Source organism: Diospyros lotus, chromosome 6 (assembly GCF_014633365.1).
Source record: "Diospyros lotus cultivar Yz01 chromosome 6, ASM1463336v1, whole genome shotgun sequence".
Lineage (NCBI taxonomy): Eukaryota > Viridiplantae > Streptophyta > Magnoliopsida > Ericales > Ebenaceae > Diospyros > Diospyros lotus.
The window spans coordinates 19,207,392-19,279,079 of NC_068343.1; the positions used below are offsets into that span (position 1 = coordinate 19,207,392).

Consider the following 71,688-nt stretch of genomic DNA (forward strand, 5'->3'; position numbering starts at 1 on the left):
TTTTTTTAAAAAAAAGTCCGTTTTCACGTTTTCATTTTTTATCGGAAACGTTGTTTTCGTTTCCGTGCAACATAACTACTCTCCACCCTCAAACCCACCGCCTTGCCCCATTTGTCATTTCAATCCCTATTATTTACATTGTAATTTTTAAATTTTTATTTAAATAGATTGATTGAATTATTAATTAAAGCCCCAAAAACATGTTTAGAATCTCCAAAGAATAGCCAATTTGGGATAACTAGAGAAATATCTAAGACGACAGGGGACAGCGAAGAACAGTGGGTTAAATCTCCAGCGATCAGTGCCGTAAGATATTATTATACGCTAAGTCGGGGGTCAGTTAGGAGAGAGATTATTATACGCTACGGCGTTACGGGAAGGCAAAATTGTGAAATCTGATCCAAATTATACCCAAATATCTTAATCATATTATTATCCGGAGACATGGAAAGCCGCGCCAAAAATTTATGAACTGCCGTAATTTGTGTCCCAATCAACAGCCTCCACGTAGCTTCCGTTTCAGAAATCACGTTACCCCTCTTGTCGTAGCGTATTAATACTCGTGAACACCCCCACCCTCCACTTCCAGAAAACCGCTCACGACACCACCGTAACGACCAAGGCCACCGTGACGTGACTCGCCGCCGCCTCCACGCTCGAATTTCTCTTTCTGGAGAAGCCTCGTTCTCGTTATCCACGGCTTAGCTAATGCATTCGTCCAATTCCGATCGGACGGTGGAGGATGACGACCGTCAACCAGCGACCCGGCGAATCCGACGGCTGGCCTTGCAATTGAACCCGCCGCCGGCTCGCCTCGACAGCCGATTCGCCGGAGTCCTCGAGATGATATCGTGCGCCGCCCGTGCGAAGCTTAGCGTGAGCACTGGGCGGCTCTCGCACTATATGAGAGGGAAGCACAGGGATATACAGGAGAGAGTGTTCGAGTATTTCAATTCGAGGCCGGACCTTCAGACGCCGGTTGAGATCTCCAAGGACGATCACCGCGAACTCTGTATGAGGCAGCTTCTCGGTCTGGTCTGGGAAGCCGGGATTAGGCCCTTCCGCTACGTCGTTGAAGAACCTGGCAAGTATTTCGCCATTGCCGAAGCCGTTGGCAGCGTTGACATGTCGCTTGGGATCAAGATGGGGGTCCAGTTTAGGTGATCTCTGTGACCTTTTCTTTTTATCGGTTTGTGCCTTTTGATACTTGCTTAATATTTTATGACCTATCCACTAATCCACAATGGATTTTGTGGAAGGAAAAGGGAAAATGAAGTGAAATTAAGATGGACAGAACATGGAGAAGGTGTAATTGGTTTGTTCTGTTCTGTTCTGTTTTGCGAAGGAAATAAATAGAAAATGAGAGTATAATGACTTTTTGTTTTAAATTCGATGGAAAACTTTCCATAGTTTTGACCTTTCCTTTCGGAGGGAAATAATTTTCTTTTCAATTCTTTTACCTTTCCTTTTTCAATGTGAAGAAGGAAATTATTTTATTTTCCCTCATATTCTCCTTCGTCTAGTACCTAAACATTATTTGGTTTTGATATTTGAATTATGTTCTGTTGTTCTGTTAGGCGTGAATCTTGTTATTGGTCAAAAGTAGAAGGATTGACAAAGCAAAAAAGGATGAAAAACCTTTTTCGGCTATTTAATAGAGATTGACTCTGCTTCGTCATTTAGGAATTGATTTACTGCTGCACTTGACGTCAGTGAGGTTGGGTTATTTGTTTCTTCAACTTACCATTGTTTAGCGGTAGCTTACCTGGTCAAAATACAAGGTTACCTAAAGAATTAATAGTTAGTCTATTGGCTGTGCATGGTGATCTAGTAATGTATCCAACACTTGGAAGTTCAGCGTTGCTTTTTTGATGAACAATATCAAATCTGTAGTAATATCTTGATATCGAAGTAGTGATTTGAGCTAAGAATCAGCTTCGTGGCTTTTGTTGCTGGGCATGGCTGGAATCAAGACAGATTGTTCTTGAGTGTATGTTATTTTTTCTTTTTTCGCTAGTGTGTGTTTTTTTTGCCATGGATGCAAATTGTACTCTTTCATATGGCCTGTCTATGTTGTATTTATATTTTGTATATGGGGTGTGTGATTTGGGCATGGATATGCTATAAGCTCTACCTAGAATGCTGTGGCCAAACCAGAAATAGTCTGGTTTCTTGAACCTTAAGAATTAGTGTTATTAATCATAGTGACATTTCGAATAATTAAAGTAAAAAAAAAAATGTCACTAAAAAAAAGACCTTAGTGACATTTGTTGTTGGCAGACATTTGCAGACATGTTCAGATACAACGCATAAGCCTATAGCAGCGATCTTTCATTTCATCATGTAAAGCATTTGGAATGGTAATCAACAAATTTTTAACTCTCCTTGAAGAAAAGTCTTTTCCACAAATAAAGCAGCAATGAACTGTCTCAAGACCTTCAATTCTAGTCATCTGTTCCACTTGACCTCTATTGTTCTTAGAAAGCCATCAAAGTTAACTACCTAAATTGTAGTCTAGTAGTAATGTCTATGGTTTACAACGTTGGTTTTCTTCTCTGTCATCATTTATTAATGTCTCTGGTTTTCAACTCATCATTAAGGGTACTTGACTAATTTTAGTCTTTTGCTTCTGTTTAAATTACTATCCATGAAGCTTAGATTAATATATACCTGCTTTACAACATTTGTTCTTCAATTAATCTGGTCCAGTGGCAGCACTTATGAACAAAAACACATCTCCCTTTAGCCTCCTTTTTTTTAAAAATTAGGAATTTAGTACTACTATTCTGGAGGATGATGAGTAATATACCAAATAACAATGTAGAGGTATTTTCAACAGAGGGTTTAATTTTTGAATGAATTTATCTGAATTTTTTCACAGTAACTTGTTTCTGCAATTTTTGTTTTGTTTCTACTTAGCAAAAGGAAATCAATATTTCCAAGTTTTAGTTTCTTATCATGGAGAAATCTCTATTTTATTTGCAAACATTTTGTATTCAATATCTCATTTTTGTGATAAGACTATATTGCATGAGAGGAACTTAGCTCTATGACACTTCAGATATTTTTGTCTTGATATTCCCCGAGTCCCTTTTAGTATGATTGTGCAATAAAAGAACTTCAGTAAGGATTTTTTCTTGTAGTGTTTTTCTGTCGTAAAACACTGAAGGAAACTAAATGCTTTTGCATTCTATTATTTTTCAGAATTTATTTGAACAAGGAGAGAACAAAGCTAAACTATTATACAAATGTTGCTTCAAAAATTTTAGTTTATTGGCTTGCACTGGTAGTATCTGTCTTTTCCATTGTGCACAGCTCTATATATTACCATGCCATGATTCTACTGGGGGAAGATGCTCCTTGTCATGGATATCTCACAAGCTGGTGTTATTTCATCGTCCAAATTAATTCAGTCTTCTCTATGATTATTCTGAACTTTATGCAAAGTTATTTCCTCAATTTAACTCTTCTTTGTTGGTCCTGACTTTTGATTAGACTCCAAGGGGATTTTTTTTTGGGGGGTTGGGGTGGGGGGATGTTGAATTGAGTCTTTGTAATTTTAACAATTTTTTGCCTTTTGAAGATTTTATTCAATTATAATTATACTTGAAGAACAAAGGAGAAAAGGGCATCTCCCGACTAAGAAAATTATTTAACGCGATCCTTAAATAAAAAAAGATGCCAGATGAGTGGAGGAAGAGTACTTTTGGTTCCTATATACAAGAACAAAAGAGATGTTCAAAACTGTAAAAATTACAGAGGAATTAAGTTAACGAGCCATACCATGAAACTCTGAGAGAGAGTAATAGAGCAGAGACTCAGAAAAGAAACATACATCTCGGAAAATCAGTTTGGTTTCATATCTGGTAGGTCAACAATGAAAGCTATATACCTACTGAGGTGCCTAATGAAAATGTATCGAGATTATCAGAATGACCCGTATATGGTGTTTATAGACCTAGAAAAGGCCTATGATAGGGTCCCTAGAGAAGTATTATGGAGGGTTTTAGAGAAGAAAGGAGTCCGAATAACCTATATATAAGCCTTTAAGGACATGTATCACGGTGCAGAGACAAGGGTCAGAACATGCGGAGGGGATACTGAACCGTTTAAAATTACAATGGGACTGCATCAAGGTTCTGCACTAAGTCCATATTTATTTGCTTTAGTAATGGATGAACTCACTAAACACATTCAGACAGAGGTGCCATTATGTATGCTATTTGCAGATGATATAGTGTTGGTGGATGAAACAAAAGAGGGAGTGAACACTAAGATTGAGTTGTGGAGAAACAATTTAGAATCTAAGGGATTTAAATTAAGTAGAAAGAAAACAAAATATATGGAATGTAAATTTGGTAAGAATGCAAGAGTGGAGGATGTTATAATAAAATTGGAAGACCAAATCATACAAAGAAAATACCATTTTCAATATTTGGGATCAGTGATCCAAAAAGATGGAGAAATTCATGGAGATGTCACGCATAGAATTAAGGTAGGTTGGCTAAAATGAAGAAATGCATCGGGGTGTTATGTGATGGTAAAATCCCATTAAAACTGAAAGATAAATTCTATAGAACAACTATAAGACTAGTTTTGTTATATAACTCAGAATGTTGGGTAGTTAAATACCAGCACGAGCAAAAGACGAGCATAGTGGAGATGAGGATGCTAAGGTGGATGTGCGGCCATATAAGAAAAGATAAAATTAGAAATGAGGTTATTCGTAATAAAGTAGGAGCAGTGCCAATCGAGGAGAAGATGAGAGAGACTAGAGTAAGATGGTTTGGTCATTTGAGAAGAAGACCAAGAGACGCTCCTGTGGAAAGAGTTGATGAAATGGAATAATTAGTCAAAAAAAGAGGTAGAGGCATATCCAAAAAGACTTTGGAAGAGACATTAAAGTTTGAAAGTTTGGTATGAATTGTATGCTAAATGAAGATATGACAAAAAACAGAAATACATAGAATTCTAGAATTCATGTAGCCGACCCCACATAGTGGGATAAATGCTGGATATGTTATTGTATAATTATACTTGAAGATGAATATGTGATTGGTTGTATTGCAAGATATTTAAAAACAACAATCACACAAAGAGCACGTGAAATTTATAGTGGTTCAATGTTTACTATGCTTATGTCCACTTCAACAAGACAAACCCGTCTTTCTTTTCGCTATGTTAAAACTACTTAGGTTTCCACCAAGTACACTTCAGAAACTCGTTTACAATTCCCTAGATTTGATCAAGCTGGAAGCTAGCATCAGAAACAATAGTTCGTACAATTGTATACAAGTCCTAAGCCCACACTTTGGACCAAATTTGACAATAAGCACAACAAATAAACAAAGCAACAACTTTAAATGAATTACTTTATAGTGGAATGTTCCCAAGGCCTTGAATGATGAAGCTCTGAAGAGCCTTCAGTGCCTTGGTTGCTTTCTCTCACAAAAATAAAACTTGAGCTTTGAGTGCCTTGAGAGCTTTTTCAGTTAAGAGCCTTTAATGTGCAATAAATAGTTGATTTTTATCTTTTTGAAGTTGTTTATATACTCCATAGACTGATATTGAAGTCACCTAATGTCTAAAATCACATTTAATGCTCAAAAAGTGACACATGCAGCACAAAAAATCATGTCAAAAAGTAGTTGTTACAGTTGTACAGTCGAACCTAGATCAACTGTAGATTCAAAATTTGAATCTAGTTGGCTCAATCCAGAATGTTTTGGGGATCAGCTTAGCCGAACCAAACATCAGTTGTAGACCTTGGCTCTCATTCTAGCGTGTTGAGGAGGTTCGGCCTAGTTGAGCAAAGTGTCAATTGTAAGGTTGATTGTTGATTCCAGAATGCAACCAGACCTCAGTTCAGTCGAACTAAGGGTCAACTATAGGGGTCGGTTGTCATTCCAATATTCAACAAAACCTTGGTTCAGTTGATCTAAGCCTCAACTGTAACCTTGACTGTGGGATGAAACCAAATTTATTTTGTTTGGTCGATTTAAACCACAACTCTAGACTTTTAAACTTTGACTTTTAGGCATTAAAACATATTGAAAGAAGTCTTGTTTAAGTGCTTAATAAACCTAAGCTTTGTTAGTCATCAAAACATTTGCTTAGGGGTTAATTATGCAAGTTGGCTCAACATCTTTTCCAAATCTTTAGATGCTCCCTTAGAACTACTGTTTGTGCCAGAAGCAAAAATACAAGTCAATGATGGTGCAGTAGTCAGAGAACCGCACTTGGTTTGAATTCTGATTTTTAACTGTTGGTATGCTATTCCAACATGAGTCTGTCAATGTATACATTTTCGTGGTGCCTCCTGCCACATAATTGGTCAGAGGCTTGGTGACTAACCTTGAATGCCATTTAAATGCTAGCTTAATCTTGGAAATTGTACATGATTTACCAAAATCTCACAGAAAAATGTGGTGAGGAAACCGAAGAGAAGAAATGCTTCTGGATTTACCAAAACCTCACAGAAAAATGTGGTGAGGAAACCAAAGAGAAGAAATGCTTCTTGCTAATTAGTTTGATATCTCTAATGATCAATTCTGTAATCCATATTTGTATACGGTGTGTATGCTTACCTTTCTTTGGAAGTTGTTTCTTCCTGTTGCATTGATCCTGACAAGCTGGAGTACTCTAGTGTTTGCCACTGGTGCATTTAGCATAGCAGATGCGTTATCTTTCATTTTCCAAATTTTTTGACACCTTTTAAAGAGTGCATTCATCAATTGGCACACTACTTATTTATTTTTCTTTTTTGTTTCCCAGTCTTTGGGGAGGTTCTGTACTCAACTTGGGGACTAAAAAGCACAGGGATAAGTACTATGAAGGTATTGATAATATGGATTATCCAGGATGTTTTGCCATGACAGAACTTCATCACGGTATGTTTGTCTGGTCTCTAGTGTCATTTTTCATATTTTTAATTTATGTTATGTTTTTCCCGTTATATGTTCTCACCCAGTTAATCATATATTCTTGGTTGTACCTGTTACTTTGTATCCACACAGTTGTGCCATTTCAGATTGGTATCGAGTTCTGAGTAGAGTTGCTGCATTTATTTAGAGGTTTTACTCACCTGCAAACATACTAACATAAATGCAGAAGTGCCAACTCTCTGATAGTAGTCATCAATAATTTGTTCAGTTTTTCCCTTCATTTTTTAAAGTTTTAATTCAATCTAGTTAATTCGTGCTGTATTCTTAGCTTTCTCTTGGCATTTCTCTTAGTAAAATGGTTTTGCTCTACCAAGGGAAAGTATTTTTATGGTTAAGAAAAAACAGGCTGTCCACCTTTATGTTACTTGTCACTTGAACCTAGGCTGATCTATATCTGTTGCTTTTTAAAAGGATCAAATGTCCAAGGCCTTCAAACTGTTGCGACATTTGATCCACTTACAGATGAATTCATAATTGACACACCCAATGATGGAGCAATCAAATGGTGGATTGGGAATGCTGCGGTTCATGGCAAGTTTGCGACTGTTTTTGCAAAGCTGATGTTGCCAACTCATGATACAAAAGGAACTTCTGATATGGGTGTTCATGCCTTCATTGTTCCAATTAGGGATTTGACGACCCACCAAACACTCCCAGGGATTGAAATACATGATTGCGGTCACAAGGTTGGTTTGAATGGTGTGGATAATGGAGCATTGAGATTTTGTTCTGTAAGAATCCCTCGAGACAACCTCCTTAATCGTTTTGGAGATGTCTCCAAGGATGGGAAATACACAAGCAGCCTTCCATCTATTAATAAACGCTTTGCTGCCATGCTAGGGGAGCTTGTGGGGGGAAGGGTTGGTCTTGCATATTCTTCAGTTGGTGTACTCAAGATTGCAGTAACAATTGCCATCCGATATTCTTTGCTCCGCCAGCAATTTGGTCCCCCAAGGCAGCCTGAAATCAGTATTCTTGACTACCAGTCTCAGCAGCATAAACTTATGCCTATGCTGGCTTCAACTTATGCATTCCATTTTGCCACACTGGCTTTGGTGGAGAAATATTCTGAGATGAAGAAGTCCCATGATGATCAAGTGGTGGGGGATGTCCATGCACTTTCTGCAGGCTTGAAAGCCTATGTGACCTCATATACAGCAAAGTCATTGAGCACCTGCAGGGAATCTTGTGGAGGCCATGGCTATGCCGCTGTGAATCGATTTGGAAGTTTGAGGAATGATCATGACATATTTCAGACTTTTGAAGGGGACAACACTGTGCTTCTACAACAGGTTGCTAACAATCCCATTATCTTATAATTTCTTCTTATGTGTTGAGATTTATCTTTATGTCATGGATTATGCCATTAGGATTAACTTATGTCATGACTCATTTAGTATTACTATATATAGGTGTATAATCTAGTTGTTTGATGAGGAATTTATTTCCTCCAACTAGGGTTTGTCTCTACCAAATTCTCTGATTTTCAACATGGTATTAGAGCCAAAATACAAACCCTAGTTGCAACCTGCCGTCGGCACCACCACCATCGCCGCTGTCGTCTGCAGACGCCCTGCGTCGCTGCCATCAATCCCACCACCTTTGGATCTACAGCCTGCTGCCTCCAGATCTATAGCCCCCAGTCGCCGCCATTGCTGTCGGTCACCTTCGCGGCCCTTATTTCGCTTTCCAGTCACTATCTGTCGCCTCTGGTTTTGCCATATCCACTTCTGCCATCGTCGTCGTCATCAAAATCGCCGATCGTCACCGTCCTCGCCGCCGTTGATCTTTTCTCACCAGATCTATTTCCTCTCTGTATGGATCCATCCCTGATTGTCGTAGATTTGCTCCTTGTGCCGCGACTCTGCCCAGATCTGACCGTCATTGCTCAGATTTACGCCTAGCTTGCTCAAATCCAAATGCTACCGCTCAGATCCAGCCACTCCCGTCTCAGATCTGGTGGCTGCTTATCGGATCTCGTGGCTGGTTTCTCAGATCTGGCCATTAATCCCTCAAATGCTTATGTCATGACCCATTTAGTATTAGTATATATAGGTGTACAATCTATTGTTTGAGAGAAATTTATTTCCTCCAACTAGGGTTTGTCTCTATTAAATTCTTTGATTTTCAACATGGTATCAGAGCCAAAAAACAAACCCTAGTTGCAACCAGCCGCCGGCACTGCCGCCGCCGTCGTTGCCGTCTGTAAACGCCTTGCACTGTTGCCATCAGTCCTACTGCCTTTGGATCTGCAGCCTGCTGCCTCCAAATTTGCAGCCCCTAGTCATTTTCGTTGACGCCATTGTTGTTGGCCACCTTCGCGGCCCTTGTTTCGCTTTGCAGTCACCATCGCCCACCTCTGGTTCTACCATATCCATTTCCGCCATCACCTAGTGACGTCGCTGCCCAGATCTGTCATTTTCCCTTCCTCCGTCACCTACCGTCGCTCATAGAATCGTTGATCGTCACCGTCCTGGCTGTTGTTGTCTTTTCTCACCAGATCTATTTCCTCTCCGTACGGATCCGTCGCCGATCTGCTCCTTGTGCAACGACTCTGCCTAGATTCGGCTGTTGCTGCTCAGATTTGCACCTAGCTTGCTTAGATCTAGATGCTACCACTCAGATTTGGCCGCGCCTAGTCCAAATGTGGCCACTTCTGTCTTAGATCTCACGGTCGCTTATTAGATCTCGTGGCTGGTTTCTTAGATTTGGCCATCATTTCGTCAGATCCGGCCCTTAATCCCTCAGATCCGATCAGATTTGGCTCTTGGACCTCAGATTCGACCATTAGTCTTTAGATTCAGCCATCATTTGTCAGATATGGCCATCAGTCTTCAGATTCGGCCATCATTTGTCAGATCCGGCCATGAATCCCTCAGATTTGGTCAGATCTGGCTCTCGGACCTCAAATCCAACTATCAGTCTTCAAATCCGGCCATCATTTATCAGATTTTGTTGTCAGATCCAATTAGATCTAGCTGTTGGACGTCAGATCCATCTATCATTTCTCCGATCCAATTAGATCCGGCCATCATTTCTTAGATTCGACCATCAATCCGTCATCTACGGCTGTTAATCCCTCAGATCTGGCCATCTTCCTAGCCAACCCAAATCTCGCTCCAACGATGGTATCTTATATTTGGTTTCAGATCTCGTCATCTGTTTTTTGTGACCTCTCGCTGTCGATTTGTCCCTCCGACGCCACTATCATCCCGTTCTTTCCGTCACTGAGCCGCCTCTTCTTTGTCAGTGTCATCTCCTTGGTTGATCAACGGCCTCTCTTCAGCGTCAGAGCATCGCCATCATCCTTGCGGGTCTCAGATCTCATGGTCTCTTCTTCAAATCTTGTGCATTGCATAGATCTCGCATTGTCACTACATTGTCAATCTGCCATTGTCGTCGCCTTCTTCTAACGTGCCCTTAGATCTTGCGCCTGTTTCTCTTTCCAGCGCGGCTCTCAGATCTCGCAGCCTCTTCTCTGGATCTTGTGCATCGCACAGATCTTGAGTTGCCACTGTATTGTCGATCTGCCATCGTCGCTGCCGTCACCGCCTTCTTCCAGCGCTCCCTCAGATCTTGCGGCCTCTTCTCTAGATCTTGTGCATCACACAGATCTCGCGTCATCGTTGTATCGTTGATCTGCCATCGTCACTGTCGCCGTTGCCTTTTTTCGATGCGCCCTTAGATCTTGCAGCCTCTTCTCTGAATCTTGTGCATCGCACAGATCTTGCGTTGGCGTTGTATCATCGATTTGTCATCGTCGCCACCGCCGTCGCTTCCTTCCTCGCGATTATCTCCTACAACAACGCCCCCACATGCCCGCAGATAAACTATATTTGTAACACGTTTGGCACATATAATATATATCTTCCAGCTTGAGGAAGAGTGTGAGATTTATCTTTATGTCATGGCTTATGTCATTAGGATTAGCTTATGTCATGACCCATTTAGTATTAGTATATATAGGTGTACAATCTATTGTTTGAGAGAGGAATTTATTTCTTCCAACTAGGGTTTGTCCCTACCAAATTTCTCTGATTTTCAACAGTATGTAGAAACTAAATCTGCCTCAAGAAGTAGAGACAAAGAGCTATTGAATTCATGATGTTACAGCTGGGTATGTGTATATAAGTTTGAGTTGTGTTGGTTATGCTTGGCCGCCAAGTTGGTTTGCCTGCTAGCATAAGCCTTATGTAGAGCAACCACCTGAGAACTGCTTAGAAGGGTCTACATTAGCATTTAGGAAAAATTTCTTTGATATTCAATATTATCATAAATCTGCTGATACCTCATTAATAGCTGGACTGGATTCATACTATAGCCTAAATCCTAGTGTGTTCAATATTTTAAATGAATGCCTGTTGGTTGGGCAGGTCGCCTCAAATTGGCTTCTCTTACTGAATCCTAGGTTGTAAAATATTAGAATTTGTTAATGAGCTTTGCTGTTGAAGTATCTCAAATAATAATTCAATTCCATGCATTTGCCCTTGTTATTATTTACATATCAAAGTCAGAGTTGATAAGTTGGATTATTAGGTAGCAGGGGACCTCCTGAAGCAATACCAGCAAAAATTCCGAGGTGGGACACTTGCTGTTACATGGAACTATTTGAGGGAATCCATGAACTCCTATCTGTCCCAGCCAAATCCAGTAACAGCTCGGTGGGAAGGTGAAGACCATTTGCGAGATCCGAAGTTCCAATTAGATGCTTTCAGGGTATCATTTTGGTGCTCTAAAATTACAACTGGACTGTGCGCTAGACATTGACTGTGCTTTAAACCTGTTCTGATTTTAAGCTGCATCGTTCTTTTGATGCAGTATCGTACATCTCGGTTGCTTCAAGGTGTTACTGTACGACTGAGGAAGCACTCCAAGAATCTTGGGAACTTTGGTGCTTGGAATAGATGTTTAAATCATCTACTGACCCTTGCAGAGTCCCACATTGAATCTGTCATCCTTGCAAAATTCATTGAAGCTGTGGAGAAGTAACTCCTATTTCCATGAAATCCTTTTTTTGGGGGATCTTTTTCTTGATTAATTCGGCTCTGACTTCTGCCTGGTTTTCCTTCAGCTGCGCTGATCAAAGTACTCGAGCCGCTCTTAAACTCGTCTGCGACCTTTACGCCTTGGACAGAATCTGGAATGATATAGGAACTTACCGCAATGTGGATTATGTGGCCCCTAACAAAGCTAAGGTACCACTAGCATTTAGATTCAAACCCTCATTAACTTAAATCTGGAAACTTCCAGGCCCATACGTCATAGTTGAAGAATCTTTTGGAAATTATGCTGAAGAAACAGCATTTTCTGGATTGTCTTGGTAAAATACAGTCAAGATATGATGAGGCTCTTTCCATTTCGCAGGCAATTCACAAGTTGACAGAGTACCTCTGTTTCCAAGTGAGAAATATCGCTAGAGAACTCGTCGATGCACTTGATCTCCCAGATCATGTCACCCGTGCTCCTATTGGCATGCAGTCAACTGCAGAAGCCTACTCTCAGTACACCCAGTATGTAGGATTTTAAGTCAGCAAATACAAATACCAGAAGAGATGCAGAAGCTTGTGAAAACAGTATTATCTTTTTCTTTTGGTAAGTGAATAGGGAGAATGTCATCCTGAAATTTGAAGAACAAGTGTCATGAAATGTTGATTTTACCAAAGAGCATCAAATGAATAATGTCTAAGAATCTTTGATTTGCTGAAGAGAGCAACATATTCTTGCAAACACTTTTTAACTCCTCATTCATACAAATGTTCTGCTGATGAGTATTCAGTCGGGAGTTTGGACTGCCATCAATTTGTCACCAAGATTCACTAAAACTATCATTTTGACACAATTATAAACCAGTGTAAAATCAACTCCCTTCTTACTTCACTCCAGTAAAGGTTAGAAAAAGGCCAAGAAAAAGGACAAAAAAAAAAGTTGGGCCAAAACCGTTTGGGCAAGGAGTCTTATGGTTGATACAATGCTCCACGTTCATCATACAACTGTAAAAAACAGAGTTTACACCAGTCTGGTAAAGCCAAACTATTTTTCTCATAGAGACGACCATTGCAACAGTTTAAATATTGTAATATCAACTTCCAACCCAAAACTAAGGGACGCCAAAGCTGCTAATTACATTACCCTGAATATCTAGGAGGCCTAAAGTTTGAATATTTAGTCCCAGCAGTTTCGCTATTCTCTCGAATGTCTTCATAAATTTTAAGAGAAGCCTCAGAGAATTTGGTCAGGCGATTGAGAACCTTCGCCAAACTTGTATGTATGCAGCTCAAGCTTGAGGAGGACATATCATCAATCTTGTCCTCATCCTTTGCCTCCAATTCCTCGTTGCTTGAGTCGGGTATTTTCTGCTTCTGCTCCAGTTCCTCTGCATGTTGCCTGATTGAATGGCGCAGGTCATGCAGAAATGATTTGATAGCATCGCTAAGTTCTTCAGATGGCAAAGCTTTAATACCGGCCGACCAATCACGACAAAGAACAAATATGGGAGGGGCCACAACTCTACGAGGTGAGAATGGTCTTCTACCCTTGGAGGACCGCTCTGGGGGATGCAAGATGCAGTTCTGCAGCCATCCATTGAGAGCTTCCACATATGATGTATGACTATTGATCCAATTAGCGAAGCTTAGGCCAAAGCATTCAATCTCATCCTCAAGCTGAATCATGATTTGCGCCTGTGTATCTCCATGGAGAGTGCCAGTTGAACTTTTTGCATGGTAAGCCAATGAAATAGTTATGTACTGTGCATGATGACATTCTAGCATTGCCTTCCACATCCTAATTGATCTGCACAGTATTTCTTTAATTTTAGATCTGATAGAAATTATATGTTTAGCACGATGTAGGCACCCAAGTGCTTAGGAGGGTACAAAGAACACGTCATAGACCAAATTGCTTTCTAGTACAGATGTCAAGTAAAAAGATAATCTTACCCCTGAATTAGTTCTACCAGTTGTGGTTGCAGCTCATCATCCCTCATTTTCTCAATCCGTTTTGATATTGAATCAACAGCATGAAGTGCCACTCTAATTCGTGAGTGCAGATCTTTCACCACTGCCCGAGTTTTATCGATCACTAGGGTACTTTGATCTTTTGCAAATTGGTGCCTTAGTCGGTCGCACTTCTGATCATACTCCTTCCTGATAGACTCACTGGCCTACAGAAGGTCAAGATGAGGTGGTGAAAATTGAAGATGCAACAGTATCAAAGATGGATCTGATAACAGCGTGGGTTTCACAAAGTATGCTAAACAGCACAATAACTATAAAGCTATATACCTACCCAGTTAGTTTATAGAATATGAATCATAACTTCCTTGAAACTCTTGATTCCTCATAACCCAATTGACACATGCATCAGCTAACAATGCAGTAACTTTTTGGACAAAACATTAGGAACTCAGATTTTTAGAAGGAAAAGAAAAGGAAACGAGACAAGCATGTACATAGTTTCTTTCTGTCAAAAAATTCTTGTTGCAAACATAGTGTTAAAAGGCAGCGACTTTACAACCATAACAACTTCTGATCAGATGAAACAGATTCTTTCAGAATGGAGCAACTGTGCTATCAACGAACTATCAGATCCACTAGCACCTAAAGTGAGCAATAGTTTCCTACTTCTACATTTTGTTGTTTATTGGACATCAGAAAGCAACTGAAATTTTATATTAAGGTCAAGCAAATGCATGAAAGAAAGAAGCAGGGCTGTGAGACATGTTAGTTAAAGTTTATTAAAGTGAGACGTGTTGTTTATTGGACATTTTGTTGTTTTCCCGTGTTCCACTATTTCCTTAAATGTATGTATGGAAGATATCATCAGCCATTACACACTTAAGATGCATCTGGTGAAAACACATAATGGCCATTCAGTAAGAAGCAGGGCTGTGAGACATCAGGGGCAAGAAAAAACTAGACTATGAAAGAAAGAATTTTTGTTTTATATGCAAGTAGAAGATGTGACAATGAAGGATGCACAGCACTGAAGACTAAGTAATTCAGATTTGTTTAGCTGTCAATGTTAGTTAAAGTTTTAAATTGTGGAGGAGGTTCAATCGAACCTGAGATGTGATCTTCAACTTCTAAAGCGCTAATGGCTGGAGTAATTTGTCTTCCAGAGCATATAATTGTTCTTGTCTAATCTGATCAGCAAGTAGAAGTTCAATGGCTTTGCTAGGGTTGCAAAATCCATTATTGAAGAACTAGTATAGGAATTAGATTGATTTGGAATAAGACTAGTAGAATTTGAATACTCGGAAGTGATGTTTAACCCTCAGGCTCTGATACCATGTGAAGCATTGCAACAATTTTGATCAGGAGGTTAAGCATATAGTTGAATATGGGGAAGAGATGAAGAAGAGAGTTGAACTTCTATTTTATCAACTGAATTTGAATGTAGTACATTTTAGGGAATGACATCTCTTTTATAGCCGAGTCTTGAACAGCTAACAACCTCTTACTAATTTCTAACAAACTACCTGTAGTTACAACTGTAAACTTTAACTAACATTGACAGGTAAACAAATCTGAATTACTTGGTACTTGGTACTGTGCATCCTTCATTGTCACATAAGAGATGCACTAGTTAGTTAAAAGAAGGGAAAAAAAAAAAAGAACAAAAGAAAAGATGAACATACAAGAAAAAAAAAGTTTAAAAAAAATTGCAGTTCTAAACTGGCTAGTACATGCATATGATTGCAAATAAAATAAAGTCATTGAAATTTTGAGTTTCAACTTTGAAGAAACAATGAAAATTCCTCCAGGTTCCAAAACTTATTGATCTTTTAGCATGAGGGTGAGCAAGGATTCAACAGGGCTGGCTTGGTCAAGAACTATGAAACAAGGATCATAAATTTGACCCTACTATTAAGGGTTCCACCTTGTCTGGCCCCTACAGGGAGAAATGTGAGGTGAGGCCCTGGCAGTAAAGGTAAGGTCACTCCTTTGTGAGCGGAAGGTGGCAGGTTAACAACCTCTTTTCAAGGCAAGGGTGAGGTTGCGTACAAAAATGGCCTTCTCTCAACCTTGGCAACATGGGGACTCTATAGCATTAAGGTGCAAAATAACTTAAATACTTCAATTATATTGTCGTAGTATACCAACACAGCTAGCATATAAAAATATTCTTACCCTAATCCATCATTGTTATAAAACACAAAATGTTGTAGAATTAAGCACCAACATGTGCAAAATAGGTAGCTGTGTTATAATGGATGTGTAGCTATATAAAAAAAAAAGAAGGCAAAATAAGAAATGAGATCAAAGGTAATAAGGTTGGAGTGGTGCCTATTGAGGATAAGATGCGCGATGTCACAATTAAAATGGTTTATAAACATGTGAACAAAAGACTGATAAACACACTTGTGAAGAGGGAAATGAAGAAATGTTGGATGAAATGAAAACAGCTTGTTGTAAAAGAGGGAAATGAAGACTGGAAAATCCTTAATCATGATATAAAATATATTAACATTACAGAGAATATGGCAATTGATAGAAATGACTGGAAGTCTAAAGTTCATGTAGCTAACCCCACCTAGTGGGATTAAGGCTTGTTGTTGTTGTTGTTGTTATATTGTTGAAATTCTATTTAAGCTGACCCAGTCTAAACCCTATTAACTTAGACGAGGTGGGGGAGTTTTAATATCAACAACGGACAGGTTGAGCAGGATCATTGGTAAGAGAAGTTTTATTCTGTTTCCTTTCATTTGTTTCTATTTTATTTATGGGTGGTTAGTGTGATTTAACCTTAGTAAGAAAATATTGGCAATGGTTGGATGACTACATACAGCATTGCAAAGTAAGATTGTGTCATGCTAATTGCATGGAAGGCCCCAATGGGCAGATGAATTAGCAAATGAAGTTTCATTGCATAAACATGAAGGGAGATCATGAAGACATGTTCAATCCTGGAAGAAAATCTGTCCTTGCACGTACAAACTTCTAAGCATTTTTTTTTTTATGTATGTTATACGGGTAGAGTACACATGTCAGGCATAGATATTGTCCAGTATCAGTAGCCAGGCACACATACACAGCCAAGCAGGTCAACAATGACAAAATATGTTTACGTATGTAGTAAAGAGGCTCAAACAATTACCTTCACTTCGTCATATAGTTTCCTCTCCCATGCATACAATCTGTCAAGTGTAGAAGAGTGGCTTCCAGCAATCATGCAAAACTCTTCAACGAAGTCACTCCCACTATCATCATTCTCATCTTTTGACACTGAGGCAAGATGATTTCTTGAAGAAGATGACCTTAAGGATGTTGAGCGCTTCCAAGTAATAACCTTTGTCACATGTTCTGAAGGTTCTGCAAAGATGGAAGGAATTATAGTAACTGAAAATAAAGGAAAGACTGAATCTAATCAGTTAATAGATCAAATACTCCTTTGTACTATGCCACAAGTCATATTGGCCCCTGCATTGATATAAGACAAAGACATTGCTTGTATGTTCCACTGATGATTGCCAAAAATGGTATAGAGGATTAACTCCAGAACCTAATCAAATCTCAGTATATACATGCAGTTTGACTTAAATTCTGTTCTCCACAGAGGCAAAGCCTTCACTTGACTTGTTCCTTCAAAGCATGCCACTACTAGGGTAGATATTATGTTCAAAGTGATAAATAACCTATCAGTTATCCTTGAAGCTGATCAAAAGCAAGTAATATTGTTGCAGAAGTTAGTATGTTTGTCCATCCACCATCCTTGAATCCGTCCGTCCACCAGAAGTTATTATCCATGGACATAACATGAGGGAACTTACCATGTGAAACAAGTGCAGTCTTCCCTTGGCAACAAGCACTTCGCTGGCAACAAGCACTTCGCAAAGCCACTAACATATCCGAAGCTGATGAACCCCCTAGAAGGACAAAATTTCGTTAGATATCCCATCAAAAAACCAAGAAGTATAAACAAAACGTGAAACAGAAAAATCTAAAATGCAAAGTAGAACCTTTAACAAACAAAGGTTTTACCTTTTGCCTCAGAATATCCAACCCGGATTTTATTAGCTTCAAGCATCCTGGAGACCTCCTTCCCGGATTCAGATGCTCTAACAAACCGGTGCTCAATGTCCTTTATGCTAGAAAGAAAATCCTTAGCTCTATGTGTGATGAACTCTGAGGCATCCTCTCTTTCAGCAGTTGCACCTTTCTTCACTACAGAACCAGGCTTATCCCTCTTTGAACTAGATGGTCCAGTTGCAGCTTTCACCATCACTGTCCCAACCAACCCATTTACATTTTGTTCATCACCAACCGGTTTCATTTCACTATCAACACCTTGCTGAGCTGTACCTTCAATTGCATTTGGCCTTAAGGGTGGCCGAGTGGTTCTTGAAACCTTATAATATTCCTGTTCTAATTCAGGGGTCTCTTGTCCAGCATTAAGTCCATCACCTAAAACAGCTCCTCCCATTTCATCAAAATTCATATGCAGCCCGTTGTGTGCCACAAACCTAAAGCTCTCACAATCATCATTTGGGTCGAAGAAATCCCAAGAAGAGCCAGGCTCGGGAGGCGGCGGCGGGGGCGGCGGCATGGTAAACCCCGCAGATTCGCCTTCATGGACATAGCCGTTATGGGATGGGCCGACCGTAACGGCCACGGTACTAGTTCCTCCTGACCTAATATAACTCATCCTAGACAAAGGAGGGGAAAGGGGGCTCTCATTGGGCAGCGGCGAATCCGAAGTTTCGGCAATGTGCGACGGCGACGGAGACAGGTAGGAAGAGTGTGAGGGGGTTTTGTCGGAAGTGGAAAGAGAGGACTCGGCCAACACTTCGGCCTCGGCGAATCGCCGGAGAGCAATGCCGATGTTTCGGAGGGATTGAATGTAGGAAACGTGGGCAGCCGCAAAAGCGTACCTCGAATCGATCGCTTGCTTGATGAATCTCTTCCTTGCCTTGCAGAGACGCAGAGCTTCCGTCTTCTCAGGCTTTGAGCTCGCGCTGCCCATTTTTTCTTTGGCTCACAATTCAAAAGCCGGTGCACGAAATTAAACTCATTTTCCGAGCACCCAAACGCTACCTCTCGAATTCAGTGAAAACCCAAAAGGAAAAACCCTAGCTTAAAGGTTGAAAACAGAGTGAAACCGAGATATACTTGTTAGACCGAAACAATTGTGGGTTCCCAAAGAAAATGAAAACCCAGAAAGAAAAACCTTTCTTCGTAGGACTGAGACCAGACCCAGATGAAAATGATGAGAAATCGACGGATTCAGTTTCTAGGTCACACTCGTCTTTGTATTTCACTCAGAGCCAGAAACAGAGGAAATGTCTGTCTTCACAGAAACGCAAAGCGACGGAAGCGAGAAGAGAAGAGTAGTTGAGGAGGAGCCATAAAATCATACCCCGCTCGCAAAAACCCGAACAGATTGGGAAATGACACTAAAAATCTCTGCGAATCAGTCGCTTTTTTAAGGATCTGAATCATGGATTTTGCAGAGACAATTAGAGCAAGACCCGAAAGGTTAAAAAGAAAGACAAAGCAAAAAACAAAAATAAACAGGAGAGAGACGGGGCTACAGTGAACCCCTGAAAAAGTGTCTCGTTTTGCGTGAGCAGAGATGCCCCCTTCCTGTGAACCCCCTCACATTCATTCCATTCAACATTAATCACCCAAAAGTTTTGATTTTTTTCTGTTCAAATCAACAAACATTAAAATTAACACAAATTTTTATTAACCAAGGAAAAACAGAGAAGAATATCAAGCCATGGCATGGAGTGCGCTCTCTCTCTCTGCATCGAATGGGGAAAAGCTTCTGCAACAGAGTATGGTCTACGGCGGCTTTAAAACCTCCTGGTTTCGTCCCTGCAGTGCCATGTTGTCAGAGCAAAAACTGTTGTTTGTTATGGGAAAAAGCGAAGATGACAATACTGCCCCTAGGTTGCCTGGAACGGCTCCTTTTCGTCCCGGTGTTTCCGGGGAATGCCAACAAAATTTTCCTCTCCTTTCTCCCCTCTTTTCCATTTTCCCCGAGAAAATTCTGGTCCCTACCCAGACCCACCAGACTTGCCAAAGTGCCTGTCTATCTGTCTTCGCTATGGAGTTGGATCCCACGGAGCCTTTGTTAGTGCTCTTTTTCTTTCTTTTTTTTTTTTTAATGATATCTGAATCTGAATCCAAATCCACTGTTTGGATAATTCTCCCACCTTTTCCATTTGGTACCCACTGCTTTCGTATTCAAACAACTCCAACTTCGGTTGGAATCAGTGTCTTTTAACTGAAAAGGGAAATTCACCCAATAATATTTGAATTATTATGGATGGAAACCAAAATACATAGTTTTAGTCATCCTATCTTTAATTATTTCATAAAATAAACAACTCTTTTTTATTATCTAACTCCATTTTAAAGAAAGCATGATTACTAATATAATTACGTTGATAATATGCATTTATGCCCATTGTAACTTTATTAGCGTACCAACTAAATAGCAAAGGTATAAAGCAACACTTTTGGACTCGGATCCATTTCTTTTTCTTCTGTTCTCTGTGAAGGGTTAAATCATTTGGATCCCAAGTTTTAATATTTTTTTGTGTATGGAGTTCACTTATTTTTATATTGATAAGTTATGCATTTAATTGTTTGTGTAAATTGGAAACACCACCTTAGGTTTAACCAAATTGTAGAAAAATATCTCCCACGTCTTAGAAGTAATAAAAGTTACGCTTATTATTGTTAAGTTGGACCACAAAATGAAAAATTTACTCTCAAGGGCTTATGCTATTTTGAGCATTAGTCACGTGTCAATAGAATAAAAATTGAGATAACATTAATGTTGTAGCAGTAATCTCTATTGGACCGTACTGGCCTAATCCGGCCTAGTTCGATGGAAACCCAAAATCTCTACCGGCCTTTCGGCCCAATCTCGACCACATATCTACCAACAACGATCATCATCACTTTTGTACTTGCAACACTTTCACGCCCACTACAAGTTTCATTAGTATTTAATGCAACATTTAATGGAGATCCCATCGGCACTACATCTTCGCTAGAGAGTCATTTCGGCGTCAAATATCTCTATCTCATCTTGCTACAACACCCAATGCCAACTTGTATGTAAGGAACCCTTTTTTTCCCTCTAATATAAGCCATTTTGTTTCTAGGTCAAGGTATGTTCTTAATTTTCATCTTATTGACCCCCTGTCAACTCAATCTATTACTTCCCTATCGGAGTGTTTTGCAGGTATCGACACCTCCCATTCTGATAACCGGAACCAGCTCTGATGTCTCGGAATCTCCCAATTTGGCAATTCTTTGGGCAAAAAAGAACATCTACAATTTTATAAAATGTGTCAAATATATCCCTAATAGTTTTATAAAATATATACATGCGATACTTATCTTATTTTAGTTTTTCTACTAAAAAGGACCCTCCTTAGACCCAATCATTTTTATATTTTTTTCAAATTTCTCATATTATTCTTAATTGAAGGTCCATACAAATAGATTAAAGGCACAATTGCCCGCATGGGCAGCCCAGTTGGTCAAGAAGGGGGGCACAAAGTGCCTTCCGTGGTGAATCTTGGACCAAGACCAAGGATCGAGTCTCACAAGTGGTAGTGTGGGGTACCTCTCTCCAAAGTGAGGGGGAGCTCCTTGTGCGCGGTGAGCCCGGGTCTAGCCACTACGTTCGGCTGAGTCACCATGATTAACCTCCTCCCACGTTCTGTCGGGCCGGGTGTGGGGGGCGCTTGGGGTGAGCGATTTCACCTTTTGGACCAAGATTAAAGGCACAATTGTATTAGATCACTTACCTTTGTGTCTATCATTTTTCAACAAAAATGACAATTTAAATCTCCTCTCGTGGTAGCTTAATCTTTCACTGCTTGAAACCTAAAGCAAAATTGCACCTCAAAATAGTACCAATAGCTAACAATCGAAGTTTACTCTTTTGTCAGTCGAGATCCAACTTTGATCATTGTTTAGAAACATTGAAAATATCTAGGGTTTCTTGGTCATTTATCACAAAGGTATTTTGGTTGGAAGGTGATGTGGCATTATCTAAAATTATCAGAATACCCTTACGCGCTAATAGTCTCGCTTGCCACGTGGATCGCTTGAGAGACTGACACGTGGCAAGTCAACAATCCGGACCGAAGCCCAAAAAATCCGTGCTGGACCGCAAGACCCGTTTCAACTTGACCGGGTCCTCGGGAGTCATGCCCGCTCATCTCAGATTTTATCTCGGGTACCCCATAACGGTTTCTCCTATAAAAAGCAGAGGTTCTCACCAGGTATGACCAAGCTCTACAGCTCTCACATTTATTACTACTTGCATTTATTCTACTGATTTGAGCATCGGAGTCCACTCCGGGGGACCCTAGCCCCGCCACTCTGTTGTCTTGCAGATTCTATCACTGATGTCTGACATCACCAAGTCCAAGGTTCAATTCCCGAGGTCCATTAGCAGAGGTGGCACGTGGTAGTTGGTCCCAAAAACCATCATCATTTGGCACCCACCATGGGGCCGACGTCCAAATTCGCCAACCTCTTCTTTCCCTGCCTTGCGCTTCGGACTTCAACTCCTCACCTCGGACCTCGATTTCTCCACAAGTATCAAACGACTTTCGCTCCTTTCCATAACTAACTGCATGGCTCCCCAAAGGCATGTGACTCGTAGCCAGGCTGGTGCCAATCTAGAGGCCCCGTCGCAATGGGAGAATCCACCACCTCCGGCCAATCCAATGCCAGAGGATCGACTCACTAGGTTGGAGAATTAGGTCCAACAGTTAACTGAGTTGTTGACTGGTTATTTACACCAGAATGAACAACATTGTCTGCATGTGCCCTCTCAGCAGGCGGAGTACCAATCACCTCCTCCTACTCGGGAGCCTTGTCAATCCCGCCAGTCGGGCCAGGAAATCCACCCCTCTGAGGCGGCAAGATCTACTTCTTCCCCCTCACGAGAAGGAGGGACTTCGCAGGAGAGGCGATTGCATTTCCTGAAGAGGCAAGTCTAGGAACTCAAGAAGGGAAAGGAAGAGCTGCCCCACCTCGGCTCTAACTAACCCTTGAGTAAGGGCATCATGTCAAAGATTCCACCAGAAAGGTTTCGTATCCCATCCATCAAGCTTTATGACGGAAGCACAGACCCCTATGATCACGTAGAACTTTTCTCCTCTCACATGCTAGTGCAATCGGGGTCAAAAGCGATGTGGTGCCAGGCATTTTCGGCTACTTTGGGAGGTCATGCCCGGACTTGGTACTCCTGTCTTCCCCATCGTTCCATCAACAGCTGGGAAGAGACGAAGACCTGTTTCCTAGCCCATTACGCTCCCTTGAAACGCCACCGGAAGTCTTCCATGGCTTTGGTGAACATCAAGCAAAATCAGGGTGAATCCCTAAGGGATTTCGTGGCTAGGTTCAATGAGGAGCATTGACGAGTTCGATCAGCGGATCGCAATGGTGGCTCTCTAGAATGGCTTGAGGGCTGGGCCATTCGCTCAGTCCTTGGCCAAGACTCCACCTCGTACTTTCATAGAGGCCCTTGCACGGGCTAATAAGTACATCAACGCGGAAGAGGTGATGAAGGCGAAGCGGGCTGAACAACCTGACAAGAAAAAAAGAGAAAAGGAAAAGAAAAGGCTAATGGTGGAACAGAAGATGGACTATCGCCCCTCTCGAACCCAAGATCGCCTGGGCTTTGGGGGTGCCCATGGCAGCCTGGGGAGTTATACTCCCCTGAACACCAGTCAAGCAGAGATTCTACTAGCATTGGAGGATAAAGATTATCTGCAGCGTCCTCCACCGCTGAGGTCTCCACCCAACACTCGAAGCAAAAGGAAGTATTTCCGATTCCACCGCTGTAATACCCCATATCTATGTGAGGTCACCATGTAATTTAGATAAATTTAAAATACCAAAAAATAGGTTTAAAAGTAAAATAAATCATCGAATCGACTGAAGGGAATACCTCGAACCCTAGATAATTAAGAAAAATGGTATAGCATCATCAAGTAATATAAGTCATGATTTTTGGTGATGAAAGAAATTGGATCGGGAACAGTTTTCGATATAACTGTCGATCGAGCTGAGAAAACCAAATTGACATAAAAGACGTTCGAAAAGTCAACGGAGCGTGTCAATGACTAATATTTGATGTATAGAACAACCCTTAAGTAATTTCGGGTTGAATCGAGTGGATTTAAGGTCAAAACGATCAGTCGGGCCTAAGTGCAGTTTTCTAAATTTACCCGATGGAGGTCAAAACGGTAATTTTTCAGAAGTTTCAAGGGAGAAATGAGAAGTACTAATCTTGTGGGTTTTAGTGGGATAGTTGGATAATTCAAGGGCTTGAGAATGAGGGCCAAAATGTAAGAGATAGTTTTAAGGGGGCCAAAGTGTAAATAGTAGAAAATTAGGAAGGAAGCTTAGCCGTGGCCGCCATTGCCCACTGCCATCACCGGCCAGCCTTCAGGCGACACCGTTGAGGCCGTTTGAAGGTACAAAAATGGGTCCCACCACGTGGGGTTTTGATTAGGATCGAATGTGGGTCGAGATCGGCCAAGTATGGTTGTGATTTGACAAAAAATGGCGAGGCATGGCCACAATCGTCGAATTTTTGGGAAGGACGATTCGCACAAAATCATCACGATTTGAGGCCATTAAATGGTTGTAAGGATGATAGAGGCATTGATTTGACCAGGTATGGCTCGATTGGGCTTCAAAAACGAGTATAAATAGAGGTTCGAATGTGGTCGAATGCATCAAAAATTTTACTTCGGATTTCTCACGTTTGGGAGCGAATCATAGGTCTGGGATAAGGGGATTTTATTCTCCATGTATTAAGGATCATTTCTGGAGAATTTCGTGAAGTTTCATTAAGATTTGAAGGTGTTTCGAAGCTCGCCAGAAAACGCAAAGCTTCGTTGGAGCCGGACTGTAAATCGTCCAATCGGGCTATTTTCGACGAGTTTTTCGGCCATATGAGGGTGCCATTGTGATCGAATTGAGTAGGGCTTCAAGGTGGCATCGTCGGATCAGCCATCGGAGCAGGTCGTCGGTCGCCGTCGTCGGGGAAGATGACTGGAGGTATTTTTTGTATTTTTTTAAATGCTAAAAATATAGAAAATTTGAGAAAAAATAGAATTAAAGGAAATAAAATTCTGAAAAAATATCCAGAAATTCAAGAAAAAGAAATTGTTTATTTTGATGAATTTTTATCTTGAAAATTTCTTGAGGAGATAATTATTTTGGATTTTTGAAAGGAAATGTAAATGGAAAATAAATATGAGGGATTTTTATAAAATTTTGAGAAACTTCCATAAGGATAAGGAATTTATTTTATGAGTTTTGGTGATTTTTATTGGAGGATATTCGAAGGAAATCAAGGAGAAATAAATTTTCTCAAAGAAAAGTAATTATGGAATTTTGAGAAAATAGGAGAAAAATTTGGAAAATTTCCAGAAAACTCCAAAGGCTTATAAATATTGTTTTATGAAATTTTTTGGAGAAAAATTTGGAAAAATGCTTGAAGAAGTATTTACTTGAAATTATCGAGAGAAAAATAGGAAGAAATTAAGAGAAAAATCATGAGAAAATTGGAAAAAAATAGATATTGATCCTCCTTTGAATGCATATGATGTCTAGGATATAGTTGAGGCTCGAGGTTGAACTATAGTACGCTTGGCATGAGAATTGAGGCAGTGCACGAGGATCGAGGCAATCCGAATATGTTCAAGGTGAGTGGTTCTACCGGAAAAAAAAAAAAACTAGTTTGTGGCATGTGAATGGTTTACTGTGAGTTGTTCAATCTACATTAAATTTCGTACATATTCAATTTCGTACGCACGTATTAAATTTCATACGGTAAATTGCATACATTGAGATATTGATTTTATGTCATACATATTATGATTTTTAGCATTGGTATGTTGTGTATTGCCCATGTGGGATGTGGGTTGTAATCCTATGACGTAGCCCTCGAGTGACAGCACTCGGGATGCGTGCCGAGGATTAATGCTATGTGACCCACTTGGGACGGAGCTGAGACGGATTTCACCATACGGTACTCAAGTGGCGGGGCTGAGAGTGGACACCACCCCAGGTTCCTTTGAGCAATAGCATTAATACCAAGGTGTCGTCGATTCCGGGGATATTGTTGATGTGATACTCTTGGGGCTAGGGTTGCGTTGGGTTTTGAAATGCTTTTGAGTAGGAGCGTAATGCCTAACAATGATAATGGGGTGATTCCCGGATTTATATGTCAAGGTTGTCCCTCTTAAGCAGGATCATGTTTGCCAATAGGTCGATGTGGTCGTGTCGCCTTTAGAGAGATTGCATTTTTACCGGTTAGGGTTAAGTGCTATGTGGGATTCTCTTAAGCTGAGGTATGTTAGGATTTTATCAGTTTTATATGTGATTTTTCATATCTTTATGCAAATATTTTTGAACTCTCATTTAGATGATTCAACATCTAATTTGGATTATATCCTTGGAATATTCAAACGTTTCAAGTGAAAGTAGTGGCGCCAAGGGAAAAAATGTCATCGAGATGTAGCTGTTATGTTTAGTTTTCGTAGGTTTTTGTCTATGATTACGATGTTCAAAAATTATGTAATATTTTGATATTTTCATGTGAAACATCGATTTAATTATTGTAAAAAGAATTGTCAGTTATATATCATTGAGGTTTTGATCTTACTTCTGCTAATGTGATTATAATACCTGTCTTAGTCTATTAATTTTTAAATTTTGATATGCTGAAAAGGTATACTTGGGATTGTCGAGAAATGGTTATGACCAGAGTATGTATATCGAGAGACTTATGTTGTGTGTATGATATTGAAAAATATATATATATTTATATTTATTCCTGAAATCTCGAGATAATGCACGTTATGGGAAAACGGGGTGTTACAACCGCGACCATGGTCATGTTACAGAGGATTGCATCCAGTTAAAAGAAGAGATTCATGAGCTTATCAACCGAGGTTACCTCCGAGATTTCGTTGGCCAAGAAGGCGTGAGTTTGGGTAGAAATAGGAGAAGTTCTCCTACTTGAGATCGCTTTCGAGAGCAAAGTTGGACACCGTCCCAGAAAGAAGGAAAATAGCCCGCTAGGGATGGATGAGCTCCGAGACTTGTCGCAAATTCGGAAAGCTGCGTGTAATCAGCGCATTGCTAGGTACTATAACTGATGAGTCCACGCTAGGAGTTTCATGCCATGAGATCTTGTATTACAACAGTTCTACGCGAGTCATCCTCGAGACTTGAATAAACTAACTCCGAATTGGGAAAGACCGTACCGGGTGGTAGAATCCTTAAGTCCGCGGGACATATCGACTAGAAGACATGGAAGGCAAGTCCTTGAAGTATACTTGGAATGTCCAAAACTTAAGGAAGTTTTTTCAATGAGGAAGGGAATTCCTCGAACCTCTTTGTACTCTTTTTTTTTACGACTAATGGCAAGACTTCAGATTCTCTCCATCTAATAGCAATCTCACGAAGGCCAACACTTCGCCAAAGGAAAATCCAAGGGTTACGAGCCCTAGGCCGTCCCCAAAGGTGGACTAATGGCCACGAAAAAATTCATCCAAGGGTCACGAGTCCTAGGCCGTCCAGAAGCTGAAGATGGACTAATGGCCAAGGAAAAACTCTAGTCCAACACACTTCTCCACAGGGGAGTGGCTAAAATTCAAGAGTCACGAGCCCTAGGCCGTCCACAAGCCGAAGATGGACTAATGGCCAAGGAAAAATTTTAGCCCAACACCCTTATCCGCGAGGGAGTTGCTAAAATTTAAGGGTTACGAACTCTAGGCCATCCCCAAAAGTGGACTAATGGCCAAGGAAAAAATTCAGAGCCCAACACCATCTTTCTCATGGGAATGGCGACAATCCAAGGGTCAAGAGCCCTAGGCCGTCCCCAAGACGAAGGTGGACTAATGGCCGGAAAAAACTCAACACCCTCCTCGGTGAGGGAGTGACGAAAATTCAAGGGTCAAGTGCCCTAGGTCGTCCATAAGTCAAAGATGGACTAATGACCGGAAGAAACTCAACACCCTCATTCGCGTGGGAGTGGCGACAATCCAAGGGTCAAGAGCCCTAGGCTGTCCCCAAGATGAAGGTGGACTAGTGGCTGGAAGGAAATCAACACCCTCACAGAAGTAGCTAAAATCCAAAGGTCAAGAGCCTTGAGCCGTTCTCGAATTAAAGGAATGTAGAAGGTCAGGGAAGAAAAACCACAACTGGACACAAACCAAATGGAGCTCAATAGGCTCGATCTACCTTGGGAAATCTCAAGCCACACTTGCGATAAAAAATCTCAAAGAAATAGGTTAGTCGAGTTAGGGTTTTTCTTTATTGCTATTAACAAAAAATATATATATACTAAATAAAAAAATAAAAAATAAAAAGTAGGAAATAAATTAGAAAAAGGAAAGGTAAGGGGCAGGGGCCCATGGCCGACCCATATGTATCTACATATATGTATTTATATATATTAAATAAATAAATAAATAAATTATCAAACGGTAAAAATAGATAAACAGTCAAAATAATATAAATAGAAAAAGCCAAAAAAAAAAAAAAAAAAAGAAGAGAGGAAAAAACTAACCTTAAGAGTTTGGGGCTTAGTTGTCTCATATTTAAAAATACTCTTGTACATCTTGAGAAAAATCTACAGTTGAATAGTCTCAGAAATTAAATTATTCCTCGACCCAGCGTGATTCTCAGCTCAGCTTAAGGAGTGGGGGGCAATTGATGTGGCATTACCTAAAATTATTAGAATGCCCCTACGCACTAATAGTCTCGCTCTCCACGTGGATCGCCTGAGAGACTGACAATGGCAAGTCAACAATCCAGAGCAGAGCCCAAAAAATTCGGATTGAATCGCAAGACCCGTTCCAACTTGACCGGGTCCTTGGGAGTCGTGCCCGCTCATCTCAGATTTTATCTTAGGTACCCCATAACGGGTTCTCCTATAAAAAGTAGAGATCCTCACCAGGTATGACCAAGCTCTACAGCCCTCACATTTATTACTACTTGCATTTATTCTACTGATTTGAGCATCGGAGTCCACTCCGGGGGACCCTAGCCCCACCACTCCGTTGTGTTGCAGGTTCTACCACAGAAGTTTGACATCACCAAATCCGAGGTTCAATTCCTAAAGTCCAATCGCAGAGGTGGCACGTGATGGTCGGTCCCAAAAACCATAATGGAGACCATTAGGGTTTTGGATGGCTAATTAATGGCAGGGGATAACTGTAACGTTTTGTTAAAGGTTGAGGGTATTCGCCGCTTATTTTTAGATAAATTTCACAAACTACTCCAAAGGTTTAATTAAGTAGCATCAATCATCCTTATTTTTTAAAAGGATTTTGTTAAATGGCTAGAATCTATCCAAATAGAAAGCTATTTAATATTTATTTTATATTATTTAATAAAATAAAAAGATAATTTTAACCTTATAAAAAATTCAAAAAGTTCTGACTGAAAAGAGTATTATTGGTAAATAAAATGCTAAATGACATAATTATCCCGACATCAATAATTAAAATAACAAAAAAGACAATTCTATATGAATAGATTCTATTCAAATAGATTTATTATTTTTAAAAATGGATCAAAACTCCTTTTGAGTTTTATAAATGCATCACTTAATCTCATGCCATTAATAAATGCCTAATAATTTTTTTTTAATTTTCAAAATGTCCATCTCTCCACTATTATTATAGAAAAACAAAAAAAGTTAAAAAAAATTATATGTGGCCATATGGCCAGCCATCTACTTCAAACCTTTCAAACATGCTTCAAATTTGGGTTCAAGCAAACCTTACTGAATCCATATTTTAGGAATTTGGGTTTGTCGAACCCAAATGTGGTGGGTTCGTTTGGGTTCAAATGACCTAGAACTTGTTGAAATTTTTTGGTTTAAAGAATTGTGGGTTCCTTCAAAGGTCACGGGAGGAGGAGGGAAGAAAAATAAGAAAAAAAATAATTTAATAATTAGGGCAAAATAGTAAATTCATAGAACTCAAGAAAAGTTTATAATATTTTTAAAAACACAAAGTTGGTTGGTACAATTTAGTCAAATCATAAAGAAGTCGTATGAAATTTATCTTGTATTATTTTATTTCTTATAAATTATATTAAAAAATTATTATTTAACTAAAATAAAATTATCTCAAACTTAAATTTTTCAATAAGGCTCCTTAATCCCTATCTTTTTTTCTGTTGGGGTAATCCCTCCCTTGGTGCTCGTGATTTTATTTATGTTAAGAAATATAAATCACAGATTAAATCTTTGATCTTCACGTAAGATAATGATTAAATTCAAAAGTTACTAAACTAATTTCAATATATTTTTTATTCTATCATCTCTACTTTCCTTTGTCTTATTTGGCAAAGAATGGTCTTCCTTAGCGTCAGCATCACCATTATCTTCTTCCTAGTGGCCATCATCATTTTCCTCGATGTTATTCCTCATTAGTTGCGATTCATCTCTCTCTAATTAATTGTCATATTCTCAATTTCACCCTTCTCTCTCTCTCTCTCTCTTCCAAACTAGCATTCATTAAGTCATATATATGGTCCCAGCATCATTGGCATTGGGGTCACTGTGGGATCCTGAACCCCATCAATGGGATTGAACACGTGTGTATTGATGATGATAGGGTTTTACAATTGTTAGAGCTTTAATACTACTACTTGTTAAGAGTAGAATCATTCCACAAGAGGAGGGCAAATTGGAAAATTCATAAAAATTTCACACTTCTCATTGCGTAATGATTTGGGACCACAGTTTTGAAACTATGCGTGCAAAGTGTTTGAAAACTTTAGTTATATATTGCTTCGAAACTATATTAATGTTTAGAAACTTTTAACAACCAAATTGGAAACTTGTATGGGTTTTGTTTTTGGAGTTTCGAGTCTTGTAGCTTGAAAAATAATTGATTTTAGTACATGAAGAATGTTCTCCCATGGGTACCAAATTTATTAGATATGGATATACAAAAGAGTATGTGCGTGCGAAGAATGAGACTTACACTCTTCTTCTATTTTTATAGGAGATGGGAGCACTCTTCTTTTGATTTTACACTTGTCGGACAAATATTATATTATTCAACGCGAGTAACATAACAATTTTATTTAGTGTATTGTGGTGAAAAAGAACAAAATCGGCCTTATATATGCTTAGAAAATTGATTTTTTTGAAATTATATGACAATTTAAGCTTGAGATATGTAAGAAAATAAAAATTCAAGCAAATAAAAACAAGAATTTATAATGATTCAACTCCTATTCTATTTCTTTCAAATTTTTGTTTTGAATGTATTTTTACTCTTAAGACAACCAAAAATGAATTCGTCCCAAAACCTTTGTTACAACAACATCAAGTAATTTTTTTAAACAAATAAGCGATACACTTGAGTATGTTTTAAATACAAAAATATTTATCACAAGCTCAAAAGATAAATCTTACTTTCTTAGATTAATGTCAAAATAAATTAATAAAAAGCCTTCTAGTGAATCCTTTGAAAAAAAATTTATAATATATCTCGTTGAGTTTGTGAGTCTTTTTTGTGCTTTTTGTTGTTTCTTGTAAGAATACTTCAATGAATCTTTTATCAAATGTACTTCTTTCAAAGTTTAAACTTTTGATTTGAAATTAGTTTGTTTGAAATAGACAACAACTATTACTCAACAATAGGTACGATTTAAAAGACATTATTATTATACAATGTTTTGACTTTAAAGTTTGAAAATTTCAAATCTAACACAGATAAAAATACTTATATATATTTACAAATAATTTTGATTTGTACGATTGACACTTAGAGAAAAGTTTCCAAACTTTTAAGACATCGTTTGAAACATTTGATGGACGTATCATATTATGTTTCTTAACTTTTTAGAACAGATTTTAATTCTTCATACGTATTATTTGAAAATAAAATATATTTATTGCACCTATTAATATATAAACAAAATATCAAACAAGTCACTATATTTAAGAAGACACAAACTGTAACTATGTGGGTCACGTTTGGGATTATGTGTAATTATTTTGATTGAAAATAAAATTTGTGTTGTGAATATAATTAAAATATATATTAAGAAGAGAAGATATCTATCATAATTGCTAATATGATCCCATCAAAAAGGTTACAATGACTTATTTGACGGTTTTTAAATTACAAATAGTTAAAATTAACTTTAATTTAAAAATATACTATATTTTAAAGTGTATTAACCAAAAAATAAAATACATATAAATAAAAATCTGAAAGGCTATATAAATGTATATATAAACTATTACCCGATGCAACTGAGTGTGTGGCTTCCATCCCGACAAATATTATTTTACCCAACACAAATAACATAACATTTTTGTGTGTGTATATTCGTAACTTACTTAACACTTGAAGCTATATATATATATATATATATATAAATTATTAACACTAACAGCATGAGAAAAGGTGATGAGTCAGCGCGCAGGCACCGATTCATGAATGGGTACCCAATTGGAATTTCAAAAATCCGAAACTGGAGAGTTCCTTCCGACTCTTTGGATATGCATCCAAATCCAATCGAATCCATCCATCGTTTACGGCTTTTCTTTTCTTTTCTTTTCTTTGCTGCCTCCTAATATATATCTGTAAATTAACACATTCCCTACACAACTGCTCCAGGTTTCTCTGCCACTGCCACAACACAATACAGTCGAGAATCATCCCATCAACCACATATATATACTTACTTACCCAGGCAGGCATCCTCTCTCTGTCTCTGTCTCCAAAAGGTAGGAACACAATTTGTCCATTTGATCACTCTGCATTTCTTTTTGGGGAATAGAGAAAAGTCGGGTTATTTTTACGTACCCTGGTGCTATAAAGGGAAAAGAAGTTTGTAGGATTGCCCCATTTGAATGGAAGAGCCATCATCCTGCATGCATGTACGCTCTGTATTGCGTAAGTTGCCATTATTATTATTATTGTTATTATGGCCATATAATTATGAGGTTCAAATAATAATAGCATGGAAAACTACTATAATGACCGAATCATCACCCTGTAAACCCCCCGCGCCCATTGGCCTTTTCTACTAGTCAAACTGTCAAGGCCAATATTGGAACTTCAATTGCCGAATACAACATCATGTCTTAATTTGTATCTTTTGGCATCTGAGAAACAACAATCTTTATTAGTTTATTCTCGTCTCCCCCCCTTCTCATGATCTAACGAATGTTTCCAAATACGTCCTCCTCAGGTTGTAACTTTCCAGTTTCTTTTCTTGCTCGCCAAGTCTCTCTCTCTTTCTCTCTCTCTCTCTGCATAAATAAATTGACTATATATATATATATATATCACCCTCAAATACCTGCAGGTTTCTTGTTATTTCTGCTCTTCATGAGAAGGCGGATGGTTGATCAAAGACAAGAGTTTCTTTTTCTCGTCCTTGTGTGTTTTCTCTTGTTTCCACAGACTTCATGGGGATGGTTCTTCTCTTCCAAAGAGACTCCTGCAGCCGGAAACCCTTGGAACAATGAAGCGATCTCACGGGATGCAGTTTCCGAATTCTCCATGGAGGCTATGAGCAACCGGAAGGGAGTCCAGCTTGTTGAGAACGCCAGGAAGAAGATGGCTGCAGCCTCATCATCTTCCTGTTGGCAAAACGCCTATGAGAATCTCTTTGCCGGGTGTTCAGATATTCTGGCCGGCGAAGAGAAGCGCTCGAGGCTTGCCTGGCATCTCAGCAACTGCTTCCAGAAAGACTCCGGCAGGCCACCTTTCCCTTACTGTGACACGAAAACTAGAATGGTGAAGTGCCTTACAAAATTGGACCAGGATGCTCATAGGATCTATCTTGAGTTCTATCTTGAGACCAACTCTATCTGTCACCAGTTACAGTTGAGTTCATGAACTTTTCAATTTGTAATTAAGTCTGAGTTGATTGTATTTGTGTTCAGGGTGATTTGAATTTTGATTTCATATATATATATATGGTGTTTGTTTCAGGACTGATGCATTCAAGCGCCAAACTGAGAGGCTGGTGAATGAGCTAAAGAAGTCTGCAGAGTTTGCTGAAGACAAATTGGAGAAGATAGAAGAGAGAGCAGAGGATTTGTTGCAAGATTCTCAGCACATACACGATTCCTTGGCTTCCATTGATATTCAGACACAACAAATGGCAGAAATTACTAAGAATGTTGAAGATTGTGTTAATGCTGCTCTGAGGCATGCAGAAGCAGTTCATAAACAAACCAAGGAGATTGCAGGTTCTCAGTCGGAACTGCAAGAAAGCCAATCACAAATGAAGCACAAGTTGGAAGAATCAATGGCGACGCTACATGAATCTTACCGTAATGTGGTTGGAGAGGTAAGTAAACTGAAGAATGAAGCGGCTGAAATAGAGAAGGAAATTGGCAGAGTTGGGGATGCAATGGCTTCAAAAATGAATACCCTGCAGAGTAAAGCTGATGATATTGGCGATATGGCAGGCATCTCCCTGGATAAGCAGAAGACGCTTCTAGATGGGCAATCCGTGGCCATCGAAGGCCTTCAGTTTTTAACTACATTTCAGTCCCAGGCACTTGAAGAGAGCAGGTAACGAAGAAAGAAGCAATACCATCAGCATATCTATTTCTATAAAACTAAGATTAAAAGGAGGGTCTGCATGCATATCTTGTCATTTACTCGTGCATTTGTTATCAGGGGTACCTTACAAAAGTTAGCTGAACTAGGGGATAAGCAACAAGATGAGCTTCTCCAGCGACAACAGCTGCTTCAACAAGCTCATGATCATTTAGTTGAAAATTCAAGGACAATATTGGCAGCTCAGGTTCGTGTTTCTAAATTCGTGCATCATCTTCAATTCAAGTACTTAACGTTACTATCGCAATTTAGTTACTTACAAACATGGTTCTTTCCCTTGCAACCTCTACTTACAGGAAGCTTTTGAATCAAAGCAAGCAAGCATGTTCGTTGCTCTAGACAAACTCTTTGCCTTGCACAACGCGATGCTGCTTGAGTCCCGGTTAGTTAAAATGTTCATCATTTACTCGATGCTAATCTTTGTCCTGTACTTGTTCACAAGCACAAAGCAGACCTACGCTGTGAGACCCAGGCTTTACATAGGTATGCCCCCATCATCTTTTGCTGCCATATATCCACGGTCAAGGGTTTTTCATGTTTTCATGGTTCAGGTTGTTGAGTTGTTCTCTGCTTTCCATTTTCAGGGCTTTGTGCCACATTCTTGATTGAATTTGTTATACTGCGGCATGGACCGAGTAATATTGAGCAGCAGGCTTGGGTACTGAGTCTAGTTAGATCGCTCTTTGCACTAATTGCAGCAATCCAGCTTCTATATGCCGTCTGTACATTCAGGTATGAAAGCATGGATGTGGTCATTTATAGTTTCAGTCTAGAAAATGCATCAATAGATCCATCCTCAAAACTATGGCTTGAATACTACTACTATGCAGGGACATAGAATTGTTAAATCACCAGCTGCTACTGAAAATAACCGAGGACCTCATTGAGGTGTTTAACGGTAAACGAGCAAAATACGAAGAACTATCATGGGATGCTGGAAGTGATATAAACTGGCCTTCATGGGTTGAGACAGAGTTACCAGAGGATGTAGATAATCTTGAAGATCCTGACTACTTACTTCAAGAGGAAGTTGGAGAGAACTCAGTTCCAACCACTTCAACAACTAAAAGATACAATCTCCGTCGTCGTCATAATTCATAGTTATACAGAAATTCTCACCAGTTGCATATACATATTGAATCTCTTTATTACTCACAGTTGCATACACTGGTGATTCAGCATTTCTGCTGGGTGTAATTAAACACTTTCTGCTTATATATGACAATACCTTATATTTTTAAATATTTATTTATCATCATTTACGTATGACAATGCCAATTTTTAACTTTACTCATCGAGAATGCAATCATTGACTAAAGAATAGAAGAATCAAACAGTACCATAATGATGTAATCGCCGATAATCCTTGCTAGAGCACATTCCTTTGTCCAAATGGTGGAAGCGATTTGTGTCCCTCAAAACAATCACTCTTCCTGTGGGCTGTGGCATTTGATACAATCTTTACCCAGGAGTGACAAGTCCACACAAACTCGAAGATTCTTTGTGCTCCTAATTGGCATTCCTGATCAAGTATGAAATCAGTCCATACATAGTAGCAACTAGCAAGTCATTCGCTGTGCCCACAGACGCAGCACAGACCCACAGCGTCTTCATTGAGGATCGCAACTCTGGTATCTGGGACATAACCAACTTCTTTCATAGCTTTAATCGATTCACTCAACTTCTGATATTCATTTGAACTATGAAGTTCAAAACCTCCACCGGCCATAAAAGTATGAAATCTGTTTCTTATATGTATCCAATTGCATCAAGCCTCCTCCTTAATAGCATCACACAACTCCCAGGATTTTTTGGTTCAAGCTCAAACAAATGCTTTGCAATAGCCTCTGCTAGAGAAACATTGCCATAAAGCCGGCATGACTTGGGTAATGAACCCCCCACACTAGACTTTACTGGCATGTTTTTTTACCACTTCCAACGCCTCCTTGATCATCCTCCCTCCTCTGCCCAACATATCTACCAAACAAGCATAATCCTCTAAACATGGAGAAGTACAAAACTCATCGTCCATCCTGTCAAACGAAGGAGATTATAAAAATAAGTGTTAGGTGCCAAGACTAGTTATTGTAATTTTATCTTTTATTTTCTATTATGAATACTTTATCATTTTATTTTTTTTTCTTTTTGTCTTGTAACTGAGACAGTTACAAATTTATTGTACTGCACATAATAATATAGTGACTGTGAGTCTATATATTGATCCACAGCATAAATGAATTTCTCATGAATGAAATAAACTTGAATGTTTTCTCCATTTCTTTCAAATCTTCTTCTCTTCCTCTCTCTCTCTCTCTCCCTCTTTCTCCTTTCTCGTATCTTCTTCTTTCTCCCTTTCTCTCTTTTCTCTCTCTTTCTTCCTTCCTCTCAATTTCCGTTAGTTTTTGGAAGATTTCCCCTCAAATACCCCTTAGATTCAGCGATCTGACAATAAGAAGAGAGAAAGGTTGTTCCATCCGTTCAATTCCTAGAGTGTCCATTTTCCAGAAACACGTGACTACCTATTTTTACTCTTCTCCTAACAGAATGGGTGTCCCACTCCACCTCTCATGTGCACCACGTGCATTTTTATTATTTGCCTTATAACAGAGTAACAGTTAGTTACAATCTCATGCCACTCCTCTCTGTTCATTTAAGAGTAAATCTAGCAGCCTTGCCAGCCTCTTCCTTGGCCTCTTGCTCCTCATGACTTCATCTATAGTTGTCTGCTCCCCTGATGACTTGCTCGGGTTGTGGGAATGCCGCAGTTGGTTGTTATCAACAAGGCAATGACTGTGACCCAATCCGGACAGAAGCCAGACCACAGCATCTCACCAAACAATTCCATGGCTTCTTTCATATGCCTGTTTATAGCATATCCTGTGAGCCCCGTATTCCACGACGTTAAATCTTCACGAGGCATTCCATCAAATACTCTCCCGCTATACTCCACATTTTGCATACGTGTCCATTAGTGAGGTTAGCACCAGTACATCTCGTATTCTAGCTGATTTGACCATCCTCGAATGTATCTCCTTCCCACCATAAAGTGCGGTCACTTTAGCACAGACAGACTGGCAACATTGTAGGGAGGGTAGCCCAGCTAAATCCCACTCCCTCTCCTTGCATCCTCCTAAAAGCATCCAAAGCCTCAAATAGTTGATCTCGCCGCACAAAGCCCGCAATCAGCAAGTTGCCATGCATTTCTTCAAACACATGGAGTACCCCATTAAAACGCCCACGCTCGGCAAACAACCTAAGAACAGCATTGTACACAACCTGATCCAGATCTTCCTTGGACTTAACAATCTGGGCACGAACCGCTCTTCCAACCTGCAATTGAAATAATTAGGCGCACAACTTTAGAGCCACTAAAAATGCAAAATTTCCCAGTTGATCGACTTGGCGTGCCATGTCACAGTAGAGAAGTAGACCTTCTCTAGAAAGCCCATATCTTGAATACCCAATTGCCATTGCCACCCAGACAGACTCAGGAATTCACGACCTGCAGATCATCGTAAAAAATGCAGCGAGCCTTGCCGAGCTGACCAAAGAGGGGAGTAGAGTGTGATCAGCTTGCTTTTCGAGGTGGGGTTGTGTTACGAAGATTCCGAGCCCCTTCATCTCTTGAGAGGAGTTGAAGGTATATCTCTGGCTATGTTCCAGGGATTTTCCGGTGATACAGGCGTTAAGGAGAGTGGTGAAGGAGATCCAGTTCAGATGATGCAGATTTTGAGGGCATCAATTCCATTGCCCATTGCTTAATAAGCAACAAGAGTTGCAAATACAAGTTCCTAATTCAGTAGACGTGGCTCGGTATAAAACAACATACATATGTACAACTTATCTAAGAATAGTCCAAGCGACTGTCAAAGGATGATATAAAGGTTTATTATCAAATTATTGACTCATTACAAACCATTTATAACTTAAGAAAAAGCGTGAAACATCAAACAGGGGGCCTACGACCATCTACAGCACTATCAAACCAAACTTTTGAAGAACTCCATTTCGGCTCTTTAGACGTTGTTCATGTCTCCAAATAGCGTTAATGCAGACCGTACCATATACCAACAATGCCAAAGCCTGGGAGAAAACAATATTCCAGTCACGGTGCTTTAAAATTTAGAAAACTGAAAGACGAGCTGCCAAAATACCCAAAATCTTGATTGGATGCAGAAAAAAACGGATTCAATTTACTCCCTCATGCTATCTCCCCCATCTTCCTCTTCACTTAGATCAAGATCAGCAAACAACTCGTCTAAAGGTACAGAAGGAAAGTCTTCCCCATCAGTCACTGAAGCCAATTCTGATGGCTGGTATTCTTTGTTCCGGTATAATGACATATTAAACCTCATATCAGGATTCTCTTCTAAATCTCTCAAGAACTGCTCGTACTCAGAATTTCTCTTATCCTCCTCAACCCTAGCTCTAACATTATCATCAACTTCCATGTTGAGAGATTTAAGCTTCCATGAACGAGGCTTCCCACGCCTCCTTTGACGCTTCTCTTCATAGCTCTTTTTAATTAAAATTGCATCTGGAAGGACAAGACCTTTATACTTATCTAGCTCAATATCATTACTGTTAGCTCCATACAGGTCATAACCAAGAGCATAATCACCAGGATTTAAAAGATGGCCCAAATGTGTTCTTATAGAGAAAATTGTGTCATTTTTTCCAAAATCAGATACACGAGCAACTTGGGCATCAGCCAAAGTATACTTTGACCCACCAATATTAACTTCAGAAGAAACAATCTCCAAATCCAATATAATATATTCAACTAGTTGCCTACTAGAAAGTAGAGACTTAAAAGATGCCCTCCAATATTGATCAGGATCCAAAAAACAATGTCTCAGGGTAAAGGGGTCTAGTAAAGCAATGCTGTTACTCACTTTGGTGCATATAACAAGTGGACCGAGATTTCCCAAACTCACAGCAACTTTTGGCGGGAGACATATAAGATCTTCACGGCAAATTGGGCAGATTTCAACAGAGAAAGTATATTTGTAGTTGTAATTATTGCTCTTGAGGTCATGTGAGACAAGTTGTTTGTCATGACGACTCCTAACGGGGGCAACCTTGGCCAGAAACTCCACAAACTTAACAGCATGACTGCGATTACCAAAATAGAAATCAATTCCATGATCCATCTGCTTAATTCTTAAAGCTTGCGCTACAGCATCATGCCTAAGAATAAGCTGCTCCAAGTAGAAGAATGTTCGCCTGTGAGAAACATGCTGCCGCAGTTGCACAGCAGCCACCCATTGATCAGGGTTTGCTTGAACCCTAGAGCAAGATTCACACATTTGTTCTTGCACAACATACTCAACAGTATAAGCTTGTTCCAGAACAGCTCCATTGAGTACCTCTTTCTGAACTCTCAGCTTGACTTTAATCCTCTTGGAGTGAGGTTCAGTCCATATAAACTCAGCATGTACCAACCTAACTTTATTCAAATTCTTCAATCTCTTCACGCAAAAAGTCAAGAGCTCCTTCGATTCCAGTTGGGCTTTAATCCATGTTCTTGGGGGCTGCAAGTACCTATCACACTCAGGGCAATGGATGACAATGACATGCTTCTGCAAACCTTCTGTGATGTCAACTTCAGAGCGCAAGCACTTCACGCACATATTAGCAGCATTTGGCGCCATTGGGATACCACACTTGCAACATAGAACACTTCCAATGGTTTGATGAACCACAAACATACCTGCTTCCTCTGCCATGGCTGTTAAGCTAAGCGTGCAAGAAGAAAGTAAGAAAATGAACATCGGTTTTATTATAATGGAATAAGGAGTAATGTAGACATGAGTGATATCAAGAAGTTAAATTTCATTAGTACAAGCTAAACGTTATGTAGCAGAATTGATCAAGACCAGAACATCAAGAACAGGAAAAATAACAAAATCCCAAAGGAGGAAACTTGAACCACTAAAAAATATAAAGGAACCCAAATCAAAAGTCAAAACCCCCATTCTTTAAAACTTAGCCCAAATTGGAAAACTCCCCAAATTCATCAAGACCAAAAACATCAAGAACAAGAGAGAAAACAAAACCCCACGGAATTAAACTCAATCGACCAAAGAGAAGCGAATGAACACGAAGCAAAAACAAAACCCCCATTCCTTAAAACTGAGACAAAGTCAGAACCTCCCACCACCACCCAATTCGAAACTAAAACAGATAAACCTGATAGAAGGGACAATCTAACCCCAAAATCAAATCCTCAATCACAGATGTACCTGGAATTGCAAGCAACCTGAAAAAAGAACACAGATTTCGTCAAAATTGCTACACAGAGAGAGAGAGAGAATAGATAAAATAAGAGAGCATGTGACAACCAAAAAACCTAATGGAGATGTCACGTTAGCAGGCTGTTAAGCCTTTGCATAGTGGCTGTTAGGCCTTGTAAAAAAATAAACTGTGTTTGGCATAGCTGGAGGAGTGTTGCAGCATGTCTGATTGACAAGTTGTAAGGCCAAGTGGGCAAATTGGGTAACCGTTTTGGCACCCAAACTAGGCTCCAGATCAGTATAAATAATACTAATCCATGCCTAAACCCACATGATGCATGAAGTAAGGAAATCAGTTTCCCTCTTCAATTCTCGTTCCCTTTTATCTCTCATTTTTCTCTCAATTCTCCCCCTAAATTCCCAATTCTCCCGTTCGATCAATTCACAGCAACTAAGAATTTCCATTGTCAGATCCCTGATTTGACAAATTGGTATCAAAACAAAGTCCTGGCCGGTGAATTGTGAAGGGCAATCAGACATGGTTGACGATACCCGGATGATGCACTGGAGACTCAGCTTCAGTAGATGTCAATTTCATTGACGGAGATGCAGAATAGAGTGGATTCAATAAAAGGAAGGATGGAGTTGGCGGTAGGTCAAAAATTGGAGACGATGGAAGAGAGATTGCACACGGACATGCGCAAACAAGGGAAGAGATGCAAGAACAGGGGATTTTGTTGCGTGATCAATTACAACAGTTCATGCACATGTTCTCTAGCCAGAATCAGGTAAGGATATCTCCTGATTTTCCCCTTAGAGATAGGTTGGATCCAATCTTACCAGGGATTGGAAACAACACCCGCAATGCGGGATCATCTGAATTGGAGGGAAACCCAACAGTGGTGGGAGAGAATCAAGTGGAAAGGAGGCAAGACACTCAAATTCCCCCTGCACCAAGCTGGTTTTCCAGTACCAAAATTGAAATTACCAGTGTTCAAGGAGCAAAAGTCTCGTTGGTGGATAAGGAGGTTTGAGAAGCTGTTTAGCATCCACTAGGTAGCTGACGATCAGAGGGTGACCCTACCATCAACTTACCTTAATGATGTGGGAGATGTGTGGTTTCAAGGGTGGTCTAAGGTAAGGGACAATTATACTGTTAGAGTCGGACTCTGACAGGGGTGAATTCTACTCAGATTGGGGAGAATTGGGGAATTGAGAGAGAAGAACAGAGAGGGAATAGATGAGAGAGAGAGAAAGAATGAATTAGGCGAGAGAAATGATTGTAGTATTGATCTTCGATCGTTTGGGGCGTGGAATCAGTGTGTATATATACTGATCTGGTTGTGTTTCTAGGATTTTAGGAAAGAATAATGGCAGGAAAGGAGATATGAGCAAGAGGGAGAGAGAAAGAATGAGGTAGAGTGAGAGAATTGAGATCGAATGGGAGGGAAAGGACATGTGGAATAATCTTTACATATCCCCATCCTCATGAGCAGCTTCTTATTTATAGGAGTTGGTTACAATAGAGGCTCCTTCTAACTAACTATCTAGAATCTCCAAGTGGCCATGTGCCAACTAGGCTGCCATGCCAAGTGGGTTATTACAGTTATAACAGCCTACAATAGCCTGCCAGACCCTTCTAATAACCATCTAATTACATGTCAACCCTTGGGTTGTGACAGACGATGCCCGGATGAAGCACATGGAGACTCAGCTACAGCAGATGTCAATTTCATTGACAGAGATGCAAAATAGAGTGGATTCAATAGAAGGAGGGATGGAGTTGGCGGTAGGTCAAAAATTGGAGACGATGGAAGAGAGATTGCACACGGACATGCGCAAACAAGGGAAGAGATGCAAGAGTAGGGGATTTTGTTGCGTGATCAATTACAACAGTTCATGCACATGTTCTCAAGCCAGAATCAGGTAAGGATATCTCCTGATTTTCCCCTTAAGAGATAGGTTGGATCCAATCTTACCAGGGATTGGAAACAACACCCGCAATGCGGGATCATCTGAATTGGAGGGAAACCCAATAGTGGTGGGAGAGAATCAAGTGGAAAGGAGGCAAGACACTCAAATTCCCCCTGCACCAAGCTGGTTTTCCAGTACCAAAATTGAAATTACCAGTGTTCAAGGAGCAAAAGTCTCGTTGGTGGATAAGGAGGTGTGAGAAGCTGTTTAGCATCCACTAGGTAGCTGACGATTAGAGGGTGACCCTACCATCAGCTTACCTTAATGATGTGGGAGATGTGTGGTTTCAAGGGTGGTCTAAGGTAAGGGACAATTATACTGTTAGAGTCGGACTTTGACAGGGGTGAATTCTACTCGGATTGAGGAGAATTGGGGAATTGAGAGAGAAGAACAGAGAGGGAATAGATGAGAGAGAGACAGAAAGAATGAATTAGGCGGGAGAAATGATTGTAGTATTGATCTTAGATCATTTGGGGCGTGGAATCAGTGTGTATATATACTGATCCGGCTCCTGCGAGTGGCGCTAAGGCCTACTTGATCATCACTTACATGGGGTAATTCAGGCCTAATTGCCAAACTACTCTTCCCTACAATCAACTAATCCCAATTATTACAATTGCACTACAATTGCATGTCTATGACATATACTTGGGATGATTTCACCAAGGGATTATGTGGGAGGTTCCGTGAGCGGGGAATGATGGACATTGTAGAGGAATTCAATGGGTTAAAGCAGGATGGTACCGTGCAAGAGTACCAATTAAGATTTGAGGAATTGAAGTCCCTTATATTGAGTAGAAACCCTTTTATGACTAAGGAGTATTTTGTCTCTAGCTTGTGGGGTAGGGTTTGAATGATGAGATATGATCAGCGGCTAAGATGTTGAAACCACAAACCGTGCAAGAAGCAGCTGTCAGGACCCTAAGGAATCCCCAAGGATATAATAGTCATACATGTAATATGTTTTTTTTTTCTTTTGGCTGTATTTTCTATTGTTGTTGTTAGTACTTCAATTGTAAGCTATAGTAGTTAGAGGATGGGAGCTTATGCTTATGAATGATAATTGAATTCCACTTTCCCTCTCTCAATTTCCTTCCATTCTTTCTCTCTCTTTCTCTATAAATCTTCTCTAATACTTGTTGTCTCTTCCTCTCTGGCATGAACCTAGGATTCATAACGGGCTGAAATTGGCATTCGGAGGGATCCGAGAGGCTTGGGATTAAGGACAAAAAGTTTAGAGGGATATTTGGACATAAATGGGGGGAAAAATGTAGAGAGAAATGAGAGAGAGAAGTAGAGAGAAAATGAGAGGGAGATTTGAGAGAATTGTAGAAAGAGAGAATCAGATTTTCATTAGTCAATTCAAACATATCCCTCTCTTCCTACAATTGGCCTTTTTATAGGCATAGTAATTAGTTGCTTAACTAATTTCTAACATCCTAACAGCACCCATGTGCTTCTAACAACTTGTAAAAATATTCTAACAAACCATTACAACCCTATTACAATGATACCCTTCTATTATTCCTTGAGTCATGACAATTCCCCCCTCTTTGAGAGAGTTCTTGTCCCCAAGAACTTGCAGCAAGTAGCCATTGCTTCATCCAATTCCTGCCTTCTTTATTTGATTTTTTTTTTTTTCTCCTTCTAGGCCTCTTCTTTTTCCTCATTCTTAAGTGTCCAATCTGTCCTAGGCGTAATTTAGCCTAGAACTTCAATGGGAGCAACCCGATAGCGTTCAAATCCAATACACCCACCTTCTACAATAGCTGTCCGATCAAGCTTGATCTCCAATCTATGGACATGATCAGCAAATTTTGGACAGACATACTTAGTAGCTGAAACTTGGAGTCCAACGTAAAGACTATCCGTGTCCGTGACCTCCATTAGTAGTTCTTTACCATCCAATACAAGTAAGAATGGTAGACCTTCATCCTTAGTTGCAGTTATTGTCTTTCCTTTCAACCCACAGCCATGCTTCGTTGCAGAAATATCAACAACATCCTCAAAACGCAGCAATGGAGGATTGTAGACTTGCCTTGGATACTCATACCAAGGTTGTTTGTGAACATTAGTATTAGGAGCTGCTGCAACTTTAATTACAGCCAACGATTTCTCAATAATTGACACCTGGCCAAGTGTCTTAGCGCTAGTAAGAGTGCTTGAGAGACTGTCAATTGATTGAGTGCCATCCTCCAATTCCTTTTTCTCACTCTCTTCTTCCTCCTCCTCTTCTTTCTCTTCACCTTCTTCCTTAAAGTTGGACTGCTCTTGTTGCAGAATCCCAAAAACATCACCTTCGAGAACTTCTTTTCCAAAGGAATCGGCGTGTTCCTTTAATTCTCCTTTTGCCTTTGCTGCCCTATCAATCTGTTCATTATAGATTCCCTTTGAATAATGCCATTCACCTTTAATATCATTTCTGATGTTGCACTTCTCCTCCAGCTGCTCATTTCCAGGGAATTTCTCCTTGTTAAAACTTCTGTGATAATCATCAAAGTATTCCACTGGAAAGTTGTAATGATACTTTTTAATAAGTATCATCGCAAACTCTTGTAGCTTCTCGCGTATCATGAGGCTAAATTCCTTGCTCGTATCATGTACCCCACTGCTTGTTCTCTTATCCCATTGGTTGATCTCATTCTCAAAATTCTTTCTCCATGTTTGATGCTTCTGGTCAACTGAAAATGCAACATTTTTTTTGCTCCCATTGAGGATCTAATTGTCTAATATGGGCACTGCTTCCCAAAACCTCCTGAGTAGGACATCCCACTAAAAATGCAGCACTGTTTTGCTACAATTGAGGTTGCTCTCTTGCTTGAAAATTAACCACTGAAAATGCAACATCATTCGACTGCAATTGAAACCCTTTTTGTTTCATGTGTGCCCTGTTTCCCATAGTCGACATCTCATGGGCATGACACTTGAAAGACCAATACATACCGCTCTTCTTCAAACAAGTTAACCAAAATTCAAAACCAAAATGAACCTTTGTTTTCCTTTGCTCACAGTCAAGAATTTCAATTGGAATCCACCGCCTGAAATTACTGCTCCATTATGATCTACCTTAATAAAGTCGGATTGGAATTACCGCAAAGGAGCGCCAAAATTCATAGCCAAGAATCACCCATCCAAATTCGCCTTAAAAAATCCACTCCTAGCTGCTTCGAACTTTGTTGGAATCAGATACCGAAACTGCTAGGCTTCTTAATCGAGACCCAAACCTATTTCCCACTTCACGTCGTCCTTGCTCGTCGAAATTGGCACCTTTGTCTCCTCAATCCAAATCAATCAGCTAAGCCCCTGCATTGTTTGCTATCTACTTGCGAGGAACCGCCTAACAACAATTATCATCGGTAATGGTTGCGACACCTTCCTCATCCGCGTCGCCAACTACAACAGAACTCTTGTACTGGCCTTTTGTTCTGGTAGCAAGTCTCCTGGTCGTCTGCATTAACACCAACGGACTCGCTATCAGCTCGATACTTCTGCACCCGACGTCCAACGCCACCGTCTCTGTTGCTGTTGGCCAGAATCGACTCTGCTCACGATTGTTGCGGATTCAACGATCGCCTCCCACCGACTCCTCCTTCTCACCCAATCACTGACCATGGGCTGGAGGACCACTGCACTCCTTGAGTTCGCCTTGATTGATAAGTCCTCGGGATCCAATTACGAGATCACAGTAGGCACCGATCGCTCCAATCTACTTCCCTTCGATGCCTAAAACTCTGTCTAAATTGTTGTTCGACCAACTTCCTAGCCTCACTTCATGCCTCGCTCTAATCAGAATTGAGAGAACTGCGTCTTCCTCCTAATATTTTTGTTACTCAGTCGGCACCACTCTAATACGTAAATTGACTCTAGTGCAACCCTCGCTGGTTGAATTTCGCAACCAATAATAAACAAGCCGAAGCGTCTTCAAAACTCGAATCTCCTTTGCAACTCACTGCTGCGGTTTATGAAAATTAGTTGGTGCACCATTGATTTTGCAGCTTCCGCGTCACCCAGATTTCGACACAGAAATCACTTCTATAACCGACTACCTCCATTACGATCTCCCTGCTTTGCTCAATCAATTCCAACAAGAGTTGTTGAAATCAACTACCAAAATTACATGAACCACAGCCGAAGAAAGACCGCTCTGATACCATTTGTCATGAACCTAGGGTTCATAACGGGATGAAATTGGCATTCGAAGGGATTCGAGAGGCTTGGGATTAAGGACAGAAAGTTTAGAGGGACATTTGAACAGAAATGGGGGGAAGGACGTAGAGAGAAATGAGGGAGAGAAGTAGAGAGAAAATAAGAGGGAGATTTGAGAGAATTGTAGAGAGAGAGAATCAGATTTTCATTAGTCAATTCAAACATATCCCTCTCCTCTTACAATTGGCCTTTTTATAGGCATAGTAACTAGTTGCTTAACTAATTTCTAACATCCTAACAGCACCCATGTGCTTCTAACAACTCGTAAAAATATCCTAACAACTCATTGCAACCCTATTACAATAATGCCCTTCTATTATTCCTTGGGTCATGACACACTCTTTCAGTCTAATCTTCCTCAATTTCTTCCAAATACCATTCCTAAACCCTAGCCAAACCCTAGGGTCGTAACATTTGGTATCATAGCCATAGTTCCTCAATGGTTCTCTCTGTTATTTAATTCCGACATATACAAGCAGCTGCCTTCAGACATAGTTGATTTTCGAAACTTGATTCAGGAGATCTCGACGACTCTTGAAGGCCAATCAAAGCCGCTAAACTGTGTTACCTCTCTTGCTCCTGAATCAGGTTCGACGTGAAGCCGAACGGATTCATAAGTGTCAATTCAAGGAGCTAAGCTAAAGGCAACTCACAAGCTATCGGTTTCTCAAATCCAACTATGATAGAGGTGGTGTCAAGTTGATTCTCGACTGATGTGAGTGATTCCGGCAATGTTTATCAACTGATCTAACGAAGCAGAGATAAGCGAATTCAAGTGAACTCCAACAATTGTTGGATGGTGATTGGGGCAATCGTCAAATCACTTTGATTTTGGCAAACTTGTTGCATGTGATTGAGGTGAGAAGGTAGGTGCGATTGGGAGCAGAAATTTAGATCAAGGTTGCTGCATGTGAAAGGGCGAGTAAGCGAAATTGAGAGTTGGCGGCTTGAATTTCAACTTGAACTCAGAGGGAAGCCGATTGTTCATTGGCTGGAACTCAGGCGGACATCGGTTGAGACAAAAATTCTCAGGTGAACTGTAGAAGCCTACCATTTCTTAAAAGCTTATCGAAGCTGTTTAGATCAGCGATTTCCAGAAGTAAGTGCATAACAAAAGTTTGGTTTCAATGTTGCACTGCGAAAGTAATTGCAAAGGTGAAATGTCGGGTTCGAAAGTTGCGTGGCAAGTTTTCGAAGCTGCTTAGAACAGGTTGTTTGAAATTGTTCAGAGCTAGTAGATTATTTGAGGTGGACTCGGCAATTGATTTGGAGGTTGTTCAACAGCAACTGAACTTTGGAGGTTGTTTTTGAATCAGAGATTAGGGAAGATTGTACAGAATAACGATCTATGGAAGGTCGATTTTCAAAGGTTGTTGATCATTTTAAGAGGCAGAATTCTGAAGCTAAGGAATCCAAGGCAATGCAGGAGGAGATGACCCACGACCTAAAGGATAGTGCAGTTAATAGAGAAAACATGAGGGAGGATCTAGTTGCCTCTCAAGAAGGAATGCAGAGAGAATTGGAGAGCCATTAGAAGACGATGGAGCAACATGGCCAGCGAATCCACATCATGTTGAACATGTTGTCTTCGCTACCTCAATTTCGGTTATCACCAGATTTTCCTCCCCGAGTAGTAAGTGATCCAATTCTGCCCAACCATGGTATCTTCCCTATGACCTATGGCTTGCAAGAGGCAGAGGAACCACCAACCTTGGAACTAGAAATTCAGGTCAAAGATGAAAGCTACAAAGAGGAGCTCAACAAGATGAAACAAAAAGGCTTGGTTATGGAGTACTTGGTCAAGTTTGAGCAATTAAAAGTAGTTGTGCTCAATTTCCATCCAATCTTGATTGAGTCTTATTTTGTATTGACATTCATTAATGGCCTTAACGATGCACTAAGACTTATGGTGAAAACAAGCAATTGAGAGGGCTAGGATACAAGAATTGGAATTCAAGCATTGAGTTCCAACAATAAGTCTCAGTGCAGAACTCATGCTTGAATTGATTGAATGAATTCTAATTCTCTCTCTACAATTCTCTACAATCTCCCTCTCATTTTCTCTCTACTTCTCTCCCTCATTTCTCTCTACATTTTTTTCCTCATTTCTGTCTATTTCTTCCTCTCAAGTATTATGTTCTTGATTCTACTCCATCAACTCCTTTCGATTGTCATTCCAATCCCAGGCCAAACCCTAGGTACATGACACATTTTAAGAGTAAGAAAAGAAGGATGACCAAATTTGTAATGGTGCAACCACATTAGATCCTTGTTGGACTCAACCAAGCATGACACGAGGAATCTTCCCTTGTTTATCTTGTTCACTTGGTCCCTCAAGGTAGAACAACCCATCCCTAGCCTTAGCAAGCCCAATCCTCTTCCTCGTGCCCTGCTCCTATATCTCACAGTGAGTTGAATAAAAAATAACACTGCAATTAGTATTTAATATGAGTTTTTGAATGGAGATTAGGTTAAAGAATAACTTAGGAACATGGAGCACATTTTTGAGAGAGAGATGTTTATTAAGAAGAACATCTCCTTGGCCCGCAATAGTGGTTAAAGAACCATCTGCTAGGGTGATTTTTCTCGAACTAGGACAAGGGCTATAGGTAACAAAGTGATGAGAGAAAGGGGTCATATGATCCATAACTCCAGAGTCTAAGATCTAAGAGGTAGAATGATTTTTTCCAGAAACATATAGAGCAAAAGAATTAGAAGAGATACTTGTGAGAGCAAGAGAGTAGTCCCCCCATTTTGCAGTCCCTTTTTTGAGAAATTCTAAGAAACCCTTTAACCTTTCAATTTTTGCTCGGTTAAGTTCTAGGTGTCTCCTTGTTCGGATCCCTTCTGATCTGGTTGCTAATGGTTGTTGACCATGTACACAGCCTTGATTCTTTAGTGATCCACCTTTGGAAGGCTTTCCACGAAGCTTCCAACACTTCTCTATGGTGTGCTTCGGTTTCTTATAGTAGGTACACCATAGAGTATCTCTATCTGTAGCCTTCTTTTCCTCTCTTCCCTTACCTTGACCATGAGTTTTCAAAGAAACCAAGGCTGATGCCTCCACTGAGGTAGTCTCCAACATGACACCCCTTCTTCCTTCTGCACGAACAATAGAGATAATCTCATTTAAAAAAGGAAAATCCTCCTTACCAAGGATTTGCACCCTTATCGCATCGAACTCCATGTTTAGGTTGGCTAGGAGATCATATGTTCGCTCTTTCTCCACAAACTTCTTGTGTAAGGCTACACATCTTCACTACATTTCATCTTTAAGCACTGATAATGGTCCAATTCTTGCCACAAAGTTTGCAGTAAATGTGCATACTCTGTGACAGATCTGGTGCCTTGTTCTATGGCTGCCACTTTTGTCTTGATTTCGTAGATTTGAGCTGCATCTCGAACCTTGGAGTAGGTAAGCTTGATCGCCTCCCAAATTTCTTTGGTGGTTGTTAAAAACATCATCGTGTCACTAATTTCAGGGGTCATGGAATTCCATAGCCATGACATTACTAGAGAATCCTCTTCGTCCCATGCTGCGAACACCGGTTCTCCATCTTTAGGACTGGTCCCTTCCAAATGGCTTAGTTTCCCTTTCTCTTTTAGGAACGTACAGATTAATTGAGACCATTTCAAGTAGTTCTTACCATTTAATCGGTAAGTCACTTGAAGACTTGGTAAGTCTCCTCCAGAGCCTCGACCATTGTTTCCAGCAAACGGAATCTCCATTGTGCTGGTGCTGATGAAATCAACTTCATGGACTACATGCTAATAAATAAACAATCTTCCTGCTAAGTTAGGAAACTCCTATAAAACTAAACAAGAAAGTTTTTAAATCTATTTTGGAAACTATACAACTTAGGATACAACTCAAAGATAGAAAGATACAACAATATATACATTCCTATTCTAGAAAAAGGAAAGGATGTCAATCCCAATCTCTTGCTTTGATTGATTGATAGAATCTGGCTCTGATTGATAGAATCTGGCTCAATTTGGCTCTAATTGACTGATTGATTGACACTGATTGTTGACATCATTTATTGAACAAGTCATATTTTTCAACTTGTGTTCGACTCGTTTGGTTAATAAACCCAATTTATCGAACTAGTTAGCAAATCGATTTGCAAATATCTAGTGAGCTAACTTGGCTCATTTCCAACCTTAATTGTACACATATGAATTCCTAATGAACTAAGATCAAGCGAACAAAATCCTTTAAAAGAAAAGGTAATCCTTATATTTGAAAAGAATAGGACATCCCAAATGCATAAGGTTCTCACCTAAAGGAATTTTAAGGCTTAGTGGTTGCAGTGGTGGTGTCTTTGTTGCTCTTGTATTTGAAAAGCAGCATCAGTAATTCATTGCAGCGACCACAAGAGCAAGAATCAGTATGTCTACCAAGCCAAAGAAAATGAAATGGTATGACTTTCTCAATTTTCTTTAACGTGCCAACTCATAACTATTCAAAATACAAGCGCATTAACATGAAGTTTTTTGTACAAGAAACTAATTGAAAGGACAAGATGCAAGAAGAGAGAGAACACTTGGATGAAGGAACACTAAAGAGAATGATATTAAACTAATTTAAACTAAAGTTACTAGGCGTAAAGTAATCCCTTTATTCCAAATAATATTAGCCAAATTGCTGCAGCTAATTCTTTTTTGTTTCTCTGAATTTTCTCTAGGGATCATGTTACAGCTCTAGGGAGCAACCAAGCATGTGAATTGACAATCTGCAAGTTACAAATACATATACAGGATACAAGCTAACAACAATTCATTAAACTGATAAAAATTACAAGTCAGAACTTTAACTAAAGAGAGTATAACCGAATGAAAATGACTTCATTAGAAGCAAGCAACTGCCAATACTTTCATTATTGAACAGTTCAGTACAGTTCCTTCAATGAGAGAGATCAATCTAACCACAAAGAAAGCTCAAATAAATCTGCAAACATCATATCAATCTGATTATTTAAAGGGAGAATGCTAAGACAAGACAATAGATGTCCATACGTTTTAATCCATTCAATGACACATGGTAATCCTCGCAGTCTCACTTTTCAGAGGTTGTACAAACTTGTGGATCCAGAACACCTAAACGTCTACAGTTCAAATTCTATTTCATTTTTCTTTGTTCTTTTCTGGTTCTTTTCCCTGTACAGTTTCTGAGCGTCTAAATAATCACATATCAAAAGAAAAAAGTGAGAATCCGCACAAAATTAAAATAACCCGAAAATTGGCCAGCAATCATCAACTACAATAACAACTGCACCTATGACCAAAATGAAATCCAATAAACATATAAGGAAGAAAATAATCAAATTAATGGCTCGATATCATCTTGAACGAACAGCATGCTCAATTTTGTTGAGTAAACAATAAAGAAAACGAAAGATAGCAAACCTAAATCATAGACTGATATATATATATACGTATCTTACCCTCAGGCAACAGATCCGAAGATGACGAGAGTGAAGCCGAACGGCGAGTGAATTCGTGGAGAGACAGATGAGAGGCTAGGATTTAATCTGCAGGAAAATCGAAATTAGAGTTGGATGTGTCTTTATAGTATCCGATCTTTAGCCCAATAAGTCGGTACAATTACAATAATAATATAAAAAACAAATTATCCGTATTTTTTTACATAAAAAGTTAGTGGTTTAATGTTACGAATTATATAAAGTTAAAAAGGTCAGTAACATATTTGAAAAGGATGAAAATTGCCAGTGCAACTTATAAATATTTTAAGACTTAATTATTTAATTATTTTTATAAATTTATAATTTTATTTAATTTTTTAAATATTAATAATTAAATTTAAATTAACTTAATTAGGTATAATTTTATCTAACATGTAAAATTAATTTAGAGGTAGTGTGTTCATATTGATTTAACATGACAGATATCATATTAATAATATTTGTGAGATTCACATGTACATATAAGAAAAAATATAATCTGTAAAAAAAAAAAGTAAGCAAATTATGTGCAACAAGTTATATTTTTTTCTTATTTATGTGTACATATAGATGTCATAAATATTATTATTATATAATATACATATTGCTAAAATACAACAATTGAATTTTATGATGTGGAACCTACAGGAGCTCGATGTCCCGTAGAATGGGGTAGTCGTGAGGAAAGCCGCCACAAGGATCCGCCACATGCTTTTTTGCCACTAGGTTCCGCCACAAGCTGTTTCGCCACTAGGTTCCACCACAAGCCTCTTCGCCTCTAGGATCCGCCACAAGTTTCTTTGCCATTAGGTTTCGCCACAAGCTTTTTTGCCATTAGGTTCCACCACAAGCCTCTTCGCCTCTAGGATCCGCCACAAGCTTCTTTGCCACTAGGTTCTGCCACAAGCTTTTTCGCCACTAGGTTTCACCATAAGGCCTCGCCGCAAGCTTCTATGTCGCCGTAAGGTCTTACCACAAGGTTCTGTCTTGCCGTAAGGTCTTGCTAGCTTCTATCTTGCCGCAAGGTCTTGCCACAAGCCTTTTATCTAGCCGCTATGATATTGCTTTGTTGATACTCAAAAAATGGGTTAGAAGGCTCGCGGGAATCCTCGCCTGTGAGAACCCTCCAATGCCTAAGTCAGTACTCAATCCGCGTAATGGTTCCTCAAAATAGTAAAAATGTGATCAAAATTGTACCGAAATCGGAGAGCCCCTTCCAATGTCATGTAGTTAGGTATTTATAGGGCACACTTCTCAAGGGTTCTGGGGGTTGACATGTGTCATTTGCTGAATGGGCCATGCCTGAGACGCGACAAGGCCTCGCGGCACACTGTTGCAAAGCTGCGGCTGTAAGGTTGCAAGGGTGCTGGGCTGCAAGGTTGCGGCTGCAAGACCTCAAGAGAGTTGGGCAGCAAAGCTGCAGCTGCTTGGCCGCGAGGGAACATTGCCGCAAGGTTGTGGCCGCTTGGCCACGAGAGAACCTTGGCTGCAAGGCCAGCAGGGCTTGCGGCACACTCCCGCAAGCTCATGGCCGCAAGGCTGCGGCCGCTTAGCCGCAAGGCCAGCAAGGCTTGCGATACACTACTACAAGCTCATGACCGCAAGGCTTTGGCCATTAGGCCTTCAACAGGGCTTGCGGCACATTGCCACAAGCTTATAGCTGCAAGGCCTTGGCCATTAGGCCTTTAAATTTTTCATTAAAAATTTTCAATAATTTTGATGGCACAACATGACATGTTAAGTTAACATGAATACACTCACTCTTAATCGATAAATAAAATTGTATCTAATTGAGTCAATTTGAATCTAATTATCAAAATTAAAAGAATTAAATAAAATTATAGATTGATGAAAAGGATTTTATTATTTTCATAATTAAACCATATTTTAAAGGTGATTTATGAAATTTACAATTGCATAAATTATAGAATAACTAAGAAATATATCATTTATCAAATGGTGCATATTTTTGGAGGGAGAAAATGTTAATGGATTTGTGTTTTATCACCATAAAAAAGGGAGAGATTGCAATATAGAAAGTATTTTGGACTTTTGGACTTTTCAATGTATTTATTAAACTTATCTAACAATTCTTTAAAAAAAATCACATGACTTTTTATCTGAGTTTTTTTAGATATATTTATCTCTCACCCCCTTAAGATAAACATATTTTTGTCCTTATTTATAAGAAAAAATTATGCTTATGTCTTCTAGTGTATTCCAAAAAATTTAATAAACAGTTTAATAAAAATCTTTAAATGTTTCCTAAACTTATCTTGATTATTATATATCTTGATCCGTAAAACATTTTAACTTTATTTTAATACAACCTTAATCTTACTCATTTTAACAAACGTTATCTTATATAGACAATCTTATTCTTATGTTGTTCCATTTAAAGTACTAAAACATTTCTATGCATAAAACATCAAGTCAATATTATATATTATACTTAGTTAAATTTATATAGTCAATTGTTATATGTTGAGTTATTTACCTTGAACCATTTCTACCTCCATCTCTTGGGTATTCTATAATAGGTTCGAGAGTTTTGAATCGGTAAACATGTAAACAAGTGGCTAGATCTAACACCAATTTAAAGTACCTACTTAGTCTTACTTGATCGACGAAAGCAAAATTTAATGACTATTTTTCACATAATGAACAAGTATACATAGAAACAATGCGACTTGCGCGTTTTGAAGCATGTTTTTGGTAGGTCTAAGGTCACTTATTGTGTTAACAACATAAACTAATTTATCATAGGTTGAACTATGTGTTCTTAATTGTTTGATACTGTTGGAATTAAATGAAGCTTCAACGGCACCGTTTTGAAAAGGGGTTGGATGGTCTTTTGGCAACCCTTTTGGCTGCCCCAAACGTTGTTGTTTTGGGCCTATGAGCTAGATGGCCAAAACGGCAACCGTCCCCTGTCATTTTATCAATGCATGCATTTTCTTGTCGTTTAGCCTATTTATTCCCCGATCGTTGATGTTGCCTTTATACGACTTCATCCTCACCGTTGCTTTCCTCTATTTATCTTTTACAGTGGCATCGAGATCAGCAATGTACAGCCTTCGATTTGTATTGCTTTAGTAAGGGTTTGCTTTCATTCTCTGCAATTTACATTCTCTCTATACAGATTTGATACGAAAGTTTTCTCTTTAGTGTTTTGCCTCTAATCTGTAGATTTGTGGTTATGAAGCTTCTTTGATTAGAGAGTATTCGAGAATGAGATTTGTATAATAAGGCTGTAATCATTTCCTTCCGATAGTGCAGTGAGCTCTCTTTGCCGGAGCTCAACATGGACGTAACCCTCATTAACGGGTGAACCACGATAAAATTGCTTGTGTTCAGTTTATGCTTTATCTTTACTATTCTGTTCATATGCATGTTTGAGTTATCAAATGCTCTTTGTATGTTTTGGCTCTATTTTTGATTTTTGTTTTTTAGTAGTGGTTGAGAGTTGTCTCGACCCAACAAATACAAATAGTGTTACTTAAATAAACTAGATGCCTAAGATAAGCTCTATTGGCATAAGAGTTCAAAGTGTTTGAACTATTCCTAAGACATGGTCTCCATAAAGTACTTGTGACACACAAATAAAGGAAGCACAGGTATACAATCTCAATAATTTGAACCCATTAAACAAGGATAATAGTGACTATCTTTATACTATAATGATCCATAATAGTTTGGGAGAAGAATACTAAATTAAAATCAAAACTAAGTGGTAGTATTATTATTTAGAATAAAAAATGAATTGGGATATGCATTTTGTTGATGACATCATAAAAGCACCTCATTCAAAAATATTTATGTTCTAAAGTAAACTTATGAATTTCCACCTAGTGTGACGAAGGCATGATATGTTGTTTTGAACTAAATATACGTGTGATAGAAAACTTCTACAATTAGAAGGTCAAAGGTTTACACAAATAAGTTGTTCTTATTCTATATATTGTTTCTTATCACGTGAAAAAAACATACTTGGATTAATTTTTAGGTTTATAGGAATCTAAAATTTTGTAGGGAATAACATTTTGCAACAAATAGTTAATTAACACACATTCAAAAGTTTTTAAAAAAATGTTGGTAAAGAAAAAAAAACCTCTTTTAAGAAGTGTTTTGTAGAGCCCTCGGTCCCATCTTCGAGGTGCCATTATAACCCACAGTTATAGTCATGACCATTTGCTGAATTTTTGAAGGTCGGCTATGCCCCTACAGGTTAGGGCGTCCTAGATGGGATCTAGGTTTCGTCGCCTTCGTTCGTTGAGAACTTGAGTTCCTAAAGAAAAATGGTAGCGAAGGGCACTCATATCTCGATTGGGCTACACGTTAGGACGTTAGGAATATCAAAGCTGTTAAAAGAGATATGATGAGATCATGAGAACAAATTTATATAAAATTCATAATTTACTTGTAAATAGTAAAAATCTCAATTTCACCGCAAGATTCGCTTGTTCTACACACACATAATACAAAATAGAATAATTTACTAAATAAACCCATGAATATAAAAAATCCTCTTTCGACTCATTAACTACATCTACTGGCAATACATCCACCATTATCGCTTTCCATTTTCTAGAACCCGAACTATCTATATGACTAGTAACAAGGGGTGGGTCCTAAAATTCAATAAAGGTAATATGTAAAATAACAAATCATAAATTCATGACAAACATAGAAAAATATGAAATAAATCATGCATGGAGGCTCGCCCACCTCATTCATCATGGACTCTTGGTGACCTTGTACGACTTTCCCCAAGCTCTAACACGAGCTCCATTAGTCCCAAATCATAGTCTCATGTCTAGGCACTCCCCTATTTTCATATGTAAGTCATAATAGGATAATTTACACATAAAACATATTAAACCTTTACAGAAAAAATGTCTACTACCTTAATAACCCCTTTTTGAAATATTTCTCCACAACATTGAAATCACTGATATTACTTCTCAAAGTTCCTTTAACAAAAATTAAACATAATAAGATAAAAAAAAATATTACTAAAATCAACTTCTATATGCTTTATACTTACCTTGTTGCCTATTTATAGAGAAATAATAGGTAGGTATAATTCCTTTATGCCATTCTTTTAATTAATTATTCTCCACCCAACTTCACCAATTATTCTGTAACCGTCTAATTTGCAAACCTCCTTATTAATATATATACGCAAATGAATTATATACTAATCTTAGATTCCCTTCACAAAAATTAAATTTTAATATTATATTCCTAAAGTTTGAACCCATAACCCACCACCTTGTGCTCACATAACCACCAGACTACAAGACTTCTTATTTATATATATGCAATGATTAATTTTAAACCAACTACTAAATTACAAAATTATACTTAGATCCCAAAAATTTTCAAAAACTTCCAACTAGCTCTTTATTCACAAACACAATAATATTAATTTCCTTCATTAGATTCCTTAATTCACAATTTTCAATAAATAAATTATTTCAAATACATAAATTAATTTTTTTTTCAAAATATCAGGATGTTACATGTTCAATATCAAAAAGTGATAGTAACCTCATGCAAATCCAATATTATATCAAGGATAACAATACATTTTCCAATTTAGATTTTCTACTATTAAAGCCCTATAAGATTTTCTACTACTATTGAAATGAAACAAGGCAAATAATTATAACAGTAAAATGTTGTAAATCTATATAGATAATTGTAGCAACCAAATGTTCATCCATATTGTAAAGTAGAAATAGTATGGCTCGTGCTAGCTCCAATGATGAAAGAGAGAGAGAGAGAGAGAGAGAGAGAATGGTGGTTTTCAACAAAAAAAAAAAAGGGGGTAGGTCGTGGTGGTGCGAGAGGTAGAGAAGAAAGGTGGTTTGTAGTGGTGGTAATGACAAAGAAAAATGGTAGTTAGTAGTGGTTTTTAGCCATATCTGGTTGGAAAGGCAAATATGGTCATGATAGCTAATAGTGGAAAATAATTTAACTAGATCTATTATGAAGAGGACAAAAGGTCACAATGGTTTTTAGTGATCTATAGACAGGAAAGAAAATGGTGGGTCGTGGTGGTATTGGCAACAAAGAAATGGTAGTTCATGGTGGTTTTGGGTCAAATCTAGTTGGGTAGAGACTAATGGTCCCAGTGGTTATTGGTGGAAAAGAGAGGGGTGGGTTGTGATGGTTTTTGGCCAAATCTAGTTAGGAGGAGACATATGGTCATGGTGTTTAGCAATGGAAGATAGTAAAGTGGATTGCGGTGGTTGGGAGCAATTGAAAGGTTGCGATGGTTTTTGGTGATCTACGACTGTGATAGAGAAAATGGTTGGTGGTGATGTTGGTAATAGAGAAGAAAGGTGGTGTTAGTGGTATGAAAGTAAAACAAGATCGCTATAGGGCAAGTAGCGTAGTTCAAAAATTTTGAACCTTACTCCGATCTTGGTGATTGGATCAACGTTAAAATCAAACAATCACATACATAATAAAATAAATCTAACATTTAGATTTTCGAGTCATTCGCGAATTTGAGCCGTCTAAGCGTCCGGCCTCTAATTCATGATATGTGGCACGCGTCCGTTAGCGAGGAAAGCAGAATGTGAGTGTTAGCTCCTTTTCTTTTTTTGGCTTCTGTATGGACGGAAAAAGAATGATTATTCAACTCTTGAAAATCATAAAATAAAATCTTAATTTAGGCAACCCTTAAAGGGGTATTCATAGAGAAGGCTCCTAGGGTTTCTTAAACACTAATAAATTGGGCCAACCCATTTATCCTAGTTCAACTAGGAACTTAATTGGGTTTATCCTAGTCTAACTATAAATATAATTAAGTGGCCCAAATAAAGTATTTTACCCAAATCTAATTCAAGCCCAAATATTTAATTTAATATTTGGGCCAAATCTAATTTACCCCAAATATTAATTTGATTTAATATTTGACCCAAATACTTTATTTAGCCCAAGTATTAAATTAATCCCAAATTATTTTCTAATTTAATCAATTGTCATTTTAGGAAACTCTTTCTTATATGACGACCCCTCGTCATTACATCTATTTGTTCTTTTTCTGTGAGAACCTACGATGGCACAACTTCTTGCTGAAGTATCCCACTTAACATACGTCCACTCTCATAATTTAAGCCAGGAATTGTTTCTTTTGTGTATGACTCATTAGGCTTTCAAATATGTTGGCAATATGTCGGTACGAACACATAAGATAAGATTGGCCTCTAGCAAGGCGTCATGCCTACCCAATTATTCGGAATGATTCATAATCTGCAAACAACCTTTCACAAGCATGGTTACCGTGTAATTCGATCCTCTCGTTAATGTATCTTCTGTGATTTCAAGTCTGGCGATTTGTTGCTTGATTACGATCATGAGTTTTTCTTCAGTCTTCTGGATATCCTCACTTAATAAAAAGTAAATCAATAACTCCTTATTGATCTCTTTCACCATAGATATGGATTTAAAGTAAATATCCACCAAATGTGCCTTAGATACATCATCCTCTATCAAGAGATAGACGAGTCCCATCTTGGTTATGCACCCACCTCCATAAGTCTCACGATATTCCCAACGATCACTGACATGCAACTTTTGTCTAGGCCCATCGAAATGATGTCAAAGCATACTGATCTTCTTATGAGAATTAGTTACACCCATATAACTAATTCAGGTTCAAGAATTAGTTACACCCATCTCGTATGAGAATTCCATCAACATATAAGTAAAACGAATTCTCATGGCAAGTCATGTCCAGTGACAAGTTCTCTAACATTAGTCACCTATGTACTTGTCTAAGCATCCCATGCCTATAGATATGAGACCCTATTACTATCACACAGCAAAAACATAGCACATACATATCTTACCGCAATTGTTAATGTCCATTCTTGACATTGCTATGACTTGGGACATTTAATTATGTCTAGAAATTATGATGCATCATCTCACATCTTTATAGACTAATCACAGTATACATCATATGGACTTCTATCTAGTTTCATCCGATCATTACAATAATAACAAGAAACTAATAGAACGACTTCTTGTAAAATTAAATAACTCTTTATTCAATAATAAATATGATTACAAATGTCAGTGTATAATTTACCTAATTTGATTGGGTCTAGAGTACCTACATTAACAATCTCTCATTTGCACTAGAGCTAATCACTTATGTATGTCATACCTGATGATCGAATATAACTTTCATGTTTCTCTTGGGACATAGCTTTAGTTAAGGGATTCACAACGTTGTCGTCCATCGGTACTTTCTCTATATGCATGTCACCCTAGCTAATAACTTCTCTTATTAGATTGTAACGCCACAATACATATCTGGTTCGTTGATGAGATCGTGGTTCCTTCGCTTGCGCAATGGCTCCATTATTGTCACAATACATTGTTATTAGATCAATAATGATGGGCACCACTCCAAGTTCACCAATGAATTTACGGATCCATACAACCTCCTTAGCTGCTTTGGCGGCTACTATGTACTCGATCTCGATTGTTGAATCTGCAATTGTCTCCTGTTTGGAACTCTTTCAACAAACAGACCCACCGTTCAGGCAGAATATGAATCTTGACTGTGACTTAAAATCATGGTCGAATTGAAAATTGGCATACGTGAACCCCTTTAGGGTAAGCTCTCATTCTCCATATACTAAAAATATCTCTTTAGTCATTTTCAAGTACTTAAGGATGTTCTTCATTGTAATCCAGTGTTTCTCACTTGGATCATCCTGATATCTACTACATATGCTCAGAGCATATGCAACATTAGGCCTCGTATATAACATGGCATACATGATCGTGCCAATGGCTAAGCATACGGTGCCTGATTCATTCTATCTCTCTCATCTTGTGTCTTCGGACACATAGCCTTGGAGAGATGTATTCCATGTGACATGGGAAGATTTTCCTTCTTAGAATCTTCCATGTTAAACCTCTTTAGCACCTTATCAATGTACGTGCTTTGGGAGAGTCCTAACAATCTCTTGGATCTATCTCTATAGATCCTTATTCCCAGAATATAGGTTGTTTCTCCCAAATCCTTCATGGAGAAATTTTCTGAAAAGCCATCTTTTAACTGATTGTAACATGAAAACATCATTCCCTATGAGTAATATATTATCCACATAGAGGACTAAAAAGACCACCGTGCTCCCACTAATCTTCTTGTAAACACAAGAATCATCTTCATTTTATGAAAAATCAAACTCTTTGATTGTTTCATCGAAACGTTGATTCCAACTCCGAGATGCTTGCTTTAAACCATAAATGGCCCTTTGTAACTTACAAATCTTATTTGTATGTTCTTGGATGACAAAACCATCGGGTTGTGTCATGTACACATCCTTAATCAGGTTTCCATTAAGGAAAGCTATTTTGACATCCATCTGTCAAATCTTATAGTCATGATAGGCAGCTATTGCAAGCAAAATCCGAATGGATTTTATCATTGCTACAGGTGAAAAGGTTTCATCATAATCAACTCCTTGTCTTTGACTGAAACCTTTGGCCACGAGCCTAGCTTTGTACGTCTGTACATTATCTTCCATGTTAGTTTTTTTTTTGAAGACCCACTTACACCCAATGGGTCTAATACCCTTGAGTGGATCCACCAAAGTCCTTACTTGGTTAGTGTACATGGAATCCATTTCGGATTTCATGGCATCAAGCCATTTCCTAGAGTTAATGTCTGACATTGCTTCTTTATAGGTATTTGGTTTGTCATGTTGGTTCCTTAAGGTATGGCCACTCAAGAGGGAGGATGAATTGAGTGTTTAAATTTTTTTCTCCCTTTTAATGAATATTATTGATTAATTATTTTCTGTAAGAATATATAAAATATTTTCTTTTAATTAAATTCTTGTTATTTAATTTTAAACAAATTAAGATTTTGTAACTAGATATATGTGAGTTTGAGATTAATAAATTGCAAGCCACGAGATATAATAAGAATAAATAAATGAGGCACAAGATAATTTATAATGATTCGGTGTTTCCATACTAGAGGTGTCAAAAGGGCCGGGCGGCCCAGCCCGTGACATGCCTGGCTTTGGCCCGGCCCGTTACTGTTCAAATGGACCGAGCCGAGCCTGGCCCCCATGGGGGGCCGGGCTCGGCCAAAGAAATTAGGCCCACGGCCCAACCCGGCTCGTTGGGCCCTTATGGGCCAATAAGGCCCTTACTCATTTTTTTTTTAATTTTGTTATTCTTTAGTAATTATTGATATTGGATACTAAAAAATTTAATTTCGCAATATATATAAATAATAACCATCATATTTAAAATTTTTAATTTAAATTTTTTATATATTTAAATTATAAATAAACATTATCCTTTTTATATGTACATTATTTTTCATATCAATTCACAAGAAAAATTATAAGGCATATAGAATTTTGAAATATAAAATAATAAAATAATATTTAAAACTTAAGAATTAAGATAGAAAATATTTTAAAAAGAAAAAAATTAATTTTTATATATGTATTATTTTGATATTTATATATGTATATATTATATGTATTATTTTTAAAAAAATTATTTAAAAAAAAGAAAAAAAAAAGGTCGAGCCCACCGAGCCCGGCCCGCTAGGCCCTGTGGGCTAAGGGCCCGGCCCGACCCTCTAGCCCACGGGCTGGCTCGGCCCGGCCCCTTTGTAGGGGGGCCATGGGCCGGGCTGGGCCTTATCCATGGCAAAAGGGCCCGGGCCCGGCCTGGCCCTTTTAGTAAAAGGGCTGGCCCGGCCCGTTTAAAAAGCCCGTGGGCTGGGCCGGGTCGGCCCTTTTGACACCTATACTCCATACATTACTCCATTCTTCCAAGGTCTCAACCACCCTTAGGGTTCCACTAATCTCATCAAGGTTTCCATACTATTTCACATTGAAAACTAGATACATTCCTATATTACAATGGGTTCTAGGAAACCACCAATACTAAGGTTTTCTCCCTAGCTTACATTGGAAACTAAATTTACCTAAATTTTAACGGTTTTAGAAAACCTATACAATCCACAATAATAATTTAAATATAAATAATTTGTCCACACTTGGACACAAATAAGCAATTAAGAACAAATTATACAAGGTAATAATGTTTAAATAAATAAATAAACTTATAACCTCAAATGGAGAAATTCGAATTTGTCGTAGACGACTTGAAACGTTTTTCTCCTTTTTTTTTTGTGGCTCTTCGATGGATGTGCAATAATTTTTCGAGTTTGGGATTGGTTGAAAATTAGCTTGAGAGCTTTTGAGTACTTTGGATAGGTAATATGAGTAAAGAATGCTCTCCAAAATAAATTTGGAGCTATTTATAAGTATTATGGGAATTACTATAGCGACATTGTAGTAACGGTTAAGTTCATTGTAACAACAGTAATGTGTACTATAGTAATGGTCAAAATTCTAACTATTGGGGGTACTGTAGCGGTAGTGTAGCAATAGTGAAAAAATGATTTTTTTGTCCGAATTTCGCAAAATTATTTTTATACATTTTAAAACTAATTTGAAAAATAATTTTAATGGAAAATAACATTTTTGAAAATAAATACACTATATAAAAAATGTTTAATAAATTAATTTAAAATATATTTTTAATAGAAAATAATATTTTTGGTAATACATATACTATGAAAAATATTTTATAAATTAATCTAAAAATTATATAAAAAATATTTTAATTGAAAATAATATTTTTGGTAATACATATGCTATGAAAAATATTTTACAAATTAATTAAACATAATTCGATACTATAATTAATATATTTAATAAAAATACTCTTTTTGTTAATCACTAAATATATTATATTTTGTATATTGAAAATTCTCTTTTTGTTAATAATCAAAACTTAATTAATATGAACAAGTTGGCTCAACACGTTATTCTCAACCAGAAGCACATCTCCATGTGTCGAGATGAGAAATCCATATCTCTTAGATTCATGACGAACTCTCGTTGACCTTCAAAGTCCTTGTGTGGAAGATTGGGGAATTGACACAACATCTTGTATCTAATCTTTCTCGGGTTCTTGAAGAAGAGTATTTGTTTGCGGTTCGCCTCGAATCTCATCGAGTTTAACATTCCTCCCACTAACCATAACATCTAAGAATTCATTCTCAAGGAATACTGCATGCTTGGCAACAAACACCTTTTGTTCTTGTGGGTGGTAAAAGTAATATCCATTTGTGTTTTTTGGATATCCCACAAGCAAACATCTTATCGATTTGGGCTCTAACTTATTACTGTCTACACACTTGACATGAGCTTCACAACCCCAAATCTTAAGGAAAGACAAATTTGGCTTCTTTCCTTTCTATATCTCATATGGAGTCTGAATAACTGACTTACTTGAAACTCTGTTTAAAATAAAGATCGTAGTGAGGAGTGCGTATCCCCAAAATTAAATGGGGAGTTTAGTGCGACTCATCATGGATCGAACCATGTCCAACAAGGTCCTATTCCTCATCTTAAACACACCATTCATCTCTAATGTTCCAAATGGAGTCCATTGTGAGAGAATCTCATTCTGCTTCAGATGATATAGAAACTCACTGTTCAAGTATTCACCACCTCAATCTAAAAAGTGAGTGATGAAATTTTTAATTTATTGTTGCCAAGTTATAATAATAAAATTTATTTGTCTTGAGATTAGCCTAACAGAAGCATCCATCGCTGTCAATGGTCCAAGATATCATCAACGAGGTTTCAACAGATCTAGATCGGGTCAGAGTTGGAATTCAATAAGGCACGGGGTTGGAATAGTCTCTAGAATCTCTTATGCGAGGTGCCTGGAAGGGTTTTTGAGTGACAAGCAACGTGGGACCCTGAATGGGTTTTCAATAGGTTGGTTTTCTAAGGCTAAGGGCAAGCAATTCAGGATTTAACTTGCGGGCACAACAACAATTAGAAGGCTATGCGGGGGAGTCTCCCACGCGGGCCCTCTGACGACCAAGTTAGATAACGTATTGAGAAATATGTCCAATACATGTCGCAGATAATATGCATGACATTATTGATATGTGCATAGATACTCATATTCATGTTGATGAATAGTTGCTGGTGAATAATAACTCCCTGATGAATAGTATTATTGAAATAATCAACTGACTCTTGAGAACTAATTGGGCTAAAGAACTAATTGGCCCTTGAGAATTGACTGGCTACTAAGAATCGACTGGCCTCTGAGATACTTGAGAGCAAAATGAAGTCCTTGTCCCCCAAAAAATCCCCCATAATGAAGATGCAATGTAATATCTCAAGAGCTCAAGATCAAGTCCAAGAAGGGATTTTAGAGAAGCTAGTATATATATCGAGGATAGTAAGGAAGGAAACAACACCAGCTGGATACCTTTTAGGCTGAATGTGGACAAAGAACTCATAGGTTAAGCGTGATTGAGTTAGGGTAGCTTAAGGATAGGTGACCACTGGGAAGTTTGCATATGTCCATCAGGGTAAGTTGATTTGGTCCTTTCTATCGCTCGACATGAGATGTAATAGGCAAGCCACCTATTTATAGGGGAAGGAGTGGGGGACAGGTGGCTATCATCTTGAATTTCTTGGGGGACACGTGGTAGCCATATGGGGTTTCTCAGATGACATATTCTTGGTATATTCTACTAGGAAGTTTGAAGAAAACTTAAACCGAGAGGATCTCGCTAGAGCCAAATGCCTCTCGGTGGTGGGCACCCTTAGGAAATGAACCGAAAGACTCTCGATTTTTTACAGAGAGTGATAAACTCATAATTTTATATTTTTATTCTCCTTACATTTAATCTATTAAACATGTTTTATGTTTTTATGGTGCTCATGTGTGATTATTTTTTATGTATAAGACATTCATGACAAAATTTAATAAATTATGTTTTAAAACTTAGAAAATTTCATCTTTATTGTTATACATATTTTTATTTAATTTTACTTGTATTATTTTTATTTAAAATATGTCTATAAATTTTATAAATTGAATATTTTTTTATAAGAAAGGTAAAAGAAATTAATTGTCACAGATGAATTGGAAGATGCAATCGAGGCCCATAATATTATTATTAAATTGAGATTTGGAGGCCCATCGTATTAATAAATTGGAGAATGGGCGATGCTTACTTTATATATATAAATATATATAATATTATAATATATATTGCAATCGTAAAGAGGAAGCCGCGAAGACATATGCTTGGAGGCCCACTTATATATTATAATATAAAGTGGAAATTAAAGTGGCAACAAGAAATTGAAGGCCCATGGGAAGCAGCCGCATGCAATTGGAATTAAAGTAGAAATTAAAGTGAAAACAAGAAATTGAAAGGCCCATAGGAAGCTGCCGCATGCAACTGGAATTGGTGTGGGGGCCATGGAGCAGCTGGAGGGCTTGGGCCGCGCATGGTGTATATATATATATATATATACATATAATAAGATATTGGGAAATTGTTTGACTAAAATTTTTAATGTATTTAAGAAATTTTAAAATGGTTAGTAAAATTGTGAAATTTTTATTTTTATTTTTATTTATTTTTTATTCAAATATCTGTATTTTTTTTGTATTTCATAATTAATGATTGCATAATTTAATTAATTAAAAAGGCCTATTAGTTAATTTAATTATGTCGTCTACAACTATATAAACTGAATCCATAATTTATAATTGTTATAATGTTCAGTTGAAGTAGCAATTAAGTAAAACAATTATGATCCCAGTTTTTGTTGCTTGCTTAAGAGAAATATATAATGAATTAAATAATTTGACGTTTGTCGATTATTATTCATTTTTAACTCCTTCTTGTCTTGTAACATTATCAATAAATTCATGAGAATTGATTAATACCAATTGGTTTATTGATAAGGATTAATTTGGATGTTGGACCCAGATTAATTAAATTAGAGAAGGTAAAGTTTATCTCGTTTGTTGACAATATTTGGTTAAATATTTGACTATAGAAAAATATATCTATTAGAGATCAGTGCTCAATTTGCAATCGTGAGTAATTTTCCTTGAATCGATATTGTCTCCAATTAATTTTTTTTACTTAATTTTATTTTTTAAATTATTATTTTGTCAATTAATTTATAGCATTAAACCCCCCCATATTTCCTTTTATTTTCATTGATTTGTTGTGATATTAAATTTGATTGACTAGTCTATATGGATCGACCTTTACTTGCCATTACTATTAATTGTAAGTAGAGTAATTTTATTATTTAGGACATTTGACACGCATCAAAGAGGCGCCTTTCAATTTATCCTGAGAGGCTGGGAGCTGAGGTTCCCATTATTGCTTCCTCTCATTTTGCTTTTTCAAGCAACTTTGTTGGGCATTTTTTTATTTTTATTTACGAACTCAACCCATAGTCTCTTTATTGATTTTTGCAAGCATATCAATTGCTCCCTAGTTTTTTGGCCGGCTGCTCTAGACGGAAGAGTATTGTGTCTAGCAAATTTGACAAACACATCTCGTCTTTCTTTCATAATTTCTCTAACTCCATTGATATCTTATTTTTGAATTTTCCATGAGCATACATGTTTTTTCATGCTTTTTTGTTCTCTCACATCTCTATAAATAAGCGGGATAACGAGTTAATTACGTTTGCTTCATTGTCAGGCTATGAGTGGGACAACGGATTTTTTTTTTGTCATAATGTCGCAATTCCCCAATTCCACGTATATACGCTTGCTGAAATTGCGGGCATAATGCCTTTGTTTGTAATTAAAAGAATACTAATATTTTGCTTTCGTGGTTCAGCGACACCCTACATCTGTGACTATAGAAAATGACCATATTTTGTTCATCTGGTTTGGCATAACCCTATGTTCGTAGTCGAAGGGACTAATTACATTTTATTCTCGCAGTTCGGCGTAACCCTACTTCCGCATCAGAAGGAATAATTACTTTTGTTCTCGTGGTTCGACATAACCCTACTTTCATGTTAAGAGGGAATAATTACATTTTGTTTTCATGGTTCGATGTAACCCTACTTCTGTGTTTATAAAAAATAATCATATTTTGTTCTTGCAGTTCGACGTAACCCTACGTTCGATTATAGAAAATATCCATGTTGATGGAGTGATTGTTCGAACCACGTTGTTGGGCTGTCAGGCGGGACAACTAGCCAATCTTTCAAACGGGGCAATTGTGCGAACCATATTGTCGGGCCGTTAGGCGGGACAATGGGCCAATCTTTCAGACTAGTCAATCAATTATTTTTTTAAATTATTCTTGTTATAGGTTATTCCCGCATCACTCCTTATGGGCCAGGCTTAGTCCAATGGGCCGGCCCAATTACCTAGAGCCTAGAAAGTCCAGGCGACCTCGTCAAAGAAAGCCCATAAACCACTGAAATCTGAAGCTCATATTCAGCGAGCTCCCGGTAAAGCCCCTAGCGAGCTCTCAACGATCGACTGACGAGCTCGCAGCAAAACCCTCAGTTCGCTAGACCGCTCAGGTCGTTGGCCTAAAATCGCTAGGTCGCATAAGTGGTAAAGCTGCTGATCGAGAAGTTAGAGGTAGGGACTATTCACTTTATCTGCAATAGCCCATGCCCCTCGTAATGAGGATCCCACTCCTGGTTTTGCGTAGACAATAAGGATTGTTTGTCCCCCATTATGTAACCATAGTATTTCTATATGTTATCTAAATTATAAAGGCCCCTCAGTATAAATGGGAATCAGAGATATCATGAGGGGCAGGAATAGAGAGAATAATCAGATACCGCCATTTTGAGAAAATAATTAGAGTGCGGTCGTGGAGTAGGCATCGGTTTGGTTGAACCACGTAAAAAATCTTAGTGTTGACTCACGTCTAAAACTTTTGCATTCTTCTTCTTGGCACTTTGGACTTACTCACCGCGGCCCAAAACGAATCAGGGTCGACTGAAATTGAACGTCGACAATTCTTTGGTCAATTAATTTATAGCATTAAACCCCCCCTCATATTTCCTTTTATTTTCATTGATTTGTTGTGATATTAAATTTGATTGACTAGTCTATATGGATCGACCTTTACTTGCCATTACTATTAATTGTAAGTAGAGTAATTTTATTATTTAGGACAATTGACACGCATCAAAGAGGCGCCTTTCAATTCATCCTGAAAGGCTAGGAGCTGAGGTTCCCATTATTGCTTCCTCTCATTTTGCTTTTTCAAGCGACTTTGTTGGGCATTTTTTTATTTTTATTTACGAACTCAACCCATAGTCTCTTTATTGATTTTTGCGAGCATATCAATTGCTCCCTAGTCTTTTGGCCAGGTGCTCTAGACGGAAGAGTATTGTGTCCAGTAAATTTGACAAACACATCTCATATTTCTTTCATAATTTCTCTAACTCCATTGGTATCTTATTTTTGAATTTTTTGTGAGCATACATGTTTTTTCATGCTTTTTTGTTCTCTCACATCTCTATAAATAAGCGGGATAACGAGTTAATTACGTCGCTTCGTTGTCAGGCTATGAGTGGGACAACGGGTTTTTTTTTGTCATAATGTCGCAACTCCCCAATTCCACGTATATACGCTTGCTGAAATTGCGGGCATAACGCCTTTGTTTGTAATTAAAAGAATGCTAATATTTTGCTTTCGTGGTTTGGCCGCACCTTACATCTGTGACTATAGAAAATGACCATATTTTGTTCATCTGGTTTGGCATAACCCTATGTCCGCAGTCGAAGGGACTAATTACATTTTATTCTCGCAGTTCGGCGTAACCCTACTTCCGCATCAGAGGGAATAATTACTTTTGTTCTCGTGGTTCGACATAACCCTACTTTTGTGTTCAGAGGGAATAATTACATTTTGTTTTCATGGTTCGATGTAACCCTACTTCCGTGTTTATAAAAAATAATCATATTTTGTTCTCATAGTTTGACGTAACTCTACGTTCACGATTATAGAAAATATCCATGTTGATGGAGTGATTGTTCGAACCACGTTGTTGGGTTGTCAGGCGGGACAACTAGCCAATCTTTTAGACGGGGCAATTGTGCGAACCACATTGTCGTGCCGTTAGGCGGGACAATGGGCCAATCTTGTAGATAGAGTGATTGTGCGAACTACATTGTCGGGTCGTTAGTCGGGACAATGGGCCAATCTTGTAGATAGAGCAATTGTGCGAATTAATCTCATTGTTGGGTCATTAGGCGAGACAATGGGCCAATCTATATATTGCGTTATCGGGTTGTAAGCGAGACAATGAGCATTTTATTCACGAGGAGGGAAGTCGTGTCCTGAGGTGGGAACCCATGCCGTTCAAACACTTCATGTGCTTCTGGTTTTATGGCCTTGTTTGTTTATTTATGAGATATGTTAGCATTTTGCAGAGTATATAAAATTTTGCAGTAAATTATTTAAAATTTTTATTGCTTATAGTTCACTTTGCCTTAGAAGAGGGGACATGCCCGCTCCCTAGTCTTGAGTGGATGATGGGCGGGCATTATGTCCGCTTCCTAGTCCTTGGTTGACAATGTACATTCATTTTTATATTTTTTATTTTTAGGTGTTGAATATAGCTATTTATCATTTGATCCTTCTAGGATAAACATCTTAATTCGATTCTTCAACTCTTGTGGTATCTGGAATATTCATTCTGATTCTTTCCCATAGGATGACCAGTTTTCCTGTCACATGTTGAAGTTTTCTTCGATTTCTCGATCTTTCCTTTTCCGTTCTTTGATTTCACCTTCTCTCATTGTTCTCATTATCTCAGTGTGGAGTATATATTTGTTTGTCTTAGTGAATAAATCTACCAAACTATTGGGGAGGCGGGGGAGGGGTCCAACAATAATGACTGAGAATAATGTTAGTCGCGCCCCTTGCGTCATAGCGGATACCGCCACTTCAACCTATAAGTCTAGGATTTTGAGAGTAACATTCCAAAATCTATCCACATATTGTCGTAGGGTTTCTTTAGCTTCATGTCGGATACTGAGGAGATATGTAGAGTTCTTATTTTTTTGACTATTAATTACGAAGGCTTTAATGAATTATGTTCTTAATTGCTTGAATGATGAAATGGATGCTTCAGGTAATCCATTGATCTAGGTTCGAGCATGCCCTGTCAAAGTCAACGAAAATGCCAGACACATAACTTTGTCGCCTCATTCATGAAGTATCATCAATGATTCATAATCCTGAATATGATCATCAGGGTCATTTTTACCAAAATAAAAGGTAATATGTGGCATCTTAAATTTTCGTGGCAGTGGTTTCTTCAATATATTTTCAATGAATGGGGATTTCCTTCTCGG

The 71,688-nt window shown here is 38.5% G+C and overlaps 5 protein-coding genes across 20 annotated transcripts; 2 read left to right on the plus strand and 3 right to left on the minus strand.

Annotated features, from left to right (window-relative positions):
* Positions 1-580: 580 nt before the first annotated feature.
* On the plus strand, positions 581-12,649 carry LOC127803395 (acyl-coenzyme A oxidase, peroxisomal). 2 transcript variants are annotated; one of them, XM_052339592.1, is made up of 7 exons: positions 582-1,160; positions 6,775-6,890; positions 7,356-8,236; positions 11,481-11,660; positions 11,763-11,929; positions 12,016-12,139; positions 12,309-12,649. In XM_052339592.1, exons 1-7 carry the CDS (start codon positions 709-711, stop codon positions 12,468-12,470), a joined length of 2,082 nt encoding a protein of 693 aa, XP_052195552.1. In that variant the 5' UTR covers positions 582-708; the 3' UTR covers positions 12,471-12,649. The 2 variants fall into 2 exon arrangements, with proteins under 2 accessions (XP_052195553.1, XP_052195552.1); XM_052339593.1 differs by lacking the exon at positions 11,481-11,660 and having other exon boundaries at positions 581-1,160.
* An 85-nt stretch (positions 12,650-12,734) lies between these two features.
* Positions 12,735-19,888, minus strand: LOC127803393 (protein ALTERED PHOSPHATE STARVATION RESPONSE 1). 2 transcript variants are annotated; one of them, XM_052339591.1, is made up of 5 exons: positions 17,927-19,888; positions 17,716-17,799; positions 17,043-17,257; positions 13,883-14,106; positions 12,735-13,736 (listed from the first exon to the last, which is right to left on the minus strand). In XM_052339591.1, exons 1-5 carry the CDS (start codon positions 18,906-18,908, stop codon positions 13,070-13,072), a joined length of 2,172 nt encoding a protein of 723 aa, XP_052195551.1. In that variant the 5' UTR covers positions 18,909-19,888; the 3' UTR covers positions 12,735-13,069. The 2 variants fall into 2 exon arrangements, with proteins under 2 accessions (XP_052195551.1, XP_052195550.1); XM_052339590.1 differs by having other exon boundaries at positions 17,716-17,811; positions 17,927-19,887.
* A 13,383-nt stretch (positions 19,889-33,271) lies between these two features.
* LOC127803384 (protein GAMETE EXPRESSED 1) lies at positions 33,272-35,799 on the plus strand. Its single transcript, XM_052339560.1, has 6 exons — positions 33,272-33,812; positions 33,922-34,509; positions 34,618-34,744; positions 34,854-35,040; positions 35,142-35,289; positions 35,388-35,799. The coding sequence occupies exons 1-6, from the start codon at positions 33,313-33,315 to the stop codon at positions 35,656-35,658; spliced, it is 1,821 nt and encodes a 606-aa protein (XP_052195520.1). The 5' UTR covers positions 33,272-33,312; the 3' UTR covers positions 35,659-35,799.
* A 1,326-nt stretch (positions 35,800-37,125) lies between these two features.
* On the minus strand, positions 37,126-52,545 carry LOC127803385 (uncharacterized). Of its 14 annotated transcripts, none has more exons than XR_008023515.1 (4): positions 52,421-52,466; positions 51,257-51,370; positions 37,989-40,819; positions 37,126-37,887 (listed from the first exon to the last, which is right to left on the minus strand). XR_008023515.1 is itself a non-coding variant. In XM_052339567.1 (4 exons), exon 4 carries the CDS (start codon positions 40,284-40,286, stop codon positions 38,751-38,753), a length of 1,536 nt encoding a protein of 511 aa, XP_052195527.1. In that variant the 5' UTR covers positions 40,287-40,296; positions 40,803-40,819; positions 51,257-51,306; positions 52,421-52,491; the 3' UTR covers positions 37,126-38,750. The 14 variants fall into 14 exon arrangements, 13 of the variants coding, with proteins under 13 accessions (XP_052195527.1, XP_052195531.1, XP_052195525.1 ...); XM_052339567.1 differs by having other exon boundaries at positions 37,126-40,296; positions 40,803-40,819; positions 51,257-51,306; positions 52,421-52,491; XM_052339571.1 differs by having other exon boundaries at positions 37,126-40,288; positions 40,803-40,819.
* LOC127804368 (uncharacterized) lies at positions 50,220-50,702 on the minus strand. The gene has a single exon (XM_052341226.1). The coding sequence runs from the start codon at positions 50,700-50,702 to the stop codon at positions 50,220-50,222; it is 483 nt and encodes a 160-aa protein (XP_052197186.1).
* Positions 52,546-71,688: the final 19,143 nt, after the last annotated feature.

Bases quoted from the DNA above. Each gene is read 5' to 3' on its own strand.
- LOC127804368 (XM_052341226.1), bottom strand. From the start codon at position 50,702: ATGGAGATTCCGTTTGCTGGAAACAATGGTCGAGGCTCTGGAGGAGAC.
- LOC127803385 (XM_052339562.1), bottom strand. From the start codon at position 40,331: ATGTTCATTTTCTTACTTTCTTCTTGCACGCTTAGCTTAACAGCCATG.
- LOC127803395 (XM_052339592.1), top strand. From the start codon at position 709: ATGCATTCGTCCAATTCCGATCGGACGGTGGAGGATGACGACCGTCAA. The intron at 1,161-6,774 runs GTGATCTCTGTG...TTTGTTTCCCAG, and splicing joins AAGATGGGGGTCCAGTTTAG to TCTTTGGGGAGGTTCTGTAC. The intron at 11,930-12,015 runs GTAACTCCTATT...GTTTTCCTTCAG, and splicing joins TTCATTGAAGCTGTGGAGAA to CTGCGCTGATCAAAGTACTC.
- LOC127803393 (XM_052339590.1), bottom strand. From the start codon at position 18,908: ATGGGCAGCGCGAGCTCAAAGCCTGAGAAGACGGAAGCTCTGCGTCTC. The intron at 14,107-17,042 runs GTAATTGTTTGA...GACCTTCTGTAG, and splicing joins AACTATATGACGAAGTGAAG to GCCAGTGAGTCTATCAGGAA. The intron at 13,737-13,882 runs GTAAGATTATCT...AATACTGTGCAG, and splicing joins CTGGTAGAACTAATTCAGGG to ATCAATTAGGATGTGGAAGG.
- LOC127803384 (XM_052339560.1), top strand. From the start codon at position 33,313: ATGAGAAGGCGGATGGTTGATCAAAGACAAGAGTTTCTTTTTCTCGTC. The intron at 33,813-33,921 runs GTTGAGTTCATG...TGTTTGTTTCAG, and splicing joins TCTATCTGTCACCAGTTACA to GACTGATGCATTCAAGCGCC. The intron at 34,510-34,617 runs GTAACGAAGAAA...ATTTGTTATCAG, and splicing joins CAGGCACTTGAAGAGAGCAG to GGGTACCTTACAAAAGTTAG.